Source organism: Hordeum vulgare, unplaced genomic scaffold (assembly GCF_904849725.1).
Source record: "Hordeum vulgare subsp. vulgare unplaced genomic scaffold, MorexV3_pseudomolecules_assembly, whole genome shotgun sequence".
NCBI classification, from domain to species: Eukaryota; Viridiplantae; Streptophyta; class Magnoliopsida; order Poales; family Poaceae; genus Hordeum; species Hordeum vulgare.
The window spans coordinates 20,125-92,213 of NW_025422550.1; the positions used below are offsets into that span (position 1 = coordinate 20,125).

Below are 72,089 nucleotides of genomic sequence, written 5' to 3' on the forward strand. Positions count from 1 at the left end.
ACGAGAGCTGGTTAGGCACACATCAATAACATGTATATTAAATATAATTTTTTTGGTGTTGACCGCCTTCTTATCGGCTAGATACTTGGGGCAGTTCTGCTTCTAGTGAATAGTCCCCTTGCAATGATAACACTCAGTCTCCGGCTTGGGTCCAGACTTGGGTTTCTTCATCGGAGGGGCAATAGCTTTGCCACTCTTCTTGGAGTTATCCTTTTTGCCTTTGCCGCTTTTCTTGAAACTGGTGGTCATATTGACCATCAACACTTGATGTTCTTTCTGGATTTCTGACTCAGCGAATTTCAGCATCGCAAACAGCTTAGCGAGTGACTTATTCATACCTTGCATGTTATAGTTAAACACAAAGCCTTTGTAGCTAGCTGGCAGTGATTGAAGAGCTCTGTCAGTGATAGCTTCTGGCGGGAGAGCAACTCCCAGCTCAGCCAGACGGTTAGAGTACTCAGACATTCTGAGCACATGTTCACTAACAGACCCGTTCTCCCCCATTTTGCAAGGATAGAACTTATCGGAGGTCTCATACCTCTCGATCCGGACATTCTTCTCAAAGATAAACTTCAACTCGTCGAACATATCATATGATTCATGACGTTAAAAACATATTTGAAGTCCCTCTTCTAAGCCATACAAAACTGCACATTGAACTAATGAGTAGTCATCCTTGCATGTCTGCGAGACGTTCATAACTTCTCGCAATGCAGGTTGGGGTGATAAATCACCTAGGGGCGCATCAAGGACATATTGCTTTTGGGCAACCATGAGGATAAGCCTCAGATTACGACTCCAGTCAACAAAGTTGCTTCCATCATATTTTAGCTTAGCTTTTTCTAGGAACGCATAAAAAGTTTAGGGTTGCTACTCCGCGAGCCATTGATCTACGACATAAAATTTGCAAAGATTACTTAGACTATGTTTAAGATAATTGAGTTTAGTTAATCATATTACTAATAAACTCCCACTCAAATTGACATCCCTCTAGTCATTCGAGTGACACATGATCCAAATTCACTAACTCAAGTCCGATCATCACATGAGTTGAGTTAGCTTCAATGGTGAATGATACGTCTCCAACGTATCGATAATTTACGAAGTATTCATGTCATATTTGCCTATGTTTATAATAACTTTATATGGTATTGATGCACTTTATATGATTTATTTAGAACTAACCCGGACTGACGTTATTTGCAGCAGAACTATCGTGGTGTTGTTTTTTGTGTGCAGAAAATGAAAGTTCTCGGAATCGCCCGAAACGTTTTTGTGATTTTTTTAGAACATATGAGCAACGTTGGAGCGAAGAACCACCGGAGGAGGGCTGCCACGGAGGCACAAGCCAACAGGGCGTGGCCTGGGCCTTGGCGGCGCCCTGATGGCTTGTGGGGCCCACATGGCTCCGTTGCGCGTGATTTCAACGCTGAAAAATCCTATAAATCCCAGAAACCCAAGAAGTAAAGAGAAAACTTCCGCTCCGCTGTTTATTGGTGCCAATTAACTGTCGGGAGAAATACCTGAATAAAGGAAATCATCTGCCGAAAATCATGTTATTGTTGCCATAAATACTTAAGGGCGGAGAATTGCTGGTAGGGGTTAACAAATGAGGGCATAGGCACTGCCAACAATATTTTTGTTACTGTATCATCTGGGTGGGTGGGCGGGACTGACGGCCCCGAGAAGCAGTAGGTCGTAAATATTGATTGGTGTCTAATTTCTTTGATTGCATAATAGAAGTAGATACTATTTCATCTGGGTGGATGGTGTACATGGCTAATTTATTTGTAGGATTGACTTTTTTCATACCAGAGTAATATAAATGAGGACTCCTTTGCTCCTGCATTTCAGCAGTGATTCAAGAGACTGTGTTTCCATTGATCTACGCAATTTATTATGGTGCAACATTTACTTTTACTTTTATTTTTTTAACATAGCGCAGACGCATATGTTCATACGTACACGCATACCTCACACTTATTAATGCACGACATGCACATCCTACCTTATGAGTACCTTAAAATATTGAGACGACATATTATTATAACATAGATAAAGTCGTCACATACGCCTTAATACTCGACAGGTACGTATCTCATACTGCACGTAAGTCACGGGAAGACAAGAAGTAAATTCAGGAAAATCCAAGCACCTCTATGACTTGAACTCAGGTTGGTTCACCATTTTTTAGTTGTATGGTAATATTTAAGCTTACCATATAACGATTTGTTTCTTTTATCTGGATAGGAGTTTTTTTTTTTTTTGCAGTTGTGTAGGCGTGAGTTAACATCAAGTATGTCTGTTGCTTACGTTTGCATCAAGTCTCTGGCTTACTTTTTTCTTAAGTGAATCTCTGGCTTACAGTATTTTTTCTTAAAATGGAAAACAAATTGTAAAACGCAAACAAATTTATAAAGCATGAACATTTTTTGAAATCTTGAGAAAAAAATAAAACTGAAAATAATTTCGAAAAATCGTGAACAAATTCGGAAGCACGAACAATTTTTGAAGGCATGACCATTTTTTGAATCTTGAGAACAGAACTTTGAAACGGAGAACAATTTTGAAAAAACCCAAACAAATTTGAAAGCGCAAACAAAATTTTAAAGCACGGACATTTTTTGAATCTTCAGAACAAAATTTGAAACTGAGAACAATTTTGAAAAATCCTAAAGAAATTTGGAAGCGCGATTTTTTCTAAATCAAGGACATTTTTTAATCTTCAGACAAAATTTTGAAACGGAGAACAATTTTGTAAAATACCGAACAAATTTGGAAGCGCGAACAATTTTTTAAAGCATGATTTTTTTTAATCTTGAGAACTAAATTTCGAAAAGGATAATTTTTTTGAAAAAACACGAACAATTTTGAAACAGGTAAAAAACTGAAGCACGAACATTTTTTGAATCTTGAGAATAAATTTTGAAACCGAGAACAAATTTAAAAAGTCCTGAACAAATTTGGAAGCGCGAACAACTTTTTAAAGCACTAACGATTTTTAATCTTGAGAATTTTTTTTGAAATGGTGAACAATTTTTTAAATGAGAACCGTGAAGTATTTTTGGAAGCACGAACCTTTGTTTAATCTTAATGACAAATTTAAATCTTAAGAACGAATTTTGAAACCGAGAATAAGTTTTTTAAAATACAGAACGTTCAGAAGATACCCAAAACCGGGACGCTGCAACCCGCTAAATCAGCTCCCTTCCCTGTTTTCTCTCTGTGAAGTCGCAACACCGTTGCACACAGGCTGAAAAACACAGGCTGGACACAAGCGAGCGTTAAATGGAAAGCCCGTTTAGGGCTAGTTAGCTCCTGAGGGAAACCCTATTTTGTGAACTTTTTGGGAGATTCCTGAATGGTTTTGGGAACCTTCTGAACGGTTCCTCAATTGATTTTTTTTCTATCTTATTATATGGTTTCTTTTATATTTTATATTTCTTTTTTTTGTCTACTTTCACTTGTTTATTTTTTTTTAACAATTAAATATTTTTTTAATATATTCTTTAAACTGAAAAAGATCCATGTTTTCAATAGATGCTTCAAAATTTAAAACATCTTCTTGGTTCAATCAAATCACATTTCCAAATAATGTTTCAAAATTTTACTTTTTTGCATTTTCAAAAAACAAATTGTGATTTTCAGGCACTGTTCTGAATTTTTAGAAAAATATTCACGATATTAATTTTGGTTTGTGATTTAAGACAATGTTTGGAAAATTCAAAAGGTGTTTGAAGTGTTTATTTTTCTTGCAATTTTAAAATTTTGTCATCCTTTTCAAAAAATAGCTTTCTAATTATTTTGACATTGGAAAATATTGTTCGTGCTTTCAAAGCTTGGTGTCAAATGTTTTCCTACAAAATGACTACTGGAAATCAGGCCGGTTTCCCACAATAGTTGGTTAAATATGTGATAGTGTTCAGTCCAATCTCCTGACGGTGTCCCGTTCCCGCTAATTTCGATGCATGCACCAGCTAGTCCACCGTTTGTGTGTTTCCCCGTTGATCACTCGCAAAGAGTGGCAAATATGAGGTCTCGAGGGGATTGACCATCCTGCTTTTGCTAATGGGCCTTTAGTGGGTTGCCTAATCCTCTGCTTCATTTTTATTCTATCTGTTTTTCTTACCGATGTCAATTTGTTTTTTTATAATGGAAGGTAATACTCGGCTTCGTTTGCCCCTACTTTTTGTCTTTTATGGACGATGGACTTGTTACTTGATACTAGTAGAATGTTCGTGCGTTGCCACGGGTCATGAATATATTTTTTGCTGGATACACATATAAATATAATGCATGTAAAATTTTGCATGTATAGAAAAGAGAGCATGTAACAATTGAAAAGTAATTGAAATCAACTTCCTTTGTGTTGTAAGTAGATAAAATATATAATAGAGCGTTGTGTACATAGAGTGCAACAATCCAACTAATCATCTGTCATAAACTTGAATCTATTTGATGTGTTCAAGAAATTTCCATACAATGTGAAAATATTGTTTTTAGCTTCATTTGCATGTTACAATGTGAGGTGAATCCGGATTTTATCAAGCTATAAAATGTAGGTACCTATAGATCACTTAGATGGTATTTTCTCTAAGCCTTGTCTTTCTTCTTCTCATGAGTACCCACCCCGGGTTTAACAAAGATTTCCTTGAGTGGGGCAGGTTGCTTGGTCTTGACCTTCTTGTTCTTCTTGTACTTGGGTATAAACCCAACTCCTTCCTTTGTAATCATTTCCTTTGGATTGCTCAAAGTGTCACTAGGGTTCTTTTCGCCTTGGATTCATATCACAAGGCCTTTCTCAAGTTGCTCTTTTAACTTGGCATTCTCCTCCACAAGATGCACATGCTCACAATACGGGTTAGTAGCATGGGCATTATCAATTAATATCAAAGGAGAACATGTGGCTATTTCTTTGGTAAGTTTTACTTGGAGTTAACCATGAGACTCTTTAAGAGAAGCATGAACACTCTTCAAAGACTTGTGAGCCTTGTCAACTGTGGCAAAATCTTCCTTGAGTCTATCATGGTCAACCCCAAGTGCAACCTTTTTCGGATTGGTGCACACAAATAAGAACAAGAGCATGACAGTGATCTTCTTGTCATTTAGCTAGGTCATCGTTGTGTGACTCAGCATAGCCGGTCCCAAGCCCGGGTAAAGGAGGCCTATGATAAGATACCTCGGAATGTCATGTGGTGGGCCTTGGAGAAACACAAAGTCCCAATAAAGTACATTACCCTCATCAAGGATATGTATGATAATGTTCTGACAAGTGTTCGAACAAGTGATGGCGACACCGATGACTTTCCGATTAGAATAGGGCTACACCAAGTGTCAGCTTTGAGCCCTTAGCTTTTTGATTTGGTGATGGATGAGGTCACAAGGGATATACAAGGAGATATCCCATGGTGTATGCTCTTTGCGGATGATGTGGTGCTAGTCGATGATAGCCGAACGGGGGTTAATAGAAAGTTAGAGTTATGGAGGCGGACTCTAGAATCGAAAGGTTTTAGGCTTAGTAGAACTAAAACTGAATACATGAGGTGTAGTTTTAGTGCTACTAGGCACGAGGATGGAGAGGTTAGCCTTGGTGGGCAGGTGGTACCGGAGAGAGACACGTTTCGATATTTGGGGTCCATGTTGCAGAAGGATGGCGATACCGATGAAGATGTGGGCCACCGAATCAAGGCTGGGTGGATGAAGTGGCGCCAGGCTTCTCGCGTACTCTGTGACAAGAGAGTGCCACAAAAGCTAAAATGCAGGTTTTATAGGACAGCTATCCGACCTGCGATGTTGTATGGCGCGGAGTGTTGGCCAACCAAGAGACGACATATCCAACAGTTAGGTGTAGCAGAGATGCGCATGTTGAGATGGATATGTGGTCACACAAGGAAGGATCAGCTACGGAATGACGATATACGAGAGAGACTTGGGGTAGCACCGATTGAAGAGAAGCTGGTCCAGCATCGTCTCAGATGGTTTGGACATATTCAATGGAGGCCATCGGAAGCGTCGGTGCATAGCGGACGGATAAAGCGTGCTGAGAATGTTAAGAGGGGTTGTGGTAGACCAAACTTGACATGGGAGGAGTCCGTTAAGAGAGACCTGAAGGTTTGGAATATCGACAAAGACTTAGCCATGGACAGGGGTGCGTGGAAGTTAGCTATCCACGTTCCAGAGCCATGACTTGGTTTCGAGATCTTATGGGTTTCAACTCTAGCCTACCCCAACTTGTTTGGGACTGAAAGGCTTGGTTGTTGTTGTTGTTGTTGTTGATCGTTGTGTGACTCCTCAAGAGTTAGATGAATACCTTGCTCTTCCTCAAGGGCAATGGAAAGATCCACTATCTCATCGGAATAGTCACGACTATGTCCTTGTAACATAGAGATAGTTTCTTCATGAGATTCTATGAGGTCACTAGCCTCACCAAGTTGTTCCAAGAGAGCAACAAAATGCTTCTTGGTGTTAACCTTGACCTTTCTCACGAATCTATCAAAGGAATTTTCTACAACATTTTCCTCCTCCTTTTCATCTCCACTGTCCATGGGAGAAGGGGTAGTGGAAATGGTAGTTTTGATGTTGGAGGTTACCTTGTTGGATGCCTTGGCCATACGGAACTTGGCAATGTGGTTCTTGTTGGGGGCGTCGAAGAGGGACACCTTTCTTGGTGAAAAGGATGCAATGGCCACCGTGGACATTGCCATTACTTCAACACTTGCATCATCATCATCGGAGAGGTATTCTTCTTGATCCACCAACACCTTTTGGGAATCTTCCTGGATAAGTTGTTCTTATTGGGGAAGGAATTGGCCTTGTCTTTGCGAATAAGCTTTCCACCGTCGTCTTCCCTCTTCTCATATAGACAATCTGGGACAAAGTGACTCGCATTGCCATAATTGTAGGAAGACTGCACGTGTTGCTTCGCCTTCAACCCACTTGAGTTTTTCTTGGAGAAGTTGGGTCTTGAGTTTCTCTTGTTGCCCCAAAATTACCTTGATGCAAGATCCATGTGCTCGTGGTAAGCATATTTGGTATCTTCGGGACAACCTTCTTGTTGTTGTTTTCCCTCTTCCTCCGAAATAGCTTGGCCTTTAAAGCTAGGTTGGGAGAGCCTTTTCTTGACCGTTGGAAACGAGCTCAAGCGTTCTCGATGGACTTGTTCAATATGTTCATGGCAATGAACTCATCCAACACATCGCATGAGGACAAATAGTGAAAGTACGGTCTTTGACGGATGACAGAGCACATGGCCTTGTTGAGTGACATGATGGCCTTGAGAAACTTGTGCTTGCTCCAATTGTCATCCACATCCTTGCTTCCATGATCTTGAAGAGCAACGTTAAGAGTTGTGACTCTCGGGTAAAGCTCACGAGGGTCCTCATCATCAAGCATTGCAAATTCATCGGCTTCATCAAGGATCACTTCAAAGTTGGACCGTTCAATACTCGAGCTACCCTTCCCAACAATCTTTAGCACGAGTGGAAGGACACAAGTGAGCAAGATCTTCAATGGGGACAGTAGTCTGAAGGATAAACAAGGCCGAGCGATTAAGTTGATTGTCGACCTCTTCTCTTGGAGTGAGGTTGATTGGATCATGTGGGTAGTACTCATACTCAATGATTCTCCAAAGTTGTGTTGAGTTGTGATTCAAATGACCCTTGATACGAAAAACACAATTAGCAAAATCATTCTTGACATGTTTAGGAGGAGTACCAAGGTTAATAATATGCGGTGGGTGAAGCGGTCCTCCATACACCACGAGGGGGGGGGGGAGGAACCGAGGCATAGGCATCTGCCCTGTTCGTTCCTTGAGACAAATTACTCTTATCACTACTAGCCTTCTCCTTATAGGAGTTGTCATCCGACTTCGAAGTAGTGGGGTTAACCACTCACAATGAATTTGTAGGAAGTCTAAGCCCTTGAAGGAAATGTGTAAGCATCGATTTGACCTTGGTAGCCACCGAGGATCTAAGTGAGGAAATAGCCTCATTTAGATGCTCTCGGGAGACCGTGCTCACATCCACGGCCTTTGGTAAGTCCACAACCCGACCCCCTTCGTGAACCATACTATTTGGGTGGTGAAACCCTTAACAAAGATACATAGCTCTCATACCAATTGAAAGGATTGATATTGTTTACTAGAGGGGGGACTACCAATTTTGCAACATCCTGCGACATCTGACGAAGACACAACCCCACACGCCCTCCAACGGCGCCATATGCACCATCAGAGCGGGATAGAGGTGGGAGACATTATTCCTACCGTGGGACATTGTCGCCGCCACACATCCCCAACCAAGATGCTAAGCCGAACAAGAACGATAAAGGGCACCCTCTTGCATGGGGGGTCCTCCACACCTCCATGGTTAAAAAATCGATATGGTTGTCTAGAGGGGGTGAATAGGCAACTACCAACTTTAAGCTTTTCTTTACCAAATTAACTTTAGAAACAAATAGGTTGTCTAGATAAGCAACTAGGTGAGCAACCTATATGATGCTAATAACAACAAAAACTAGCAAGTAAGAAATACAAAGTAAAGTTAAGAAGTAACCACTGGTGGAAACAACGAAGACGAGGATGTGTTCTCGAAGTTCCTTCCCTTTGAAGGGGAAATACTTCTCCCTTGGAGTGATGTGGAGGCACAATACTCCCCAAGATACCATTAAGGCCACTGTATTCTCCTCGCGTCCTCACACAATTCAAGATGCCATGATTCCCCTAGTGGTGCCCTTGAAGGCGGCGATCGAACCTTTCGAAACAAGGTTGAGGCAATCTCCACAACTTAATTGGAGGCTCCCAACGAAACCACGAAGCTTCACCACAATGGAATTTGGCTTCGAGGTGACCTCAAACGTCTAGGATGCTCAAACACCGAGGAGTAACAAGATTCGTAGGGGATTAGTGGGGGAATCAAATTTCTCTCGGTGGAAGTGTAGATCAAGACCCTCTCGAGCAAACCATAGAGTATCAACAAGTTGTGTTGGCTAGGGAGAGAGATCGGGCGAAAATGGAGCTTGGAGCAGCAATGGAGCTTAGGGTTGGAAATGATAAGCTTCTTGGGAAAGAAGACCTCCTTTATATAGTGGGGGACATTTCCAATCGTTACCCACTCACACATCCCGCACATGAGCGGTACTATCACCTATTAGGCGCGGCGTAGTACCGCTCCCGAGGAGCGGTAATATTGCCGTGGTAGATTAACATATGAGGAGAGAGATAGTGCAACCAGGGCGGTACTACCATTGCCAGGATAGGTACTACCGCCCATAAGGGGTAGTACCGCCTCCTACATCCGCTGAGAGACCAGCCACAAGAATTTGAGCAGTCCTGGCATGGTTGTAATAAGCGGTACTACCACTCTGTGAGAGGTACTACCGCCAGAACTACTGGTCCAGAAATCGCTCAGTCCTACATGAAAAGTGTCGAGACCCACAGGCAGTGGCACTAGCGAGCGGCACTAGCTAGGGCACATCCGCCCAGAGTGGTACTACCGCTGGCTAGGGCGGTACTACCTCGGATGGAGCGGTACTACCTCTTGGGTATTTTCAGGCTGGGGAAAGGCAAGGTTGGGACTCCAACAAGGCGGAAAGAGGGTGTGAATAAATGTGTACATGATGATTCCACCCAAACCTTTACATTGCTGACCCCCTCTTAATAGTACGGCTTTTCCTACGACTCAAGTCCACCGAGAGTAAAATGTAAGAAAGAAAACTATCTTCACTTTAATACACTTAGGGGCATGAACATGCTTGTTCCAAATGATGAATATCTAAAACGCTTAGTGCACACCATTAATCCACAAGAGCATGCATTGTCATCAGTCACCAAAACCACTAGGATAGAAATATGCCCTAACACATGGCCCTAAGGCCATCGGGTATGGGCGGACTGGTGGCGGAGCCTATGGGAGGAGCAAAACCTAGGTTGTTTTTCTTCTCAAGGAGGAAAGAGAATAATTTCATGATGTTGATCATGTCACTTTGATTAAGTAGAGGATGGCAACGAAGAACAATATACCACTTGAAATTTCTAAGTGAAGACCGGTCGTTGGAAGCCCTAAAATGATCTATCTCTATTCATAATTTTCCTCACTATCCATACTCTAAATTTACTTTATTTTTAAATTTTCTAATTTTCACACAAGCTAGTGAAAATTAGAATTAATTGGACTAAGTATTAGCCTCCAAACTAATTTTGCTAATAACGACTTTGTTCTAGACGACTTGGTCAAAGTAAAGCTAGGCATTAACTTTTTGCTATGATTTCTATGTACATTAATTTCCACGTAAACAAATTCATCGGTGATCTTTGAGTACCAATTTTAAGTGAAAGCTAACTTTTACAAATATCATGCATAAACTTTACGTTCTTTATCGACCTTTCTTGCTCATGTACAAGCGTCTGTTTCAATTGTTGCATTTGTTTTTTAGTCTGATGGCCCATTTCCCACATGTGACAGGTGTCACTCAAGAAATTTCACAAAGTGATCTATGGTTTTCTCAAGTATTATCTCCTTTGGCGGCGAGGGCAGTTTCGATGCAAAATGGGACTTCACTTGGGAGATCACGACCTCGTTGAGTTCCTCGTTAGTCATATTATAAGCTAACTTCTTTTTGGCAGGACACTTGCCTTTGGCTTTCATATTTGTACCTTTCTTCTGAATAGAATTAGTCGTCGCCAGAGCGGTGGTCTTTCGCTTTTTGGCACTGCTGGGACATAGGGGGTGGAGTCGGCTGATACGACAGAGATTGACATGGACTCGCGCTGGGCTCCTTGATATCGACGTGGGGTGGAGTCGGCTGACACGGAGGGGATCGACATGGACTCGCGTTGGGCTCCCTGATATCGATGTGGGCTGGACTTCGAGGTGTATTGCTACTCGGAGGAGTCGGTGGCCTTGGCATCGAGTTTGGAAACATGATGCATTCCTTTCTCCATACGATGACACTAGTACGACTTCTCCGAGTGTCTCCTCCCCTTCACCTCCTGGAATGTCAAGCTCTAGTAACTCATAACCCGGTAGAACTTCATCCACCCCGACTTTAGCATAGCGAGCTGGAATCGGATTGCCATGGATGGCTGCTTCAGGTGCATTAGGTAAAGCAAAGCCGACCTCCACCTTCATGGATATGTTCTTCATTTTCTCGTGTAGCTCACAATCTGTCCTCTCTTTGATATCATCCACGGGGTAGTGAGCCATCAGTGCATCATTGGCCCAGACCCCAATGGAACCCATGCTACTTTTCCGCATAGATGGGACGGTACTATCGTCCAATGCTGGATCAGCTTGCTCCTGCCGCGAACATGCCCTTTGCTAGCTAATTGTGTACAGTTACTCCTGCTTCGTCTTTAATATGCGGTGTACCTCCAAGTTACTTCTTTCTAACCCTGAATCCGGTCTACATCCTGCTTCTTTTTTCTCTAGCGACTTCTATAAGTGTTGTTCCACTCTGAAAACCCCTGAACCCATGGAATAATTGTTAGGGAATGTTGCATGGAAAACAAAAAAATTCCTACGCACACAAAGACCTATCATGGTGATGTCCATCTACGAGAGGAGATTTGGATCTACGTACCCTTGTAGATCGCACAACAGGAAGCGTTAAGAAACGCGGTTGATGTAGTGGAACGTCTTCACGTCCCTCGATCAGCCCCACGAACCGTCCCACGATCCGTTCCGATCTAGCGCCAAACAGACGGCACCTCCGCGTTCAGTACACATACAGCTCGACGATGATCTCGGCCTTGTTGATCCAACAAGCAAGACGGAGAAGTAGATGAGTTCTCCGACAGAGTGACAATGCTTCGGTGGTGGTGATGATCTACTCCTGCAGGGCTTTGCCCGAGCTTCGCAGAAATACGATCTAGAGGAAGAACTATGGTGTCTAGATCTGAGTTGCACGTGGCAAAAGTTGTCAGAAAACAGATCTAAATCACCACTATATATAGGAGGGAGGGGGAGGAGGCTTGCCTTGAGGTCCAAGCCCTCAAGGGTGCACCGGCCAAGGAGGAGAGGAGAAATCCTACTCCAATTAGGATTGGAAAGTGGAGTCCTTCTCTTCCTTCCCACCTCCCTTTTTTTCTCTTTGGTTCTCTTGGTGCCAAGGCCCTCTTGGGCTGTCCCACCAACCCATTAAGGGTTGGTGCGCCACCCTAAGGCCACTGGGCTTCCTCCGGGTGGGTTTCCCCCCTCCCGGCGAACTTTCAGAACCCATTCGTCACTCCCGGTACAATGTCGGTAATGCCCGGAAACCTTCCGTTAACCAAATGAAACCATCCTATATATATCAATCTTCGTTTCTGGACCATTCCTAAAACTCTCGTGACATCCGTGATCTCATCCGAGACTCCGAACAACATTCGGTAACCACACATATAACTCAACTATACGAAAAAATTCGCCGAACCTTAAGTGTACAGATCCCGCGGGTTCGAGAACTATGTAGACATGCCCCGAGGTACTCCTCGGTCAATATCCTATAGAAGGACCTGCATGCCCATATTGGATCCTACATATTCTTCGAAGATCTTATCGGTTGAACCTCAGTGTCAAGGATTCGTATAACCCCGTATGCCATTCCCTTTTCCTTCGGTATGTTACTTGCCCGAGATTCGATCGTCGGTATCCGCATACCTATTTCAATCTCTTTACCGGCAAGTCTCTTTACTCGTTCCGTAATACAAGATCCCGTGACTTACATTTAGTCACATTGCTTGCAAGGCTTGTGTGTGATGTTGTATTACCGAGTGGGCCCCGAGATACCTCTTCGTCATACGGAGTGACAAATCCCAGTCTTGATCCATACTAACTCAACGAACACCTTCGGAGATACCTGTAGAGCACCTTTATAGTCACCCAGTTACATTGTGACGTTTGATGTACACAAGGTATTCCTCCGGTGCCAGTGAGTTATATGATCTCATGGTCATAGGAACAAATACTTGACACGCAGAAAACAATAGCAATAAAACAACACGATCAGTATGCTACGTTCATATTTTGGGTCTAGTCCTTCACATGATTCTCCTAATGATGTGATCCAGTTATCAAGTGACAACACTTGCACATAGCCAGAAAACCTTGACTATCCTTGATCAACTGGCTAGCCAACTAGAGGCTTACTAGGGACATTGTTTTGTCTATGTATCCACACATGTATCTATGTTTTCATTCAATACAATTATAGCATGGATAATAAACGATTATCTTTAAACAAGAAATATAATAATAACTATTTATCATTGCCTCTAGGGCATATTTCCAACAATAATGCCCTTGCCTCTTGTTCGTCCTCCGTGTTCAGGATTCCTCAGGGCACGTGTAAGCTCGCCGTTCTCTCTCTCGGGCTGGAACAACCCCTTTCGAGCATCGTCTATTGCTTCAAGTATACCGTCCGAGGCATTTTTAAGATCTACCTTTGCAATAATCTGCCCTATCGCTTTCCCCCATGTGCATTAAACCAAGTCTTGCACCTCTCGGGCCAATTTGATGTAGCTGGAATGACCCCTTCTGCAACCATCTTTGCCTCAGCTACTTCCCACTTAGGCAGGGCTCTCTTGTAGAAACATGTCCCCCGAACATGGTGATGCTGCTTTTTCTCAGCAATTATATTATTTTCTCTTGACGTTTCGATAGCTTCATCCGATTCCTTGTACTCCACAAATTCGTCCGAGTGATCTTTTATCTTCTCTAGTTCTCTAGTGAAATTCGGAGTCTTCTTTTCTCCCTTGATGTAGTCGTCGTATAATCTTCTCTTCCAGCTCTCGAATTGTGTGGCCACCTTGTTAAGAGCAAATTGCTTGACTTTCAACCGGTCGATATCTATGAGACCATTTGGTAGGTTGAAATGTGACATGATCGTATCCCAAAGCAACTCTTTCGATCTTTCATCGACGTAACTAACTCCTTGATTTACCGTTGGCCTATTCCATTCTCGAATGGTGATCGGGATTTGGTCCCTAAAAGTAATTCCGCATTGATACATAAATTTACGGGCATTCTCTTGAGGAGCAATCGGTTCGCCATCTTCTATGACTTCATCGATGTTTAACTCTATGTCATCGCCCAACTTTTTGGCCCGGCCTCGTACCCTTCTAGAAGTGCATCCAGTAAAAAAAAATATCAGTGATCTTTGATTTACGACTTTAAGTGAAAGATAACTTCTACAAATTTCAAGCATAAACTTTACTTTCTTTATGGACCTTTCTTGCTCATGCACGATTAACAGTTAAGCTTGGGAAATTCTGATGATAGGATCTTGCACACTTCATTTCCAAAGTTGAATCTTGATATTCCCAAGCATGTTCTTGGATTTTTTTCCCTTTAACTGTTCTACGAATGAGTAATTCATTGTGAGATGCACAAATCTGATATTTATTTTGTATTTCATAATATATATGCTTGAATAGGGAAGGATTGGCATATCTTCTTAATATACTCGTGAAATAGATAATTTCCATATGTTGTACATCACGAGACGAGCATGCAGAAGAAACAGTGACCACTGGTACTATGTCTACCGCCACAAGCCCTAATTTGCATGATTGAACATCTATTTAAGGAATATAGGAGGCACTGGAAATGGCTTGCCATTTCCGATCACCCCAGCATTGTGAGGTCTACCGTTCCATAGTAGCAACTCTATCAAAGGTCCCCATAGTTATCGGCATCATGGTCGCCACACCCATTTAAGTCAAGCCCTAGTACTCCATCAATCAGATTGGACTAGTATAAAACGGACATTATAGGAGATTGATAGAGATGATTCCCATAGCTAAAACCTCTTGTCATGTAACACCCCACTTTTCCAAATTATAATGTTAATAGAAGCACTGCACATGGATATCATTGTTTCATGCAATGTTGGAATGTTCAAAATGGTTTCCAACTCAAAAAAAAGCAATGATTTCTTGAAAGTAATGTTGGAATACCTTGGATAGAGCTTGATTGCATATAGGGTATTTTCAAAACAATTATGGGGACTATATTAACCATATAATATAGCAGGGAATTATTATAAAGGACCATAATAGGTAATTGTTAAATAAAATATTTTTAAAACATGCACGTGAGCTGGATTTTTTTCCTAAGCTCTATATTATAATTTTGATTTAATGGGATTCCTATGTATTTTTGACATGGTCATGATAACCCAAATCTCTGCCCACACAGACTTTAGGCCTATGGCCTATTGAATTGCTCGATCTCTGTCAAAGCGAAGGCAACCTCGGTCTTATCCACTAGTAGGAAACTTCTTATAGGTGAGGTCACATTACTGGTGGGCATTATGAGTGCCCCTTCACTGTTAATTTTGCAAGATTCGAGTGGCCAGTGCAAAAAGATGCTCGCCACTTGTATTAAGTTTGGCAGGCACAAATTCCTGCCCGTCACTTGTCCTCTCGACACACGTTAGCTATGCACCGACAGTACTAGTCGCAGACACCACATGCTTGCCCGCCAATGGTAGTTAGATCAGCAGTGGTGGGAGGTATACCAGTGGCAGGCGCCATCCTTTGGCCGCCACTGCTCAAACATGTAGGTACTTTGTTTAATTATATGGTTTTAGATTTTATCTGTAATTGTTTGATGACGTTGGTACTGTATGGAATATGATTGTAGGTTTCATTATTTGCTATATTTTAGACATTTCATTAATATATTTGTATTTAATTGGATATATTTCAAAATTTGATTGCAACTATATGTTTAAAATTAATTTTGGAAGATAGGAATAAAATCATAATTAAGATAATTTATGTCTAATGAATTTTTTTGCCACTTTCAAATAAAATTATATGTAAAAATTGAAACTTACAACTTAATTATAATCATGTATAATAATTTTTAAATAATAAAAATCTTGTCCGAAACCTATGAAGCTTTGCATGATGTCATGACAGATGTAGTGTGTGGTTAATTTTTTTGGAACAATGGAAAATCCTATGATGTAGACGATGTAGATTTTTTAAGCAGCTCGAGTACAAGTTTGACGTTTGATCATTCTAGGCTAGTTCGAGCTTACTCAAACTGAGTTTAAAGTGTGTGAAATTCTAGTTTTGTTTTAATTACAGATTTATATGACTCCAGTATCTTCGAAAAAAACGCAGATTATATATTTACAAATCATATGCACATCTGTATCTCAAAACGTACTTCCAAAATATGTATTTTTTTTATTTCATAAATATATGCTACAATTGAAATTAGCTGTTAAAGCTTACGTCGGGATACCGTCTTAATATTAAGAATGACAACTTCTCTTATGGGGCTGAAAAGAGTAGTGTGAAAATTAAGTGTGTCAGAATCTCACAACTATCAATTATCCACGGGTGCAGGATTGAATCAGGAACTAGTAATTAATCCAACTTCGATTAGACTGGCGAGCAAAATATCAACACACTTCTTAATGTATCAACTACACATTTGTACATGTCTCCAGGGCAACTCGACTGGAACTCACTACCAACATTGGCTCGTCGTCTAGCTATGAGCCTGTGAGTGACTATCAGTCATGGTCACTGGCCGGTCTTTAGTGGCTTGGCTACATATACTGCGGACAGCGTATGTTGGTGGACGAGAGAAGAAAAGAGAAGATTCAAAGCAGCGTGTGTATGGACGAGAGAAGAGACGATTCAAAGAAACCACAGCCGCACGATCGAGAGTTGATTTGTGGTCGTTGAGAGTACGTAGACACGTTGCCACGTCCGCTGTATATAGTATCACACGAGTGACACGAGATACCTCTCTCCTGTGGCCACAGATATGCAAATTGGAAAGTGAGAGGGGGAGACATGTGCGATGCCTTGAAAAGGAGCAAGAGAGAGACATATGTCCAAGAAAAGAGAGAATTCCTTATTTGGCACTTTCTTAAATTTTACTTCCTTTTTTGGCCCAAAACTAAAATTTCTTCCTTTTTTGACACTCAAACTTTAAATTGTTCCCTCAATGACATTTTTGTTTATTTTTGTCACTCATGGTGTTAAGTGTGATTGTGTGAGATGAAAAGACCATTTGCCCCTAGTGTACTATGTGACTGTCCCGGATATATCTAAGTAAAAAAGGCAGTCAGTTCATCGGGTTTCTTAAACATGATCACTGATCCTTTTTGCATATATGTGCGCAGTTCTTGTATTATCATATTTATATGTGTCCCGAATATGTCTGGTTTGCGGGTTAGCATTGAAGATGCCATATTGCAATATTTTCTCTTCCGCCTGTAATATGTTGCAAACTAATCAATCAATGGTGATAATATGCCGCTCGCTCGCGGTTTGGGAGTGTTGGTAACTCGTCAACATCTCCCGCACGCTCATGGAAGAATTATAACCAGACACTCGTGCATCATGTGCTAACACGTGTGTGGAAGAGAGAATGGGCTCCAGACAGTGAATGTACACGGATCGACCGACACCCACACAAACTCGGCCCCAGTGCAAGATTCGCAAATCAAGGCTGACGCTGACCTCCACCGTGGGATCCATTGAGTATTGTTGCCACATGGTGGCGGAGCGTGAGAAAACTGCTTTTGTAAGCCTCTAAATGCAAAATTTAAAGTTCGTGAAAATTCATATTTTTACATTTCAAAAAAAATCTGAAATTATTTACAGAAATAGATGAAGGCCACCAGATGAACTACCTCAGCAAAGGCCTTCTATGATATTGGCAAATGTGAGAATTCACGAAGATGCTCAAACCGAAGTATATCTCTAACTAATAAAATAATTATAGGAACATGAGAGCATCTTCAACGGCAGCGTAAAAAATCCGCGTCCTATAATTTTTTTAGCGCGCCACTGTAGTGCTTTTAAAGCACGGGGATCGGAGCATCTCCAAGAGAAGCACGCTAGTGCGGCGCCCAATCCAGCCCGGTCCAACGGCCCCACCTGCAGCAGCTCAGAGTTTGTTGCGTGCGCAAGCCGATGCACCTAATATGCTGCGCGCGATAGCGTTTTTAAGCGTGTGCCCAAACGTTTTTAGCGTGCGCACTGTTTTACAGCGTCTGTTGAAGCTGTTCGGCGTCCAAAAAACAAATCTTTTAACGTACGGAGTAGTTTTTGGACGCCTGTTGGAGATGCTCTGAGTATGTACGTCCACGATGCTTGGCCGGGGTAATCCTCTTTTTTCTAAAAAAAAGGAAACGACCATGATGCATGGAAAGCTAGAAAGCCCCCCGGATGTCCTATAAATACCCATAGAATTAACCAAGTTAGATGCACCCAGCAAGAGTGCATTCGAACACAAGTCTTAAAACACCCCTTTCTCATCCCCAACCCATCTATTCCACAGCTTTCCATCTATCCTGGTCGAAGTCTTAAAACACCCCTCTATCATCCCCAACCCATCTATACCACAGCTTTCTATCTATTCCGGTCCATATAGCATCCTGACCAGCTCATGCATTATGACTCTTGGTATGCTGGTTATCCTGGTTACCTTGCTGGTGTATTTTCTCAGAAGAAGCAAAAGAGTAGTATTGTCCCATCAGCAACGGGCACGGCGAGGTCTGCTGCCCCCGGGGCCTGCCACACTGCCCATCATCGGGAACATGCACCAGCTGGTTTGGAACAAATCGGCAGTGTTCCGGTGGATCCATCGCCTTCTCAAGGAGATGAACACAGACATCATGTGCCTCCGTCTCGGAGCTACTCATGTCATTGTTGTGTCATGCCCACAGATAGCCTGTGAGGTACTACGGAAGAAGGATAAAGTTTTCGCCTCCCGTCCGACCACCTTCGCCTCGGGTACGTTCAGCTTCGGGTACAAGGGCTCCGTCTTGTCACCGCATGGAGGGCAGTGGAAAAAGATGAGGCGCGTCCTCACCTTGGAGATCCTCACATCGTCCATGGAGGAGAAGCTCCACCACCTACGGAAGGAGGAGTACGACCACCTTGTAAGGTACATTCACAACACTGCTTGTTGTGGCATGATGCCACATGCGAAAAACATTGTCAACGTGCGCCATGTGGCACAACATTTCTGTTGTAACCTCATAAGAAGGCTTGTGTTCGGTAAGAGATACTTTAGCAACCTACCGGCTTCGTCGACTAATGAGCCTGGATGTGATGAGGAGGCCCATGTGGCCGCTCTTTTCACAGCCCTCAACCATGTGTACAGCTTCTGCGTGTCTGACTACATCCCAGCCCTGGTAGGCCTCGACTTGGATGGCCATGAGGAGGTTTCCATGGATGTCATGAGAACACTCAACCGGTTGCATGATCCCATCATACAGGAGCGGATACATGAAAGGGCATCCACTCTTGAGAAAGGTGGTGAAGATAAAGAGTTTAGAGACTTTTTGGATGTCCTAATTCATCTTAAAGATGTCAAGGGACAACCGTTGCTATCATTACAAGAAATAAGAGCACAAACGGCGGTTAGTACGATATACCTCAACTGAAAGTTCATTAGTATTCTTCAATCATGTATTATATATTTATTGATCTTTTTTGTTGTTGTATTGTATTGATATTGCTTCATTTATTCAACATCTACCGATGTAGGAAATGGTGCTTGCAGCAGTCGACAACCCATCAAATGCGGTCGAGTGGGCGCTCGCCGAGATGATGAACAGGCCAGAGATCATGCAAAAAGCGATCGATGAACTCGACACCGTCGTCGGTAAAGATAGACTAGTCCAGGAATCTGACATTCCTCGGCTAAATTATCTCAAATCGTGTATACGGGAGGCCTTCCGCATACACCCATACCATGCTTTTAATGTACCACATGTTGCCATGGCGGACACCACTATCGCTGGCTACACCATCCCAAAGGATAGCCAAATCCTTTTAAGCCGGCTTGGACTTGGCCGAAACCCCAAGACATGGAGCGAACCAACTGAGTTTCGTCCCGAGAGGCATTTGAATACCGTGAATGTACTCCTCACCGAGCCAGGTCTACGATTCATTTCATTTAGCAGTGGGAGAAGGGCTTGTCCTGGGATTTCTCTTGGTACCTCTATCACAATGATGTTGTTTGCAAGGCTGCTGCAGGGCTTCACTTGGACAAAACCTGCAGGCGTTGAAAATATCAGTCTACAGGAAGGCAATGCAAGCCTTGCCCTACTTGAACCCCTTGTTTTGCAAGCTCAACCACGGTTGGCTTCGTATCTCTATCTATGAAGAGAAATAATTTGCTACTCGTGATGATAGCTACACATGACCCTAATTTTCATCTTTAATTATTTTGATAAATTACTAGGAAACATGTTCGTGCATTGCAACGGGAGAGAATGTGAACGTATGTTGAAATTTAAGGCGATATGCAATTATGCATTCCAAAATCGATCCAATCAACTATTGAATTTAAAATGTTGTAGTTTATTTAGTATAGCAAATATGCATGTGAATTATAACAAAGAGTGTAACACGGAGTGCAATAACATGTTTGCCAAAGATCTCGAGGACTGTTTGAGAAAGAATGCTCATGCCGCTTCTTGCCATTTAGGCCCTGTTTGTTTCAGAAGTCCCAGAACTTTTTTTAGTCCCAACTAAAAAGTCCCTTGTCCCTACTCGTTTGTTTCCATGGACTAAATAAGGACTAGAGGTCATTAAATGACATACAAAAAGATCATGTGACCCCTAGTAATGCACTAGAAGTCATTAAATGACATGCTAAAAGTAGGGACACTGTTGGAAAAAGTGCCAAAAAGTCCCAAAAAGACACTCCCATAGGGACTTCTTCCTTTAGTCCCAAATACCCCCTTTTAGTTCCTAAAAGTTCCTCCTGTTTGTTTCACATGGGACTAAAAGGGATTTTTTTTTAGTCCCTACACCAAAAAGTCCCTGAAAACAAACACCCCCTCATTATGGGAATACTAATATTTGAGTTTTCAAACTGAATTTCGGAAACAAATGTGAGCCTTTTGCTAAAATAGTCTTGTTGTAAATATGTTAGCTTGTAACGCTGATATTTTAATATATAACATATGTGATGCATGAATCACTTTCTCATGGAGGAATTTCCGTATATATCATTAAGAAATTTCGTACATATCTAAATGCCACCCAAAAATTTGTACTCAAACTTTAGAGCAGGTTTATATTTGGCACTTCTGGTAGTTGAAGTGGCGATATTACCCTTTCATAGTTTTATCGTTGGAATACCTTGGTGTGATTTTCACAACGAGAAAAAAAAAATCACCTGTTGCAGTCACACGTCACGATCCCCCTTTCTCCTTGACTTTTCATTGCTGCCCTCGAGTGGTGGAGCAAGCACATCTCCTCGTCATCACACGCTTTAGCAAGATGTGCTCTCTTGAGTGCCTCTATTTCTCTCTCCCACGCGTGAGCAGGAGCTTCGAGTTTAAAGAGCTCTTGAAGCTAGTTGTCCTTATCAGATATACACAGATATTTTGATTTTTCAAAACCAGCCATCACCGGTGTTTGAGATGTGGCTAAATGGAGTGGACATGCTTATTGCTATTGCTAGACATGTTCGTACAGGAGTATGTGCATTGCTTTGGGTTATACTAAACTGCATAAATGACTTGATTTTTAACAGACAAACACATATAAATTTTTTGCAGGTACTGTATAAGGCATCGACGTTGATCCGTACATGGTCGTTACTCACTCCTACGGAAATCAGGGAGCCTATTGCTACTGGGTCTATCCGGTGGAAGATGGTATCTCGAAATATCTACAACCGGTTTGGATGTCGATCCACTAATATGATAGATGGTTAGTCATCTAGGCCTATGTTAGCCAGTTATGGCATCTTTTGGTTTATTTTGGATTACTTCGCTGCTCTGTTACAGCTTGTTTGTAACCGCAGACTATTTAATTGCTTTCTTAATAAAGTGGTTGCATGGATGGTATTGATGTAGAGGGCCGAAGGGAATCTTTTTTTTAAAAGAAATCCATCACCAGCTATAATACAACCAACCCAGCCATGCATGCATGCATGCATCCCATGAGCCAGCGTTTCCACATCTTCCACAATAAACATAGGCTAGATTAGTCGGTTACATCACAAGGGACTGAAAGATAGGTTGTGTGGTGGATACATCACTTGAGCGTCTATTTTTTCATTAGCCTGGAAGCCCAGTCCGGTACGGCTGCTGAGGTAGCCCAATCAGCGATTTAAAAAATATTTTTACATAAAGGGGTATAGATATGGTTGATTAGATTTGGACTGCGGGTTGACCCCTAAAATATTAGGGGCTTTCTAAAAAATATGCGTGATGGACTAAGAATACCTATTTTTTTAATAATAATATAATAAAAAATATATAGGTAAGGTATAGAGTATAGATTATGGATTATGAAAAATAAATCTATAACAAAAAATATAGTGACTTCGGACGACCCACGCAAGCAAACAGGCAACTATGCCAAAATGGCAAACAAAAAGAGTAAAAGAAGTGAGAAAAGGCCCTTTCTACACAACGAAAAGGCACTTGTGTAGAAAGCAAGGTTTTAAATTGCCGGCTATTGGATTTAACGCCTGGCTTTTTCATTGAGCTATTTGGGGCTATAGCTTGGCTGTTTGAGGCTATAGCGACAAGAATGTGTAGGAAAGCAAAATATGTGGACACCGCAGAAACAACAATAGCGGCAGCTATAACTAATAATAGCCGGCAATTTAAAACCCTAATAGAAAAGGAAATAAAAACGACAAAAAGAAGTGAGAAAAGGTCATTTCTATACAACAAAAATGCAATTATGTCAATGTCATCAGAAATTCAACACCTCATATATAAAAAAGGCTTTTATGCCCAAGGATGTGTAGGTGTCAACATGTGTGCCTAGCTACCGTAATGCATGGAAAATTGTCTCTTAATTATCTTTCCTCAATAATATATTATTAATATTATCATGAAGTATGTGTGCAAGATGTCGGATAATCTTAATGAAGTAAATTAAGATGCCGGATATACACTTGATGTTTATCAATTAATTTGCTAATATTTCAATGCAACCACTATTCAATTTTCTTGTTTTGCAGACTTGGCAACTAAGCAAGGAGTGCCTATTGGAGAAATAGTGTCGCCGTTAGTTCCAACTCCTTCTCCTTCACTTTCTCCTCCTAGATTCCGGTAACGATCTACTATCCAAGTATCTAATTCATCCATCTCAAGATAAAAACACACAAACATCAATACATTTAAAGCATGATACATGTTACTTCAAAACCTGGCTCTTCTTTTGCAGATTCTAGAAAGTAGTGAAGTACCTTCAGCTTTGTGCGCTCAACAAGAAACAAATCCTAGATCTATCAATGTATTTATTTCTCAAACTAATCTCAAATGATAACAGCAGCGACAGTTTGTTTGTTGTGATGTTAACATACTTATGACAACATGCATACTCTTGTGATGTACTTCCTTCGTCCCAAAATACGTGTCGTGGATTTAGTTCATAATTTCTCATGTCTAATTTGAACTAAAGCCACAACACTTATTTTGGGATGGAGGGAGTATGATGTTAGCCAGTGTGGTGCTGGATCATTTGGGATTAATGTTGGTTAATGGGCTGTGTGAGTATGTGGGAGATAATATAATATCTTTTCTTATGTCCAATTTTCCAATTTAATTACAGCTGTTATGCTACCAAATTCATACCAGATTTTGCATATCTTTGTTCTCATTACTGGAAATAGGGAATTCTGTTTACAACTTTGGTGACTTGATGTAACTCACTAGTTTGCACAACCCAAAGTTGAGAGCAGCTCATGCTTTATTGGAAATGAAGATCATAATGGACAGGGAGTATGTGATCCCGAGCTCGAGTGATCTCGGATGAAAAATAAAATCTAAAAAACAGTAAAAAAGTTCGAAAAAATCTGTTTTTTTCTGACAAGAAACATTGACATTTTTTCTACATGCATGCAAAAAAGTTCAAGAAATAAAACTACCAAAAAAAGAAAATTTATATAAAAAACCTCCAGGTTGCAACAAGTGATGCACATGCAATGCAGAGTGCAAAGTTTTTGTGGATGCGGGCATTGAAGGACTATATTTAAAAAGATTCAAAAATAATATTTCTATGTTTATAAAAAATCCAAAAATAAATATGTGAAAACTTATACATATTTGCAGTGGAACTGTTGTTCAAAATTTGTTCTTTTTGCAAGGTGGACAAAATTAACAAAATTCCGGCCCAAGAACAACAAAAAAGGGCCCATTTTCATTTGTGTTTTTGTTTTGTATGTATACGCCACGTATTAAAGTATATTGTTATGAACTGTTTCCTAAACGTGTTATATATGTATTTACGTATGCATGTATATTTTTTTTGACTTTTTGGTGATGTGAAAATATGTTTTTTTATAAAAGTCCTCCCTGAAACACGGGCTCCATTTGTACTTTTCGATGCAATGCACCACTTGTCATGGTACGGTGACCTTTGTTAAGGGATACCCCTAGTTAGGGATCTCACTAAAATCCCATTCCCAAAAGGCTTGAAATAGTTTGACAAAAGAAAACCCCTTTGTGATCCACTTATGTTAAGCAAGGCCTGACTAGTGATTTGGGCTTGAGCCCAGGCACACAAAGGCCCGCAAGCTGGCTGTCTGTGCAGGTCACAGCGACCGTTCATTCTCCTGCATTATCTCCTCCCCTCCCTCGTCAGAGAAAAAAAAACAACCCGCACATTCACCTGCATTATCTCCTCCACCGCTGCCGGCCTCCCGAGCCCAACCTCGTCGCCCCGGCCTCCGGCAGCTCACCGCCGGCCTCCTCCCCGGCAGCTATGCTGCCAGGATGCTCCCCTACTGGCCTCCCCTCCGCCCTCAATCGCCCTCTCCACGAACCGCTCCCCCAACAACCACGCTGTGGTGGCAGGTACCACCGCGCCCCCCCTCCCTTTCTGTTTTAATGGGTTGTTATCTTGGGTGGTACCGCATCCAGCTCAGTGATTCGGGTTTCTCTTGGCCGATAAGATAAGGTTAGAAATTGTAGAACAGCAGGTGAACAGATAAGGTTCTGCTGTACAACACAACAGCAGGCGAACAGATTAGATTCCCTGATTCCAGTTTACTGATTGCAAGGCAAGCGGCTTCGAAAGCTTTTCCGGGAGGTAGCTGCTCTGCCGCCGTTATTAAATTTTAGGCGTCGCTTTTCTTGAAGATCGCCCGCAAGATTCGGCCGAATTGAGCTTGCAATAACACAATTCTTTGATTTCCTTATAAGGTACTGCTGTCAATAGGAAAGGAGGGTTCGCTCTCTTCTGGTAGCTGTTGTTTTCTACAGCTTGATTCGGTCAAAGGCTCGTCAGAATACAAAATCTAAGACCAATATAATGTTACCGAAAAATTCACAAACATGTTTGAACATTTCAATTGCTGCTCCCAAGTATTCAACTGATCGATTAATTTCTCATGACGCACTCCATTTTTCATTGCTAAATAAGCGAGCAGACGTCGACGTTTGTCCAAGTCTTTCTAGACCTCTTTCCGCGATGTAGTATCTTCTTTGTGTGATCCCAAATGTGAAGCAAGTCTTCGTATGTTATTGGTGAACCTGAATAATTGTAATTCAACACAACCCTTGTTTTCTTATTTTCTATGTACTTACTGTATGTTTGGTACCCGTCCAATCTCCTTCAAGAACTTGTGCAATCAAAACAATGGGTTTCATCCTTTCAGCTGTATGGCGTTGAAACCCTTTAGTTTTTAGTCATGACAAGTGGGGACAAAGCTGAGCTTGAACTGTGAGCAGGACCGTTGACACTTTCAGTTTAGATGGAAGATTCATTCTTGCGAAAAAAATACATTGGTGAAAGATTTGTTTGTTATGCAGTCTTTATCCGTGTCTGACCTTGCAGTATTTTTTTTCATCTTTCTTTTGGTTGTCCTTGTTCGCAGGAAATACATGTTCTTTCTACAGAAAAATGTTGCCATCCCCATTGTAACCACAGCAGCTGCACCAGGCAAAGGTGGTGGCGTGCTTGATCGACCAGCAGAGAAAGTCTCTCCTGGCCGCCAATCTGAATTCGATAAGAAGTAAGTCTATTTCTGTTACTTGTGAATCTTTTTTCCTTCTTTTTTTGAAAAAGACGGTTTCGGCCGGGCCTATGCATAAATCTTTTCTCCTTTATAACTGCAAATTCCAAAAACTGGATATTTCTCTTGTTTGAAAAAAATGGATAGATTAATTTTACAGCATCGGTTCACATCTTAGAAATAGATTATAAACCCTGCCAAGTAGAGTGTAATTTCCCACCTATTGATGGAAACTGAAAACTACTTCCTCTGTACCTAAATAATTGTGGTGTCTAGTTCTCCCCAACTACAGTTATTTAGGTACAGAGGGAGTACAATATACTAAATCAGGTGATGCCAAACAAAGAAGAATGTTATTAATCCTAGTGATGTGAGCTGCTTTACTTGAAAGGTCCAATACTTAACCACTCCATGGTCATTGTTCTTACTGCTAGAGCACAAAGCCAGTTTATTTCTTCACAAGGCAAAACCATGAACCACACTTATTCAGAGCAGGAAGGGTCTTTAGTTTATCTAGCTTAACTGTTTTGTAGCTACATATATGTTTTTGTCTTCATCAATATATAACTGCACTTGTCAAGTTATGTCAACTGGTCATGAAGTTAATAATCTGCATTAGACATATGGTGGTCCCAGTAAAGACTTGAAATGCCTTTCCTGTAGGGATGTTGTCGTGAATGAATATTTCCCGTCCTGTTTACTGTCAGAACTGTCAGTATGATGTTTCTTCTTGTGTTGGGTGGGTTGTACGTTTAGGAGTGCTGTTTTAGTGCCAGATATAGGCATGCAAGCATTGCGTCATTTTAAAGATTGCATATTTCAATTCCAGGGTTGAAATATTCATTACCGGGTTTAACTTTGAGATATGATAAACTAATTTTGAGTCATCTGCCCTTTTTTTTGGGGTAAATTTTTTGGTGCATTTACTTGCATTGGTTATAATCTTAGAACACCAGGATATTCTTGCATCCTTTTCACTTGCAGGAAATCCCGGAAGATGTCACCTCCATTCCGCGTCGTCCTGCATAATGACAACGAAAACAGGCGGGAGTACGTTGTCCAAGTCCTGATGAAGGTTATCCCTGGGATGACTGTCGACAATGCTGTTAATATCATGCAAGAGGCACACGTGAATGGGATGGCAGTAGTTATTGTCTGCTCGCAGCCGGAAGCGGAGGAGCACTGCACGGCGCTGAGGGGCAATGGCCTCCGAAGCTCAATTGAACCTGCAAGTGGTGGCTGCTGAAAAAAAGGTTTCTTTTTTGCCACTTAGTTTGTAGGTGCCACTGCACATCCAGATACAGGCGCTCGTTGTTAAAGATGGACATGGTTACCTCTATGGTTCTAAATCAAAGCCAATGCAACCGATATATCAGTTTGGGGGTTTACCGACATAGATATAACCTATCATTTTGTAAATATCATTTTTACACATATCATCCCATATAGACCGAAATATCGACCAATGTGGCTGATATCGCACCCTATATGTCCACTAATATAGACAGATAGCTAGATGTCAACATTTCTATCTCAGAGAATAGTGAAATTAAGATTATGTATTCACAACTTCATATTATCCAAGTCATGCATACTGTTTTTTCAGAAACACTTATATAATGTATTGCTTTTAATCTTGGAGCAGTGATTTGGTGAATCTTTCTTAAATAATTTTAATTTACAGTTTTGCTAATTCTCATCTCAATGCATCAGAATTAGTTATCTCATCTAATTTCTTCATTGTTCGATTTATAACGTCAAGATTTGTGATTTTTCTTTGTGTATCGACTGGGCGTGCGGCCGCGACGGCCCAGCGCTATGATCTGTTGTGCTTGTATCGTTTTATCTCGGCTGGGCCGTTTCCACATTTGTATTATATTCGTTCCAAATTACTTATCTTAGATTTGTCTATATATCGATCTATCTAGACACAAATATTTTCTTTTAGGTGATCACGCATGTATTGTCCATGCCTTGAGAAATTAAGAGAACAGAGTAAAAAGGAGATGAGAAAGCCTGACTCGTTAGTTGTCCATTCGTGCCATTACTTTTTCTCCGACGCCATTTTTGTAATGCATGCTTCAACCATTCCATGCACTAGAGCTGTACATGTAACTTCGACACATAAATGGTCCAGTTGTATGTGTATTTTCGACACACATATTTATCCTGTCTCGAATTTAATTTCATGTGGATCCTAGATTCACAAACTTCTCCAACCCTAACTTAGATGCATGTCCACCTAACTTAATTAGATGCATGTCTACCTTTCGTACACAACTTGTTTGATTGTGAACCCTTTCATACACAACTTGCCCGACTCGGTTACTTAGCCCTAAGCGGCCCAGGTGTATGTCCACTCTCACCATTTAACTCGTTCCGAGTGAGTTGCATCTCAATCCTCGACTCCTCTCTAGTCACATGTTCATCCTACACATGCAACTTGGCCTTAACTAACCGAGTTGCATGTCCACCTTGGACAAACAACTCGTTTGATGTAACATTTGAAGATAACATTTGATGTTCAACTTGTTTTTTGCATGAGTAAAAATGTGAAAGCTTTCCGCCTAAAAAAGTTTTAGGTAGCAATTGGATCTGACTCTAAACACAAATAACTTTTTCAGAACTTTTTCTTTAGAAATAGAAAAACATTTTGGCGCAGGAGCATGTGCTTCTGAGAGTCGAATTGATTTCTGAATTGCAACAAATTGTAAACTAATAGCATATATTGAAGTTATGTAGTCTATACACCACACATCTTTGAAATGTGGGACCGAATGCTAAGATAATAGTAGGTGTGGATTGGCCCCATACTAGATGGATAATCCAGACGCAATTCACAGTTGGTAACACGTCATTTCTCCACCATCTCCATATATATGTGGAAATTAAAACCACCACCAGAGAGCAATTAAGAGTTTTCTTTAGTATGATGTACTACAACCGATGGCTTCTGTACAAGATGAGAAAAAGCATCCTCGCATGGCATGGGAGCCACTAACACATAACCTCACTTGGAATTATCGCCGACAGTAGGTAACTACAATCCATCAGTATCAGTGGTGCACATTTAGTCAAGCGATCCTACATGGCATTCACCATCTCTCAATAGCATATATAGCTAGTAAGCCATCTATATCTCCTAGTAGTGAGCTAAACTCGTTCGTTTGGACCTCTCTGGACCAAAATTCCAATTATTTGCTAAACACCACGTTTTCAACAGGCTATATCTCTATTGATTTTCTGCATAGATCCGCCGTACTGCCTACACTAGGAGGTTGTCGCGCCACTTGTGCTGGATAGGTGCTTCATGGACTTATCCCTAGTTTGGCCCGATAGTCCAGTTTTTTGATTTCTTGCTGCTTCAAGATTATTCACGTTTGCCATTACTGTCCCCTAGGCTATGATCTTTATAGTTTTCTGTCTTTATATTTATTTCAAGTGCTGAATGAGCTATAATTTGTGGAAGGCAAAGGCTGAATTCACATCGGCAACAGCTACGACGGACGCAACGCACTCGGCCAGACGAACGATGGGACTACACATGCTGGATATGTAAACAAGTACTCCCTCCGTCCCAAAATAAGTATCTTAAGCTTAGTATAACTTTGTACTAGTTCTAGTACAAAGTTGAAACAGTTATTTTGAAACGGAGGGAGTAGTAAATATAATAAAAGTAGCATGTCCAGATCAAATCCTAGTACCATAAATGCAGAAATGAACCAAGGGATAAGAACACATACGAGGCTGAGGAAAGCAAATGCGTTCGTAGCAGTTCAGTATGTCAGGTCGCCCATGTCACCCAAGAAGTTGTCGTCAGGAAGTAGTCAGCGTTCCGGGAAAATCATGCACAACCACAGGGGTCTATAGCTCATGTGTTCATGTGAATTGAAAGGAATGCGACGTACTTGTCAGAAATAGCTCGTGTGCGTCGTCTTACATGGCAATAATAGCCCCAATACGTCTGGGTGGTTAAAACACGGGCCCAGTTGTCAACGGGACTGCGGTTAAGGTAAAAACAGGGGGTCAAACTAATCAGTGTGTTTGGTGGTGGGTCCCACTTGGCAGTGCATCATTCCCTGCCTGACTGAACGCGTCCTTCTCCCTGCTTCTTGCTGCTGCTCTCTTCTTCGTTCTCGTCGTCGTCGGCAGCGGCAGCGGCGGAGCTTTCGTTCACAGCCGTGGCTTCTCCACGCTTCTGGCTACTGCTCTCTTCTTCGTTCTCGTCGTCGTCGTCGTCGACGGCGGCGGAGCTTTCGTTCACTGCCACGGCTGCACATTTGGTGTCTATTCGGCACCATCCCCTCCGTCTTGAGTTAGATCTGACCAAGTGAGCCTCTGTTTGCCCCTGTCTTCCACGAGATCCATTTTATGGAGGTGGGTGGGACTAGGGAGCAGCGGCTGGGAGGCGGGGCGGCGTTGGGCTGAACGAGATGGAGCCACGAGAGACAACGTCGACCAAGTAATCACCCTGTCCAACCTCTTCAACCCTGTGATGTGTGCCTCTTGTGCTTTCGCTGCTTCACAGTGCCCGCAATTCATAAACGGGGGCAATGTTGCTCGGACCTTCGAATTCAGTGTTGAATGCTTACCATCTAAAGCAAAGCTAGTTGATGGTAGCATGCGAGACATAAAGAGAGATACAATTGTGAAACGGGAGGTTGAATTTGAGAAGATTGATCCACAGGAAATACAGAGCATGGAAAATAGGACCGTGAGGAATGCAGTGGAGAAAATTAGGGAAAGCATTTTTTGGGGTCCAGAGCAAGAGGTATCATTGTTACGGTTTGATAATTGGAAGGATGAGTATGTGAGAATTGAGAATGGTGAAGAGATGGTTGATGAAATCGATCGACAAGACGGCTGGGCAAGCAAACAGACTAGCTTTCATGCAAAGCTCGTTGATCTGAAATCAGATTCTAAGGTTGGGTATGTGCCCTCAAAGTTGGCTTCGCAAATGATAGATGATGATTGGGCTTCAGAAAGACAGATAACGCCCATGTGTACGGGTGAAGTGACAGTAATACACGGAGTTGATCAAGATGCAGAAGAGGGTTGTGATGGTGCTGCAAGGGTTGTTTTTGTTGATTGGGATTTAGTACAATTAGAAGACACTACTGATTTGGTCATTGCACCAATGGCTGACACTGAGATGGCCAATTTTTTTGGCATTCCAGTAGATCCAGTGGATGATCAAGATGAGGAAGATAGGGGTGAATCGAGTTTGCCTAATGATGCCAACTTAGATGCTTGTGAAGATGTGGATGGACAGCTCATGAAAGATGTTGCACATGATGTAGATGATGCACATAATGATGAGTTTGTAAGTGCGTATGACAAATAAAATCATGTTGTTGAAGTAGGCAAGTTATTCCCAAGCATAAAGGAGTTTAGGATGTGTTTCAAGACTTATGCAGTCAAACATGAGTTTGATGCCAAGACTATGTGGTCTGATAGAAAGAAATTTTATGCAAGGTGCATCGGTTTTGATGGAAGTGTCACGCCTTGCAAGTGGTACATATCTTCTAGAATTCAACCTGATGGAAGTACCATCAGGGTTAATCAAATCCCAAATCCACATACTTGTATTACAAGTTCGCAGAGAGTATCAGCCATAACATCACAACTTTGGATTGCCGAAAAGACCACTCTAACTTTAGCCAAGAAACCAAATACTACAGCAAAGAAACTTACAGTGGATTTGGAAAAGGAGTACCCCATTTAGGTGAAGTATACCATAGTGTGGAAAGCGGAATAGAGGGCAATGAAAGAATTATATCGTGATTGGGAAAATACTTGTAGGATGATTTATAACTTCAAATCAGAGGTGGAGAAGAGGTCACCTCGCAACGTTGTGGAGATAGATACCGAGGTAATAGAGGATGGTAGAGTTCGTTTCTCCAAGTTCTTTATGACTTTAAAGCCTTGCATAGATGGCTTCAAAGCAGGGTGCCGTCCATATTTGAGCATAGACTCATCTTTTTTGACACGCAAATGGAATGGTCAATTGGCAGCATGCAATGCTTTAGATGGACACAACTGCATGTTCCCTATTTCTACTGGTTTGTTTCAATCAGAGGCAAAGTTTTCATGGACATCGTTCATGATGAAGTTGAAAAGATGCATAGGGTCAATGCCGCCTTTGACAGTACATACAGATGCGTGTAAAGGGCTAGAAAATGTAGTGAAGAATGCTTTTCCTCATTGTGAGCAAAGGGAGTGCTTCGGCCATATGTGGATGAATATGATCAAAAAATTCATAGGACAAGAATTTGGGAGAATGTGGCCAGCAGCAAGATCTTACACCAAATAGACACATTCATATCATCTTGATAAGATGAAAGCAGCATGCAGTGAGTTTGGTTCATGGCTGAACACATATCATTCTTTATTGTGGTACAATTCAGGATTTAACACTGCCATCAAGTATGATAATATCAATAATAACTTGGCATAAAGTTTTAACAAGAAGATACAACAGTTAAAGAACTTGTCTCTGCATGACATGGTTGACCAAATCAGGATCATGATCATGCGCATGTGGGAATTGTCAAGAAGGATTGGTGATTGTCTGCAAGGGGATAAGCTTCCTGCCATTGTACAACAAGTGATGAACAGGAGCAGAAATCTTACAAATTTGTGTGTTGAAAATCCTTCATTATGGGGTGTTGAAGTTAGAGATGCCAAGACTGGAAGGAGGCATGCTGTTAACATTGAGTTGCATGATTGCACTTGCCTCGAGTGGCAACACACCGGGAAACCATGTGACCATGCCATACTTTTCTTGACCTCTCAACCCAAGATAAACATGCACCCATATTTGCATGGATATTACTCAGTGGCAAGATTCAGGACTGCATATGCAACTCCAATTCCAACACTTACAGATCAGCCTCAGTGGCCTGAAGTGGAAACTGAATTTTCCATTTGTCCTCCCCTAACAAAAAGAAAGGTTGGCAGGCCTAAAGAGAGTAGATTCAAGGCATGGTTTGAGAAAGGTGGGAGTAGAAAAATGGGGAAGGGAAAGAATGATGCAAAGCCAAAAAGGTCCCAAAAAGGTAACAAAAATAGATGCAAGCTGTGCGAGTAACTTGGGCAACGGAAAGGATCTTCAAAATGTTGTTACACTCCTAAAAGGCCAAAGTATGTTTATGTTTGTGTTTTTTTATTTGGATGTTGTTTCTAATTACTAGCCAAATTACAATCTTTGTTTTAAAGGAGGAAGCGTGGAGGTCAACCCCTTGTTGTTGAAGATTGCTGGGCAATCAAAAAGGCAAGAACCAATGGTGTAGAAAAAAGAGAAGTATTGGTAGTAGTGTGCAAGATGAGCCAAACTTGGGTGATGTTGTGTTGCAAAATGAGACAAACTTGGATGATGTTGTGGTGAAAAATTAGCCAAACTTTGATGATGTTGGGGGTGCAAAATGAGCAACATTCGGATGAAGTGCACAATGAGCAAGATTTGGATGTGTGGCAAAATGAGCAAACTGAGCAGAATGTGGTGCAAATTAGAACTGAAGTTGATGCGGTTGATGTGCAAACTGAACCTACATTGGAAGCTGTGTTACAAATTGAAGCTGTTGTAGTTGATGTTGTGCAAACTAAGCCTCATTTAGATGTTGTGGTGCCAACTAAAGTTGTCCTAGATGGCCGAGTGAAGAAAACCAAGAGATTGAGTGAACTGGGTGTCGTACCCGTCGTAGGATCAACAAGTGACAAGAAATAGAAGAAGAAATTGATTGGTCAGAAGAAGTAGAAGTGAAATATTGTTCTTGTGTGAATTAAAAAACTTGCCTGGATTTGTCTAAAAAACTTTCTTGGATTTGTGTAATGCTATTTCGACTTTGATGGGTATTTGTGTAACTCTATTCAAATTCTGGCAAAATTACAAATTTGAGCCAAAATTCAAATTTGAAGTTGTTTAGTTTGGGTATTGATGTTACAATGCTTTCTCAAATGATATGCATGTTAGGTGATCAATTCGATGACTTTTTGTTGAGTGAAACACTAGTCATGAAAATTATGCTCCAAATGAGCTCCAAAGCTAGGATAAACACCCCATTTGCAAGCATTTTTTTTCAACCTTTTCAAAATGAGCCAAAAATCTAAACTTGACATCATGTGTGTAAATATAGGGTCCTTGTCAAATATTGGATCGTTTGGATAAACTATGACAAGCTTAATCCTAAACCCTAATCCGAATCCCACGCAACATCGTTCGTGATAGGTAGGTTTTGTGAAGGGTTTTCATGAATATACCCGTAGACCAGGTTTCTTATTTTTCCCAGCAACCTAGTAACATAAGACGATGATGCGTGAGAGTTTCGTATTTTTCTGATCTTTTTAAAATTATTTATGGTCAACCCTAGCCCTCAATCCCACACAACCTCATTCGTGATAGCTTGGTTTTGTGAAGGGTTTTTCGTGAATATACCCGTAGACCAGGTTTCTTATTTTTTCCAGCAACCTAGTAACATAAACCGATGATGGGTGCAAGTTTCATATTTTACGATTTTTTTAAATTAGTTATGGTCAACCCTAGCCCTCATAACCCCTTCAAAACCCCTCATAACCTCTTCAAAACCCCTCAAACCCTAGCCAAAACCCGCATACTTCTGGACCGTTGGATCTCTGGGAATGGACGGTGTGGATCATGTGCTAGGGCAACGTCAGCGATACGAGTGAGGCGCTCTGATTGGTCGTATTTGAGAACGCTGGATAAGTCCCCCAACCATTTCTGACCATTGGATGTGGATCAACGATTGGCTGGATGTGGATCAACCATTTCTGACCTGCAGTAGTGTCACGTTAGCGATCCTCGCGACGCTAGTTCGGCGCTGTGATTGGTTGGCTATTTTTTGCCCTTGGTTTGTTTTGCGCTCGAGGGTGGGCTGCTGCCATGCATGCGTGTTGTTGGGCTATGATAAAGAAGCCCACCTATTGGACCTTTGGACCGAACGTTGCCATGCCTCCCTTTATCCAGGCCCTAGCGAGCACGCTACATTGCCATGCATGCGAGCGAGCAGCCTACAATGAATGCGCACAGAAGACCGAACAAGCATGAACCCCCGACCGACGACAGAGGCCCGTGCAGCGTTGAAACGTCGCAGCCTGGCTATTGATGAAGCGTTGGGTTTCCCATGCGTGTACACACACCCCTCCCGATGTCACCCAACGTCGCCGCTCATTACTTCCACGTGGTGAAACGGGTGAAACCAGTCAAAAAACACGCTGCACTATGGCTATTTAAGCCACCTATCATCTTCCTCCTCGTCTCACACCCTCATACATCTCCCATCCTCTCCCATCTCACTGTCCTTCTTCTTCTCACCACAAACAACCCCAAAACCAGGCCGCCGCAGCCATGCAGTCCATCAGGCCAACCTTCTGCTTTCCCCCCACCATGCCGGAGAGGCTCTACCCCACCGAGGTGTACGTGGAGATGAACCTTCGGGTGTGGGCGATGTCAAGATGGAGGGGCGCAAGGGAGTTCAGCAACACCTTCCTTGCGCTCGGCTTTGGCCACCTCCCCCGGGGATCTCCAAGGATGTACCGAGTTGAGGAGGTCATCCACAACGGGGTTATGGTTGCTATCCTTTCCTACTTCACCAACAACATCGACGTGTTTTACCTCCTTGGCCGCATGTTCTGGTGTGGCTGCGAGTTCATCGCTTTCACCAACCAGAACATCTTCACGGACTATAACAACATCTTCCCCACCGCGGAGCGCATGCACACTCTACCGTACCCCAGCGACAACACCCCAGAGGAGCGGTGAAGGGCGCCCAAAGGAGGAGCGAGGTGGAGGAGGAGCGAGGAGGAGGCAGACGATCTACCCACATATATCTATCTTTTCTATCTATCTATGTTATTTAAGTTGTAAGCGTACTATAGGTATGTTATGTGTCTTTCTATTATTAAGTTCTTGCTACTTATGGTACTATGGATCTATCTATATAAGTTGTAGGGTTACGTTGTAATGGTACGTACTATCTATGTCGTGCTTGTGTTGATCTATCTATATAAGTTGTAATGGTACTAACTATGGACACACAAGTGTGCATCCGAATATTTTTTTCTGGATCCGCAACCATGGACATGCAACTAATTTAACTCATCTAAGCATGCAACTAATTTGGGTTTCATGGGACCATAGACATGCATAAAAATAATCACAAAACAATAGAGGACAAGCAAAAAATATGTAAAGCGGATTTTTTTTACAATACATACATGTGTTCAGGCAGCCATGCATGAATGGATTTATCTCCCACAAAAAAAAGAATGGGTCTATCTATCCTCCTTAAAAATGATTCGATTATTTAATGTATCACATAATGTTTTATCGATTTACAGTAGTGTATCAAAAAAGAGATCCATCACAAAATTAAGTGCACAATTTTTTTGTCAAAGCAACATGGATGCACTAAGCGGTTGGGCTTGTTTGGACCTGATTTTTCTATTTGGGCCTGCCTTTTCTCAGAGTCCTCATCAGCCAACGGCCCAATAAAGTTTTTTTGTTTGACCATGAACTTTGCATCTGCACTCTGTTAACTTGCAGAATTACTGCATTTTATGACTTGCTACATTTTATTCATCAATTGTTGCATTTTATTCATCAGGTGGAGCAAATAATCCAGGCTTTGCTTCACACAAATTCAAGTTCAGTCGAGCATATCATTGGGTCCGAATATCATTATCAGATTTCAGGCTTTGCTTCACACAAATTGAAATTCAGCTAACAAATGGTCCCTGACTAATTGAAACTACTAGCTAGACACAATAACTGAAAATAGGGACCCCTGAAACTATCTTCACACACTAACTAAAACTCTAACAATTTCTAGTGATTGATGAACCCATAGCAATGACACAACAATGAAATGCTCCAGCCATCATATTTACTTGCTACTTCAAATCGATCAGCTGCTTTAGTTGCTTGCCCATTTTCTTCATTTCGCACTTCAGTTCGGGTGACCCCTTAAATTCAGCACTATCCATCATCGGATCGGCTCTGCGCAACAAATGGGGTCCGTGTTCCACACCAAGGTGCCCCCAAGCTCTTGGGTTGATGCCTGCAATTTCAGCCTCTCAATGTACTCATCTAGCCATTCTAAATGTCCACATTTCTTCAGAACCTGGAAAACGGGGGTCTGTGGCACATGAACCATAGATCAGATCCACCGCCCAAATTCGATGGAAAAAGAAAAAAATCGGGAGAAATTAGACCATACGATTGGTGAAGTACACAGATCTATCCTGCCCCGGCTGTGGCGTGCTCAAGTATTTCACGAACTCACGCCCACGGTTGCCACTTTCTTCCTTCATACAAGTCAAACACTTCAGAGGCTGCACTCGTAGGCAAACGGGGCATCTTGTCAACGGCACTGGACCGTACTGCGGCCATGATTGGCGGGAGGCCGAAGTCGAGCTAGACATCACTCGCCGGCAGGGCACTCGCCTGCGCCGCGCTTCGTTGCCGGAGAAGAGGAAGAACAAGGTGGGGGAAAAGAAAGGGGAAGGGAAAGCAATGGGGGGTGGGCTGGCTCGGGCTTGTGGTTGGCTCGGATCGGGCCACGCTGATGAGCACGGGCATGCTTACGTTGATAAGATGTGGGTCACACAAGTGAGTAAGTGGTGGGTCCCACATTGATGTGGATAAGTGATGGGTCTCACGTGTCATAACTCAAACCGCTAACCCCTTGTATTTTGCATTTCATGGTTAAACAGGCCATGTCGCGTTGGAGCTATAGTTGGCTGCAAAGATGTCACACAAGAGTTATTTGCGCCAACTACGTTGCACTTTATCCAATTTACCTCAAAGGTGTCGCACATGAGGTATTGACCCCAACCACAGCAGGGAAGGAACCAACAGTCGTGCAAGAGCTCTCCCCAAAATCCTATTGCCTCTCCCTGTAAAGGATCATAAAGGCCATTATTTCATAGGCCTGCTCCTCCACTTCACGGTGCACACTATGGGACGGAGTGGGAAAGTCCTAGGATTCACAAAGTTTTGGACCTGGGAGGCAAGTGCATACTAGACAAATGGACGCTGTCTATTGAAGAGGAACGATTGCTAATGGGGCTCCATGAAATGAAACTAAAACACTAAAGATGAGACGAATGGGAACATTCCACAATCGGTTCATTTTCTCTTGCCACTAGTGCAACAAATGTTTTGGCTTCTTTCCTGCATGACAAAGTACGGCATCATACACGTGGCATAGGTCCTAACCCGTCTTGGCTCGATCCCAAAAATCGATGCGCACGTGAGGCCAGGTGGACGACAAAGGAGGAGCACAGATGTATGTGTCATAATTTCAATTTCTTAGTGGTGTGTGAGGCAAGCATCCTTATATATTGGTCCAGAACATCATCCACAATTTAGGTGTAGATTATGAACGATGCACTCATCCACTAACTCTAGCCAACTTCACAGTTCGAATTCCATTCTCATTCTCTGAATGACAAGCGATGCCATCATTACTTTCTTGCCGAAGACGTGACTATTTCTTTCTAGCCATATAACACGCAAGGTGGAGCAGATGAGTGAAAATTTAGCTATTTACGGTTGTAAGCCTAAACATTGTTGCTGAGCATATAGGTCACGACTACGATAGAACTTCCTATCATCTTGAAGTGAATTTGTGCAGCATGAAGGTAAGCGCGTTGTATACCATATCTCACGCGAGAAAGGGCAACTAGAAGAAGATGATTGGCATTATCTCCCTCTTTAGAGCAGAGGACACAAGAACAAGATCATGGATTCTGCAATTGACACCACAAGGAATCATACTAACGAAGTTGCGATCAGTTTGCATCCGGCAGAAATCTTGTAGCAATAGGTATTTCCAAACTAATCAGACTAGATGAGTACGGACTGTCCTTTAGGTCAATCCCAAGTCCTTAACAACATGTCAGGAGAATTAATCTCTTTTCGGCCAGGTCAATGATGCAACGACAGTATTTTCCCACATCTATTATTCATTCTAGTAGCAGATGTGCTGCAAAAAATATTTCCTAACTAATCTTATAGCCTTTGAATGTTGTCGCCGCATACATTCCCATGAGCCATGGCTATTTTTCTGTATTGCAATATGCTGACGACAAGCTAGTGCTCATAGATGACATTGCTTATCAAGCTCATATAATTAAACACATGGTCTAGGGTTCTTAGGCTCTTTTGGGGCTTAAGATCTGCTACCGCCAATAACTTTCAGAATATATTTATAACAAGTAGGAATTTCTCTTTATTTATTGGAAACAATATACCAGTAACATACAATATTTAGATTATGTTTTATTCTTGTGGCTAAAGACATGGTTTTGGAATTAACAATAGTCGCTCCTTTCTGCGAACGGTTAGCCCGAATACCACTTCCATATCAATATCTTTTCTCTCAACCCCTAGCGGCAATTCCCAATCAAAATGGTACATGAGGTTTGCCAACATAAGCTCGATATTGGCGATTCCAAGGTGCATACCAGGGCACATCCTTCGTCCCGCCCCGAATGGCAAGAACTCGAAATCATTCCCCTTGAAGTTGACGCCAAAGTCACTGCCTTCATGCATAAATCTTTCAGGTATGAACTCTTCCGCGTCTTCCCAGGAGCTGGAGTCCCTACCAATGGCCCATACATTGACGAAGACATGTGTCCCAGTAGGAACCATGTAGCCATCGATATTGCAATCAGCCATGGCAAGGTGTGGAGCAAGCAATGGTGCAACAGGATACATCCGGAGTGACTCCTTTATGACTGCTCTTAGGTACATCATCGTGTTGATATCAGTTTCGCTGATAGTTTCCTGTCCCCGCGGCACGGTTCTCCTCACCTCATCATGTAGCTTTACCATCAGGCGTGGCCTCCTCATCAGCTCGGCCAAGGCGAATTCGAGGGTGTTAGATAATGTGTCGGTTGAAGCGAAAAATACATCCTATGGATATAAATTAATTAGGTTACCACAAGAGGTATATATATGTATATCAACATATATAATTTGGAATTTGGAAAGTATTATTTGTACTTACTGTTAGGAGGGCTTTCATGTGATCTCTTGTGAGACCATACTCATGCTGAACAGACAACAGAATATCTATGAAATCACCACCCTTGTGATCAAATGCTGACTTGTTCTTGCTGACACGTTCGTCAATCACATTGTCGAGGAGATAGGCCCATCTATGCCTCAACGTCTCAGCCTTTGCACAAACAACCCTCTTAAGAACACCAACCCTAGCCAACGCCGGGAAGTAGTCCTCCATGTTAAACCCTCCTAGCAGTCGTGAGGTATCGTCGGTGAGGTCCCGGAACAGCTTGCTCCGTCCTTCTTTCAGGAAGGACTCTCCCAACACAATGCGGCATGCCATGTCATATGTGAATGAATTTAGCAGCTCGCTCATGTCCACCACACCCCCTAAAGTGGCGGCCTCGTTAATCTTGGCCATCACCATTTTCACCTACAAGGACATGCATCTTAAACTATGAGAGTAGCTAACAATTGTCAGGGGAGGAAAAAATGGCAGTCAATTTTATTTATTTCGTTCGTGGCCAGGTATAGTTCAAATCGTTATGACTTATGACAATATATTGATAAATTTGTGATAACAAGATTACAACAAGGGTCAACAATAGAAAACAATTGAATAAAAAGGACGTTTCTGATGGTAAAATCCTTATTATCCAAATATCTGGCTTCCAATTTTCTTAGAAATGTATAATATTTTAATTAGTGGATGTTGTCTATTAATTAGTTAACTATCTTACCAAGAAGGCCATCTTCCAGGCCCTCCACCTCTCTTTTGTGCTCCCTCCGTCTCAAAATAAGTGACTTAAAAGTGACTCTACTTTATATTAAAATTAGTATAAAATCGAGTCATTTTTGAGTGGACGGAGTGAGTAGATTATATCTCGCCAGACCCTCATCCTAAATATATACTCCATCCGTTTCAAAATTCTTATCTTAAATTTGTTTAGATATGAATGTATCTAGTCAAATTTTAATATTTAGATACATACATTTTTAGACAAAGTTAAGACAAATTTTTTGAAACGGAGGGAGTATAACTTTCCTCTCGCCATTGTCCAAGAAATGTACCAGTGAGCTTGTCGACAGACCGGCTCATTCACTCATTTTGTATTTTAAACTCTGGATGACTGGATGGGGGAGTCGTCTGCGCAGAGACATTTCTACCAGCGATAGTACGTAGCGGCACATTTGTCACTGTACAGTTGCATCTAGATTCACGTTGCCCCTGTCCCCACCTCAAAGTACATGCATGTATCGCGTTTGGTGTTGCTTGCTTGTAGTATACAGTTGAAACACACGGGCCCTCCACACACCCATGTCTCCTTCGCATGCATGCATGGCAGGAGTATGTGAGATCCACTCTCTCATCCCCCAAACAATAAATCCATCCTTTAGTTCATCCTTGCGATACATCATTCATGCAGTTTAAATCATAATTTACTTTTTGAAACTTTTTATATATTCAAATTTATGTCGTCAGGACCTTTAGAACAAGATGAATCCGATATACGTTGCAGATACTTTTCAATTCAAATGTTTCAGTCCACTTATTTCACCCATTCTATTTCAGTATATATTCGTATTTTTAGCAAAAAAACAAGTATATGAAATTGATTATTTGTCATGCCGGGTACTTCTGTTACTGAATTAGATATTTGTTAAATATAAGAAAAAATGATATATTTAAGCTGCTTATTTCAGTGGGTGTTATGTGATATTGCTTATTTCATTCGTTTCAGTTACATAATTATTGAATATCTGTTCAGTGAGTGAAATCCAATTATTTTAGTTATATATTTTTTAAATGTGTGAACAAGACCAACGAGTGAAATCAATTTATTAAACGAGTGAAATATGTTTTTCACCTGTTTGAAACTATAGTCTTTTGAAATAAGTGTTTTTTCTGTTTAAGTGAGTGAAAACCACGTTTTCATTTAGTGTGTTTCAGTGCGTGGAACTCCTTAAAACAAGACCAACGACCGAAATCAGTTTTTTAAGGAATGAAATATTTTTCAAATGAGTGTATTTTGTGAATGAGTGAAATAATTTTTGAAATGTGTGAAATCCACTTACTTCACTTATGACAAGTGAATGAAACATATTTCTTGAATTTAATGATATCATTTTACTGAAATGAATGAAATTTGTTTTCCGGATGGAGGGAATATATTTGTTGATTTATTGAAATCCATTTTTGAGAAGAGTAACATTTTTCTAAATGAGTGAAATATGTTTTTTAAATAAGTGAAATAAGCAGGTTTACAAATATTAGATCTCAAATTCAGTGAAATAAATAGTTTCATTTTCAAATATAACTAAAATTTAAATATTGTCAAAAAAATAAATTCAAACTAGTCAAAAATGTTTCCAAGATCGTCTTCTTTTAAAGGTCTTGTCTCCCTGAATGAAAATTTGGTTCAAAAGTTATGAGTCATTCAGAATGTCAAGTGGAAAATAAATGCAAATATTTAGTTGGAGAGAGGTCCTGCGGTCATACATCATTCTCTCCTCTCACACTCTCTTACCTGACAGAAGTCTAATAAAAGCTGGGTCATTGTAGGCCTCTGCAATGCGTGTATTGCTATGTATTCATTTGAGTGGCTGATTGACACTTTATACAGGAAAAGGCTGCAGGAATTACTTGGAATAGATGAGTAGTGGATGCAGTACCTAAATATCGGACACCGCTAGAATTTCTAGTTTAGAATTGGCTGTGGTAAACTATACATTCGTGCGGGTGATCCCTCGGTTGGGGTCGACTAGTACTGATACAGTGGCTTCAAATTCTTTTATGGTTGTCTTCTTTGTTGTTAAGAAATATGGCACAAACATAGACGCTCATACACATGTACTCCCTCCGTTTCAAAATAAGTGTTTTAAGTTTAGTATCATTTTATACTAAAACTAGTACAAAGTTGAGACAGTTATTTTAAAACAGAGGGAGTACATCACTATACTATGAGTAACGACTATAGAGAATGACCAGGATCATATCAGCTTCCGGCAATTATGTCAGTTTTTTTTATCACAAAGAAAGAGACAAAGAATACATCTATAACTCTTCCATGAGTCTTAGGTAGTACTAGAAACATAGATGCTCACATACATGTACACCCACTCACTTCTATAAATGCGCAAACATATACTATGACTGACGACTAAAGACAATGATAAGGATCATGTCAGCTTCCGGCAAACAACATTTTATTTCATAGCAAAGAGAGAGATAAGGATTTTTTTACGGGATGATAACACATGCTTCTATAACTCTTCCGTTAGTGCGCCATGGGCTTATTTAATACAAGATAACTAGATGATACCTCACGAGTTGCTCTAGGAATCAATTGCAATATATTTCGATGACATATGACTATGTGGAATACAAAAAATTGGATTAGTAACATATGAACCAGAATAAAAATGTATACAACCTAGTTATAAAATATTTATTGAATATAAGTAGAATACTAGAATGAAAAATAGTTTCTCATGCATGGTTGCATGCAGTGGTTGGTCTTTTTTCATGCATGGTTGCATGTTGAGGTGAGTCTTATTCCATTAATAATTGTATGATGATGTGATATGCTTGCATGTTCAGATAAATAAGTTAGTGAGGGTGAATCTTTTAGGTACATAGGATTCCAAACCCCCTCAAATTCCCATCCATCGTACCAACACCAAATTAGATTAATCGTAAACTACATTGCTATACCATATGCTCTAGATATTAGGACATTTTCCTACAGACCTGAAAAAGTCTGACAAAAGCCGGGTCATTCTAGGCCCCTCCTATGCATGTATTGCTATTATTCATTTGAGAAGCTGATCTACTCTTTATACAGGAAAAGGCTCCAGGAATCTATAGGAATAAATGGGTGGTGGATGCAGTACCGTTCCATACCGGCACCGCTTGAATTTCCACCTTGGAATGGTCTGTGATAAACTATAAATTCGTGCGGGTACTAAGGACATGCACGCCTTGATTCCCCGGTTGTGGTCCACTAGTACTGATGGTGGCTTGAAATTCTTCATGGTCATCATTTTGTTGTTGTTGAGAAACATGGTATAAACATATAGACACTCACATGCATGTGTATACACTCACTCTTATGAATGCATAATATTACATACACATGTACTGTAGCTAACAACAATGACAAGGATCATATCACCTTCCCGCAATTATGTCAGGGTCATTTTTCGTCGCAAAGAGAAAATAACGAATACCTCTATATAACTCATTCATGAGTGCGTCAACCGCTTAGATAGTAGATTAACCCAAACCCCTCAAACCTCTACCCATCGAACCATCACCTCTTTCACAAACATGTCCACCACCTCATGCCGCCTATCCTTGCAACCGTGCTGTCAATATATCCACTCACAACTCGGGTGAAATCAATTTGAACCTCGCATTCCTAAGCATTTGGGTAAACTTAATTCAGTCATAAACTTTCCAAGTCATTATGTATGCAACATCGTCTCTATGTTCCAAATTATTTGAAATTCAAGATTTGTCTTAGGTCAAATGTGCAATTTAACAAAATCCGTGGAAAGATGTCAGTATCCACTAAACCAAATTAGATTAATCATAAGTACATTTTATACTATGGTCTAGATATTAGCACATTTCCGTACAGACAGTGAACTATAAATAAATTATACTTAGATAAAGCCAGAACTTCAAATAATTTGCAAAAGGGAGAAAGAGTACAAAACAAATTTGCACTAACATTGACAGTTGTACTTTTCGTTGTACCGGCAGAGATATTAAAATATTTTTAATGAAACACAATGTGAAAACTGCAGAATCATTAAAATTACCTCCTCTGCGACGGCGCTCCGGAAAGACTGCACCTTTTTAACATTCAACATGTGGGTGGCGACGAGCCTCCTTGCCTGCCACCAGTGCTTGCCGTATGGCGCTAAGGCAATGTCGGACGAGCCATACATGATGATTTCGGAGACAATGGAGCGGGGCCGTGAAGCAAAGACATGGTCGTGTGTGCGCAGCACCGCCTTTGCGGCACGTGGCGACGATACGATGAGTGTCGGCACGGCGCCAAGATGGAGCAGCATCATGTCAGGACCATGCTTCTTTGCGAGGCGGCGGAGGGAGATGTGCGGGAGGGAGCCGACGAGGTGTAGGTGCCCGATGATGGGCAATGCCGGTGGAGAAGGTGGAGAAGGCAGGAGGTGGCTTTCTTGCTGCTGCCTTTTTCCTGTCTTCCTATTCACAGTGAACCAATAATAATGCACAAACAAGAGGACGAGGAAGAGGAAGAGGGGAAAGAGGAACAGAAACCATGTCCGCGGAAGCATGTCTAGCATGACGAGATCTGCCATGGAAAATTATTGTCTAGCCCAGCCCTGTGTGGAGCTCTGCCGGAAATGGTTCTTCTGAACCAGCTTAGTTTATCATCACAAGCTGGAGCAGCTTCTTATAAGCTAGCCAGGCAGAGTAAAAACGACAAATTAAGCTCTGTGGTGCAGCAATTAGTTAGGCGCAACGTAGCTTTCATTCCTAAGAAACAGACAAAGTAGACTCGACGGAACTTTTTTCCACACGCAATAGGCAAAACTTGGAGTAAAACGGTCCGTTAAATATCGGAAATCGTAACTAACATACGTCAGATATCATATAAGGGCAAGTCCAGCAGTTCCCTAAAATTTCTTTCCTATATCTCAAAATAGGGAACTCCCTTAGAAAGATTGTCCTTTAAAAATTCCTCAACTCCAGCAGTTTTCCTAAACATCTCTCTTATTCTATATTTTAAGAATATTTCATAACTACCAACGACTAATTTCCAACGGCTAGTTTTCAAACGGCTAGTTTTCCAACGGCTACTTAGCTCTATAAATACATGATCATCCCTCATATCTTTCATAATCCTGATTCTGCCTCCCCTTCTTCTCTTTTGTCATCTCTCTGTCGTCTCACCGCATCGGAATGAATCATCGTCGAAGCTTGGCTCGACAATTTTGCAAAGTTTTCTCCTCCGAAGATAAGGAGCTCATGATGACTGCAATCGTAGCTGAAGATACCGCTAGATTACTTGCAATTGGAGAGTAAAGGGGGTTTGTGAGTATGCTCGAAAGCATTGACCGCATGCATTGGAAGTGGAAAAATTCCCCTACTGCACACAAAGGTATTTTTGTTGGCCATAAACGTGTGCCCACAGTCATGCTTGATGTCGTTGCTTCACAAGATCTTTGGATTTGACATTCTTTCTTTGGTTTCCCAGGATCTCATAATGACCGTCATTAGAAAAATCTGAAACCAAAACAAACAAACCATACATCATATAGAATTCATTAACTAGTAGAAAATCCAGCCCAGGAGGAAAATCCATCGTCGCTCCTCTGTTTTCTAGGCCATCTGGCCTCCCTCCCGTTGCATCCAGCAGGCCCAGTGCGCACCACGCGGTCGCCCCGTTCCACTCCTCGCCGCCCACTTCACGAGCGCCGGAGCCGCCGCCCCTTGGTGCCAGGCCCCGTTCAACTCCTCCCCGCCCACTTCACGACGTCGGAGCCGCCGCCCCTCGGGTCCACGCCTCACCCCGCGGCCCTGCGGCCGAGCCACCTCATTTTTGGCCTGTCCCTCCATGCCCCTGGCCACGCATGGCTGCGTGCCCGCTGCCGGTGCTTTGCAGCTACCCGCGCGCACCGCCGCGCCACCACCCACAACTGTTGCTGATGCCACGTGACTGCTCCCGCCTCCCCCATCGGCGACGCTTTCTTTCGGCCCCAAGCCATCTCCGCCGCGCACCTGGGTTCCTCCCACCCTCTCCAGCGGTCGGAGCCCTCTCCTCTGCCAAAGGGTTTTTCACAAGTTCAAGGAGTTGACTACGATGAGACATTCTCACCGCTAGCGATGCTTAAGTCAGTTATGAAATCTGGCAGATGGATGTCAAAACGGCGTTCCTTAACGGTTTTCTTAAGGAAGAGTTGTATATGATGCAACCCGAAGGTTTTGTCGATCCAAAGAATGCTAACAAAGTATGCAAGCTCCAGCGATCCATTTATGTACTGGTGCAAGCATCTCGGAGTTGGAATAAGTGCTATGATGAGGTGATCAAAGCATTTGGGTTTATAAAAGTTGTTGGAGAATCTTGTATTTACAAGAAAGTGAGTGAGAGCTCTCTAGCGTTTCTAATATTATATTTGGATGACATATTGCTGATTGGAAACAATGTGGAGTTTTTAGAGAACGTAAAAGAAGAACAAATGTTTTTCAATGAAAGACCTAGGAGAAGCTGCTTACATATTAGGCATTAAGATCTATACGGATAGATCAAGGCATATGACTTTCACAAGGCATATACCTTGATAAAGTTTTGAATAAGTTCAAAATGGAACAGTCCAAGAAGGGGTTCTTGCCAGTGTTACAAGGTATAAAGTTGAGCAAGACTCAGTGTCCAGTAACTACGGAAGATAGAGAAAAGATGAGTACCATCCCCTATGCTTCAGCCATAGGGTCTATCATGTATGCAATGCTGTGCACAAGACCGGACGACAGCCTGGCCATAAGTATGGCAGGCAGGTTTCAAATAATCCAGGAGTGGATCATTGGACGGCGGTCAAGAATATTTTGAAGTACCTGAAAAGGACTAAGGAAATGTTTCTCGTTTATGGAGGTGACAAAGAGCTCGTCGTAAAGGGTTACGTTGATGCAAGCTTTGACACTGATCCGGATGACTCTAAGTCTTAGACCAGATACGAATTTATTCTTAATGGGGGTGCGGTAAGCTCGTGCAATTCCAAGCAAAGCGTCGTTGCATATTCTACATGTAAAGCGGAGTACATGGCTGCCTCGGAGGCAGCTAAGGAGGGTGTCTGGATGAAGCAGTTCATGACGGATCTTGAAGTTGTGCCGAGCATACTAAATCCAATAACTCTGTTCTGTGACAACACTGGTGCCATTGCTTTAGCAAAGGAACCAAAGTTTCACAAGAAGACCAGACACATCAAACGATGCTTCAACCTCATCCGCGACTACGTCGAAGGAGAGGACGTAAATATTTGCAAAGTGCACACAGATCTGAATGTTGCAGATCCGCTGACTAAACCTCTTCCACGAGCGAAGCATGATCAACACCAGAACTGTATGGGTGTTAAATTCATTACAATGAAAATCTCATAGCGATGTGAGACTAGATTATTGACTCTAGTGCAAGTGGGAGACTGTTGGAAATATGCCCTAGAGGCAATGATAAAATAGTTATTATTATATTTCCTGTTTCAAGATAATAGTTTATTATCCATGCTATAATTGTATTGAATGAAAGCATAGATACATGTGTGGATATATAGACAAAACAATGTCCCTAGTAAGCCTCTAGTTGACTAGCCAGTTGATCAAGGATGGTTAAGGTTTTCTGACCATATGCAAGTGTTGTCACTTGATGACTCGGTCACATCATTAGGAGAATGATGTGATGGACAAGACCCAAATTATGAACATAGCATGTGATCGTGTCATTTTGTTGCTATTATTTTCTGTGTGTCAAGTATTCATTCCTATGACCACAAGATCATGTAACTCACTGACACAGGAGGAATACCTTGTGTGTATCAAACGTCACAACGTTACTGGGTGACTATAAAGGTGCTCTACAGGTATCTCCGAAGGTGTCCGTTGAGTTAGGATGAATCAAGACTGGGATTTATCACTCCGTGTGACAGAGAGGTATCTTGGGGCCCACTCGGTAATACAACATCACATATAAGCCTTGCAAGCAATGTGAGTCAAGTGTTAGTCACGGGATCTTGTATTACCGAACAAGTAAAGAGACTTGCCGGTAACGAGATTGAAATAGGTATAGGGATACCGATGATCAAATCTCGGGCAATTAACATACCGAAGGACAAAGAGAATGTTTTACGGGATTATATGAATCCTTGGCACAAAGGTTCAACCGATAAGATCTTCGTAGAATATGTAGGATCCAATATGGACATCCAGGTCCCGCTATTGGATATTGGCCGGGGAATGTCTCAGGTCATGTCTGCGTAGTTCTCGAACCCGCAGGGTCTGCACACTTAAGGTTCGGTGACGTTTCGGTATAGTTGAGTTATAGGTGTTGGTGAACGAAGGTTGTTCGGAGTCCCGGATGAGATCACGGACGTCACGAGTGTTTCCAGAATGGTCCGGAAACGAAGATTGATATATAGAATGGTTTCATTTGGTCACCGGAAAGATTTCGGGCATTACCGGCAGTGTACTGGGAGTGACGAATGGGTTTCAGGTTTTCACCGGGAGGGGCCCACCCACCCGGGAGTGAGCCTGGTGGCCCAGGGATGGCGTTCTAGCCCTTAGTGGGCTGGTGAGGCCAGCCCAAGAGTGCTATGTCGGCTAGGAAGAAAAACCAAAGAGGAAAGAAAAAAAGAAGAGGGAGGTGGGAACGAAGAGGAGGACTCCTCCTTCCCCAAACCGAATTGGAGTTGGAGTCCTCCTCTCCTTTCTCGGCAGGAGCCCTTGGGGATCCCCTGAGCCCCAAGGCTAGCCCTCCCCTCCTCCTATATATACTAAATGTTTTAGGGTTTTTGAGACAGAACATTGACACGTGCAAGTCAAACCTATACCTCGTAGTTCTTCCTTTAAGATCGGATTTCTGCGGAGCTCGGGCGGAACATTGCAGGAATAGATCATCACCATCACCGGCACGCTGTCATGCTGCCGGAGAACTCATCTACTTCCCCGTCTCTCTTGCTGGATCAAGAAGGTGGAGATCGTCATCGAGCTGTACGTGTGCTGAACACGGAGGTGCCGTCCGTTCGGTGCTAGATCGGGACGGATCGTGGGACGGATCATGGGAGGACGGTGATTTGAATCAGGAAGTTGTACCACTACATCAACCGCGTTTCTTAATGCTTCCCGCTTAGCGATCTACAAGGGTATGTGGATCCGATCTCCCTCTCGTAGATGAACATCACCATGAGAGGTCTTCGTGTGCGTAGGAATTTTTTTGTTTCCCATGCAACGTTCCCCAACACCTCCCTCCCCTTCTTCCTCCCCTTCCTCGCCGGCCTTGTACCATTTCGGCCGCCGCGTTGCCTTTCCCCCTCTGGCTCGCCCCGAGCTCGCCTGAGCTCCGGCCACCGCCACGGACTCGATTCCGTCGAGTCCCGTCGCCCCGTGGGCCCCTGGCGCCCTGTGAGCCCCCTGGCACCTCTGGCCCTCGCCCCCTGTAGACCCCAACCATTCTGGTTAGTGGGGGATTAACCTCCCCACAAACCCCCTTTTGTGGGAATGACAGAGGGGGCTAGGAACCCCCCCCTCTAAACTACTATAAACAAAAAAACAGGATATATATATATATAATATATATATGTTTTAAATAAATAATAATAATGATAATAAATAGTAAATCAATAATTATTTATATTTTTAATTAATTAGTGAATTAATTAATTAGGTAATAGGTATTATTAATATGATTATGAGTAATTAGAATAATTAAGTAAATATGTTAATTAGATAATTAAATTATCCTAACAGGGTATGGCACATGGGTCCCCCCATTAAATAACCTGATTAGTATTAATAAAATCTTAATTAATAAATGTGCCTATGACGAATGGGACACATCGGTCAGTTTGACCAATCAAACCTGTTGACCACTAATGTCAGCATGACATCATGCTGATGTCATAATATTATTTAATTGAATTAATTAAATCTGTTTTTAATTCTTAAATATTAATAAAACTTCAAAAATTAATATAAAATAAATCGTAGCTCACATGAAAATATTTTCAACATGAAAGTTGATCAGCAGAACGAGACGAACCAGGATACGCTATCTGCTCGTGTGTCACGCGTTCCTAGTATAGAACTTTTCCACCATTTTTCGTCTAACCGGTAGTAGCGAGAGACCCAGGAAATATTATCTGATATTTTCCCGATCCATCTATGACGGATGTTACTGCATTAGCTCATGTCTAACCCTGCTTTGACATGTCATGCTTAGTGTTGCACCTGTTGCTGTTATTTATTGTTTCTTCCCCCCTCTTCTTACCGGTAGACCCCGAGACTGACGTTGTTGCCGGGTACATCTACCTTCCCAACGACCAGTCCTTTGTCGCAGAGCAACAAGGCAAGCAAACCCCCTTGATCATTCCTATATCGCTCATTGCTTTCTCCCTCATGCTTGCATTAGAATTTTGCTACTGTTGTAGTTAGTTCCTATATCTGATGCATAGCCTAATTTTGATGAACTTCTACTTTCAGTACTGCACCTTTAAACTGCTTAGTATAGGTGGAGCAGTCATCCCCTCTGACCCCTTAGTCCAGTTGCCCCACTTTATTGTTGAGTCTCGATCCCTAATCGACGAGCCAGATCCGACACAACACTATAGGGTACCGATGGTGACACCTCGCGAAGTACTCACGATGATATCTCTGTAGTACAGCTAGTCAATCATGGTTATCGAGGGTGATTCCTCCTTCGCCACTCCCGACGATGTCACTGTCGTGCAACACCTAAGGTGTCAGATCCTCGAGGGTGATTCCTCTAGGTCCACCTTGATGGTTACATCGTTCGAAATCCAACGATGGTGATACCTTGGATTCCCCCTGATGTTACAACCACACACTTACTTGACCATGTTACTGGGATAATTGATGAATAGATGTTAGCCGGGTGGATTCCCGCGTGGATGTCTCGATGACTTAATTAAAATGATAATGGATTTGGGTATTTGATCTGGGTTGGTCGAAAGGCCTTATTACGCACTAACCGTGTGCGTGGGAAGAAATATGGGTACTCGACGTCGTGGTATCAGTCGAAGCTTCTCAAACGTCAGCAATGGAGCGGTGCGCGCTCGAGTGGTCCCGAGATGCATCACACTTGTATTAAGGGGTGCTAGGACTGACATCGTCCGCCCACGCATCATGCAGGAGCGCAGAGGGCAAGTGGGCCACAACCCCTTTGTGCTTAGGAGTTAGGCTGGCGGTCTAGCCTCTTGGTTGAGCTTAGGTGGGGCTACGACGTGTCGATATTTCGAGGTCGGGCATGACCTAGAAAAGTGTGTCCGGCCATATTGTTATCGAGCGTGACGGGGAATATGTTGTGCACCCCTGCAGAGAAGAAATGAACTATTCGGATAGCCGTTTCAGGTTATAGGATGACTTGGAGTTGTGCCCCGATCTTATACAACTACAATTGTTACTTAACTGGATTAAGTTGCTCCGGGATTGCTTCCTCGCAGGGAGTCGAGGGAGAATCTCTGGGTGTGACCTCATATTAATATTGTTGTAACAATATGATTCTTAATTGTGTTACTTGTTCTACTCTCGTCTATTATGGCAAGACCCCTGAAGATACTAGTCTTCGATAGGACTAGGCCTTCTCTCTCTATTCTTGCATTGGTGCAGTCAGTCCATGTATAAACCCCTTCTTTGATACTGCTGCATACTTAGCATAGTTCTGACGTCAGTCTTGCGAGTACTTTGGATGAGTACTCGCTGTTGCTTTGCTCCCCCCTTTTCCCCTTGATCCGTTGATGCGACCAGATGATGGAGCCCAGGAGATGGAGTATCCTGCCGATGACTGCTGCCCCGACGGAGCCTGCTTCTACGTGGAGGCCGCTGAAGACCAGGAGTAGTTAGGAGGCTCCCAGGCAAGAGGCCTCGCCTCGTTCGATCGTTGTATATTTTGTGCTAGCCTTCTCTAAGCCACCCCGATTTTAATGTATGTACTCAGATATTGTTGCTTCCGCTGACTTGTGTGTTTATCGAGCTTCTGTATTCTAGCCCTCGAGGCCCCTGGCTTGTAATATGAAGCTCGTATGTTTTATTTGTGTCTAGAGTTGTGTTGTGATATCTTCCCGTGAGTCCTTGAGTTTGATCGTATGCATTTGCGTGTATGATTAGCGTACGATTACATCGAGGGCGTCACAGCTGGCTTGCACCCCAATGCCCGACTTCTACATCTACCTGCAGGCCTCCCGCCTCTCCGGTGAGTGCTCGCCGGAGGTGATCGTGGTGGCGCCTTCCACGCCCGTGCCCGTGCCCATCAACCTCAACGCCACACCGGTGGCCGGTGGCTCATGATCCGTAGGCGCGAGGAAACGTGCGGGGCAGATGCCAGCCGACGTGCTGCCGGGCGCATGCAACCTGTTCGACAAAATGTCGGTCGCCGGCGCCGAACAAAATAATTCAACGTTTTGGATTCATGTCCACCGTGAGTTTCTGTAGCGTAGGAAGTTTCCACCGTACCAAGTCGTAAGCACGCGCGGGTGGGTGTCCATTTTAAAGCGGTGGAGGGTGATCCAAGAAGGGTGCAACAAGTTTTGTGCCACTCTTGAGAGCGTCAAGGCCCGCCCTATGAGCTGCATCGGCATGCAAGACATGGTATGCTAGCAAGCCGCCCTCTTTTGTGTGTTCATTTGCATACCATTTGCCAAGATGCTTGCATGAAATATATTTGTAGGCATTTCAAGCTTTAGAGGCATTCAAGGTCCAATGCAATGACAAGTGCTTCAACCTCTCCCATTGCTTTAGGGTCATCAAAGACGAGGAGAAGTTCAATGCGCAATATGCCACCCTCAAGTCGCGTGGGGGGTAGCAAGCCATGGAGGAGGTTGGGGAAGGCGAAAACGCATGGCCGCGGGGAAGAGCAACTCCAAGGAGGACAAGCGGGATGCGGCGTCGAACTCCTTGATCGCAAGCGTGGAGGGCATGATGAGCAAGAAGGACTCAAGGGAGGAGGAGCTCCAACGTAACAAACAAGAGCAAATGAACGCCTTCATGGAGATCCAAAGGAGGAGGCTTGAGATGGACGCGGAGAAGCAAGCCAGGATGCTTGAGATGGAGGCGGGGAAACAAGCCTAGATGCTAGAGATCGAGGCTGCCAATGCCAAGACCAAGGCGAAAGAAGTGGCTCTCGCGAGAGTATGATGATCGAGGTGGAGATCATGAAGGTGGATCTCAATACCGTGTCGCCAAGAAAGAGGCTGTGGTTCGAGAAGATGCACACCAACATGCTCAAGTTCGACGAGGAGTGATCTATGGCCGTGAGCCTTTTTAGTATGCCCTCAGGTGTGCTGGCATGACCACAGGGCCGCGATGGCGTGGTCGAACTCAAGCCCCACCCCTTTTTGTGTGTTGGCATTTGTGCCAGCCACTGGTGAGTGCGGCAGCATGAACTGTGTGGTGATTGTATGCCAGTGCTGGCATGGTGTCGGCATGAGACCTGACCGCTGGCATGTTCTATGGCCACGATCCTTTTTCAAAAATTATGTGCGAACATGAAATGGGTTGGCGCGTTAGACGCACGCCGACCCAAATCTAAAACAGGGCGAACGACATGTTGGGAATATTCCCTAGAGGCAATGATAAATTAGTAATTATTATATTTCTTTGTTAGTGATAATCGTTTATTATCCATGCTATAATTGTATTGATTGGAAACTCAAATACATGTGTGGATACATAGACAAACCACTGTCCCTAGTAAGCCTTTAGTTGACTAGCTCGTTGATCAAAGATGCTCAAGGTTTCCTAACCATAGGCAAGTGTTGTTACTTGATAATGGGATCACATCATTAGGATAATCATGTGATGGACAAGACCCAAACTATGAACGTAGCATATTGATCGTGTCGTTTTATTGCTATAATTTTCTGCGTGTCAAGTATTTGTTCCTATGACCATGAGATCATATAACTCACTGGCACCGGAGGAATACCTTGTGTGTATCAAACGTCATAACGTAACTGGGTGACTATAAAGATGCTCTACAGGTATCTCCGAAGGTGTCCGTTGAGTTAGTATGGATCAAGACTGAGATTTGTCACTCCGTGTGATGGAGAGGTATCTCGGGGCCCACTCGGTAATACAACATGACATACAAGCCTTGCAAGAAATGTGACTAAGTGTAAGTCACGGGATCTTGTATTACGGAACGAGAAAAGAGACTTTCCGGTAAACGAGATTGAAATAGGTATGCGGATACCGACGATCGAATCTCGGGCAAGTAACATACCGAAGGACAAAGGGAATGACATACGGGATTATATGAATCCTTCACACTGAGGTTCAACCGATAAGATCTTCGGAGAATATGTAGGATCCAATATGGGCATTCAGGTCCCACTGTAGGATATTGACCGAGGAGTGTCTCGGGTCATGTCTGCATAGTTTTCGAACCCGCAGGGTCTGCACACTTAAGGTTCGGTGACGTTTCGGTATAGTTGAGTTATAGGTGTTGGTAACCGAAAGTTGTTCTGAGTTCCGGATGAGATCCATGACGTCTTGAGGAGCTCCGAAATGGTCCGGAGGTAAAGATTGATATATAGGAAGTCTTGTTTTGGTCACCGGAAAAGTTTTGTGCTCATCGGTAGTGTAACGGGAGTGTCGGGAGGGTTGCCGGGGACCATTGGGAGGGGTGTCACGCCCCAAGGGGTGTCATGGGCTATGTGAAGAGATAAACCAGCCCCTATGGGGCTGGAATAAGTTACCACTAAGGCCCATAAGGTTTGAGAAGGAAAAACACAAGGTGGAAAGATTTTCTGGGAAGGTGGAATCCTCCTCCAAGTAGGATTGGAGTAGGACTCCTCCACCTCCAATTTCGGCCAAACTTTGAGGGTTTGAGGCTGCCTCCTCCCCTCCCACCCTCCTATATATACTAGAGTTATTGAGGGTTTTTGAGACACAACTTTTCCACGGCAGCCCGACCACACACCTCCACGGTTTTTTCTCTAGATCGTATTTCTGCGGAGCTCGGGCGGAGCCCTGCTGAGATAGATCATCACCAACCTCCGGAGCGCCGTCACGCTGCCGGAGAACTCATCTACCTCTTCATATCTCTTGCTGGATCGAGAAGGCCGAGATCATCGTCGAGCTGCACGTGTGCTGAACGCGGAGGTGCCGTCTGTTCGGCTCTAGATCGGAACGGATCGTGAGATGGATCGCAAGACGGTTCGTGCAACGGATCGCGAGATGGTTCGTGGGACGGATCGCGGGACGGATCGTGGGACGGATCGCGGGACGGTTCGTGGGACGGTTCGCGGGGCGGATCGAGGGACGTGAGGACATTTCACTACATCAACCGCGTTTCTTAACGCTTCTGTTGTACGATCTACAAGGGTACGTAGATCGGAAATCTCCTCTCGTAGATGAACATCACCATGATAGTTATTGCGTGTGCGTAGAAAATTTTTGTTTCCCATGCGACGTTTCCCAACACGACGGGCGGACGACCGACCTAAAACAGATAAAAAAAGTGACAAAAATGCCGTCCGTTTGGATCGACCCGTTGGAGTTGATCTAACTTTGTATAACTGGTGTTAATTATTAGCCCAGGACGGACACGGACACGCAAGACCATGTGCTACTGAGGCCCTGTTTGTTTCAGAAGTCCCAGGACTTTTTTAGTCCCAACTAAAAAGTCCCTAGTCCCTACCCTTTTGTTTTCATGGACTAAACATGGACTAGAGGTCATTAAATGACATGTAAAAATGCCATGTTACCCCTAGTAATGTATTAGAAGTTATTAAATAAAATTCTAAAAGTAGCGGTACTGTTGGAAAAAGTGCCAAAAAAGTCCTAAAAAGACCCTCGCATAGAGACTTCTTCCTTTAGTTTCAAATACCCCTTTTAGTTCATAAAAGTCCCTCCTATTTGTTTCACATGGGACTAAAAACGATTTTTTTAGTACCTACTTTAAAAAGTCATATGTAAATAAGGCGAAGAATCTATAAGGCATTGAATTGTCGTCGATGCGTACTAGCAGATGTTGAACTTTTGTTGGTGGAAGAGAACGTCTCCGGCTCCACGCTGTGCAGAGACGGACCACGACGATCGACACTGATCCAATAGCATATACGTACGGAAAGACAACGATGCGGGAAAGCAGCAAAGACAATGGCAAAATACCAACGTTGAATTGTCGTCGAGAATACATGCAACGTTTTCCTAGTGGCATAAACTGAGAGTGGGGCGCATGGCCAACCTCAGCCCGTCTTCTAGCTAGCTGCCTACCATGTGTACCAAAAATTATCACAGTCACGGACGCTGGCCAATTAATGTATCTTCATGGCCAAATACGCATCATCATGTATACAACAAGAGAAGAGAAGAGTCGAGGCAACGTAACCCGCGAATATGGCATCACCATCTTCAAGCCACCACGTGTGTCTCACTGTATCTTCAGCTTGAACCATTAAAAACAAGGGTTACTCCTACTCCTTTTGTAGAAGTGCATAGTCTAGCCAATGCAATCAAAAGACCGATTTGGTAGAAGAGATTATACAGCACATTATACATCAATACTCTCCCTCACGTGTGGCTTCCTTAGGCCTAAACGTAGATCGAAATTGGACTATAATTTAATTGCGCCAGCCGGGTCTTGAACTCGAGTCCTCTTGACTCTGATACCATGTAGAAATGCATGCTCTAGCCAATACAACTAAAAAACCGATCTGATGAAAGAGACAAGGCAACACATTATACGTCAACACCCTCGAGGTCACATGACTTCACCTACAACTGTAATCCTTTTTCTTAATGATAGATAAAGTTTTCGTAAAAATTAAGTACTTCCACACTCTTGTTTTGTGTTACAACTTAGTGGAGTATCTGTCCAATACCATCACGTGTTGACAATAAGAGCATCTACCACCGGACTTCTCAAACCCGTCTCAAAAGCCCGGACATCCCGTCCGGTCATAAAAAATCGACTCAACCGAACCCCTCATATCCATCTCAAAAGCTCGGACTGACCGACACCCGTCATATCCATCACAAATATGAGAACGATATGAGGGATCGCAGACGCGCACAGGCACACCTAGTCACTCTACCGTGGAGGACGCGACCCCACCCCTGACAACTTTTTTCTTTCTTTTTTCATTTTTTCTCCCTCTCTCTTGTTCTCCACCAATCACGTACAAGTGAACGGACATATGAGGATAAATATGAGAGATGCGGCTGTGTGGATGAAAACGTAGGGTTTCAAAACGGACATGCCGAGTCACTGACCAATCGTGTCCGCGAACGTTTGAGATGCCGGATTTGCATGTTCCGGCTCTAGATGCTCTAAAATCACTATATCTGACAGCACCATTATTAGTTCCTTAATGCACACTCACGTTCCAAACTTCTGAATTTAGTCTTGTCCACTATAATTAGACATTTTTCAATGCATGAGGGTTTAGATGAGGTGTTAAGTGTATTAAAATGCTTATCAAGTAAACTTCCAATGCATTGTTGCTTAGCTTTTGGTTGCTAAGCTCTCTTCTTTTAATTATGTATAGACTTGGATTTGTGTTTTCACCTAGGTACATGAGCTTAGGATTGGTTCTTTCCGAGGTCACTACACTACTCTCACTCTTCTTAATTAACATGCCACATCAATGGTTTTAGTTGACAGCCTTAACACCTGTACGAGGTGGACCATTTGGAGGGGCCTTAGGACCCATGTATGATCAACAAAATAGGTTCTTTTACATATGTGAAAGCATGTAATGACTTGTTTGCCTTCTGTTTTAATAGTACATAATAGATTTATTTGAATAAGAAACTACTTTATAAATAATATGCATAAATTTACTGTTTCAAAGTGTACATAAAAATCTTGCTAACTTAAAAATATGCAAATATAGTCATTAGATGTGTAAGTTTAACATGGAGACCTTGGGAACGTAAAAAATGGAAGTATTTCTTAGCGGGAAACTTGTTAATACTCAAAATGACAACATTTTCCTTGGCTGCATGGCGAAATATGGAATTAATGAAAACATTGATCCCTTTCGCACCAAATATAAAATCGTGCAAGTCTGCATATGACCCTTGAACTAATGGCCAGCCATACCTCGTGTTTAATTATAGTTACGGACACTCTATGGCTAAGTATGATTATGTGCTGTCGAAAGACAGCGTGCCTCCAGAAGAGAAGGGAATAGTACAAGGAACCATAGCAACACAATCACCCCTCTCTTGTGATACATTGTACGTATGAAGTTGTCACAAGAAACGAGACACGTCTCTCCTGCAGCCACATATATGGAATCCTTAAAAATGTGTTTGTGTGCCAGAGCGGGAGAGAGGGAGGAAGAGTGAGAGAGAGCACTAGTGGGGACGGGGCCTTTAGCCCTGGCCTGTAAGGGGCTTTAGTCCCGGTTCACCAACCGGGACTAAAGGGGCGGGACTAAAGGCCTAACCTTTAGTCCCGGCTCTGTTCCAAGCCTGGGCCGGGACTAAAGGTGCTCCACATGGGCGCCTCGTAGCGCCCTCAGGGGCAGGCCCTTTAGTCTCGGTTCGTTACACGGACTGGGACTAAAGAGTTTCATATAATTTAATTTTGGTGTTCGTTTATTTTTGGGTTTTAGGGTTTTAGGGTTTAGGTGTTCGGGAGATTAACATGATGCCTCGTTTGGTGTTCGGGAATTAGTTTTCATATAATTTAAATAGAAATAATTATGCATATATATAAGATTAACTTATCTGACAAGCGAGCATATATATACAATTATATGGAGATCTGAATTATCGGGACTAGAGCCCGTCTATTCGATTACATGGACGAACATCAGTAATGGCCCCTACCTACACTAAATCGTCCTTTGTCATCTATAGCTTCCGTCCTCAGAAAGGTCGCAAGCTCCTCTGCAACAGCAATCGCGCATTGATCTGATAGGACCTTCGTCCTCATGGCCGTGTACTATATAAGAAGAGGAGATGAATATGAATATCAATCATGATAACAAAGAATGACGGGTAAAAATAGAGGTGTGAATGTTCATTGCTTACGTCGAATCTGTGATCCTTGTGCTCAGAGATAAACGTGTGAATGGTCTCGCAAACATAGTATCCGCATAGATGCGTCCCACGTGGCTGCTGGTCGCACTTTACGAGAATAGAATATATATAATCAAAATAATAATCTAGCATCATAAATGTATTGAAAATAGAAGTATATCATACTACTACTTACCTGAGCCGCTCTAAAGGTCAACTTCTCAGGCTCGATACCGGGAGTCACGCACTTGAACCGCTTTCAAACCCTGCCCGACAAGGATAATGATTTGCTAAGTTCTTCATTAATTGATATATCAGAAAATCATCGAAAGAGACCGATAGAGCGCAAGAATGATTGAAATTACCCTTGGAGCATGTCCTGCAGGCTTTGGAACTGTTCCAAGGGTCTCGATAATGGGTCGAAGGCATCAACTCTTCCCTTATCAATTCGAATGTCCAACAGAATCCAATGGAAGCTGCACATGTATATATATATAATATATATATATATATATATGTGTGTGTGTGTGTGTGTGTGTGTCAGTAACTTATCAATTACACTTATAAGTGAATGGACACAACAGAGTAAAGACCCTCACCTGAAGTTGTATAGAAACAGTATGTGGTCACAGAAATTTTGATCTGTTAGAAACCTTAGAAGGTTTTCCTCCGTCTCCTTGGGTTTATCAGTTACCGTCGCTATATGTATTTTATCTGGGTCAATAAACCCAATATTTAGGATGTTCCTACTTTTACAATCCAGAATCTTCATTCTGCATAATACAGTACAAGTTATATATAGACAATGAATTGAAATAACTAAACAAGTTATATGTAGACAACGAATTGAAAAACTTACAGACAATAGCAACTCATAAGCGATTTGTCGAGGGCGTCGCCATTGTACATCTGGAAGAGTTCATCAAAGTCGATATGGATTTCTTCGGGGCGGCCGTAGTACTCCCGTGGGACACTCACCACGATCATCGTTCTCCCATTCTTTGATTCACTTAAGTACCATGTATGCAAGTAACACATATTTGTTGGGAGATCATCTTTGCTGATTAAAGGCGGTCCCATGAAAAACTATGGCTTAGGGGCTACCACAGCCTTGGGTAACCTGTCGTCTTGGGAAGCCAGAATGTCTTCAACCGGGATACCCCATTCAGCCGCCCACTTCTTTGCTAATTCCAAATCTTGCCCCTGCACCGGAGGGGGGACATTCTCGGTTAACACCCTGAGGGGTGGGATCGACTGTTTGGCCTGTTGTCCAAGCTGAGGAACGTCTGATTTGTTCTTGCTTGTAGTTGAACTTGATTTGCTCCCACTTGCACTTGCACGTGATCTGCTCTTTTTCACTTCCTTCTGCAATGTGCGTGTATAGTCATCAGGCTTATGGTGTAAGTCATACTGTGATGGAAGGGTCGTGAAGTATTTTGCAAATGCTATTTGCTTCTCGGTGTATTCTGGGCAGGGCTCGGGTTCCTTCTTTTTCATCTGCGCATCATGATGTTCCTTTGCTATCCTGGCGTTTTCCTTGGGGGTACGATCATAAGGTCTGATAGGAAGATTAGCATGAGGTACCTTTGGGAGGGGCGACCGTTTGCACTTTGGGGGGCTCCGTCGCTTAGAAATCGTCGGTGGAGCGTTCTTGCTGGCACGCTTCCGCTTAGTATCCGGAGCGGGGGGCGGCGGAGACGGACGACCCAAGTCCGGCGGCGGTGATCGAGATGGACTCGTGTTGTGCTGGCCGACGTCATGTGGAGGGCTTGGAGGTAATGGAGGTGTAGGTGACCTGCGACGACTCGGAGGCGGTGTTGTCCTTGGGGCCGAGCCGGGAAGCTTGATGTAGTTCTTGTCCCATAGGATGACTCCACCCAGTACTTCTCCAAGTGTCCTCTCATCTTCGGGTCCAGCTATGTCGAGCTCCATATCATGAAACCCCGCCATGATTTCATCCACCCCGACTTTAGCAAAGCCAGCTGGAATCTCACGGCCATGCCAGCGTGCATCAGGGCCAGAAGGTAAAGCTTGTCCGACGGCCACCTTCATGGATATGTTCTTGAATTTATGATGGAGTTCACATGATGTTGACTCCTTGATTCCATCCACGGGGTAGCCGGGACCACCCTCTATCATTCTTCGTGCATCGTCGGGCGGGGCCTCATATTCAGCCATATTGCTTTTCCGCTTAGATGGGGCGCCGGTAATATCAAATGCAAGATCTTCTTGGCGCGCTACTCCTCTAAGCTCATCAATCTACTTCTGTTGCTCGTTAATCCTGGCAAGAAACTGGTTGAACTTGTCATTCTCCTCATCCTGCTGCCGCTTCTTTGCTCTCTCTCTGCTTCTATAAGTGTCTTGGTCTCCGGCAAACCCAAGCCACCACGGGTAAGAAGGACCGAAGCCTCGCGTTCGTCCTCCATGTTCGTCATTGCTGAGGACCAGTGTGAGCAAATCTTTCTCTCTATCTATAGTGAACTTTTTTTTCCTCCTTAATTTCTTTCACTATCCTTTTCCAATTCTCCCTGGGTATCCTAAGACCGTCACTGCAGATGAGGTCCCCTGTTTCTTCGTCGTACGAACCACCATGCGCAAGGAACCAATTTCTTGCTCTCAATTCCCACTCATCACGGAGTGGTTCACGTACGATGCCTTTAGCTAGCAAATCTTGCTCTTTCTTATCCCACTTTGGGATGGCAGTCTCATAGCCCCCTGGCCCCAGCTTGTGGTGATATTTCTTCTTGTCGGCATTTATCTTGTTCTTTTCTGATAATGCCTGGGCATCTTCTGACTCCTTGTACTCTTGAAATGCCTTCCAGTGATTCGCCTGCTTGGCTAGATACCCCTCGAATACTGGCACTTTCTTTGTCTTGATATAGTTTTTCCATAGCTCCTTCTTCCAGCTACGGAACAGTTCGACCATCTTCTTTAGAGTCCACTGCTTGACTTTGGCCCTTAGTTTGTGTGCGGCGTCTTCATTCTCACATTCTGGCAGGTTGAAATGTGACATGAGATCATTCCAAAGATTATGTTTGTACCTTTCGGCGACATAGTCACTATCGGCTGCCCCTTTGCGCTTGTTCCACTCCCGAACGCTGATCGGGACGTGATCCCTAACGAGAACTCCGCATTGCTTCTTGAATGTGTCAGCAGCATTCTTAGGAAGCTTGGGTTCGCCCGTAGGCAAGATAGAAAGACAATGAGTTCCGTCCCCTATGCTTCAACCATAGGTTCTATCATGTATGCAATGTTGTGCACTAGACCGGACGTTAGCCTGGCCATCAGTATGGCAGGCAGGTTCCAGAGTAATCCAGGAGTGGATCACTGGACGGCGGTCAAGAATATCCTGAAGTACCTGAAAAGGACTAAGGAGATGTTTCTCGTATATGGAGGTGACAAAGAGCTCGCCATAAAGGGTTACGTCGATGCAAGCTTTGACATAGATCTGGACGACTCTAAGTCGCAGACCGGATACGGATTTATTCTTAATGGGGTGCGGTAAGCTGGTGCAGTTCCAAGCAAAGCGTCGTAGCTGATTCTACATGTAAAGCGGAGTACATGGCTGCCTCGGAGGCAGCTAAGGAGGGTGTCTAGATGAAGCAGTTCATGACGGATCTTGGAGTGGTGCCGAGCGCACTGAATCCAATAACCCTGTTTTGTGACAACACGGGTGCCATTACCTTAGCAAAGGAACCACGGTTTCACAAGAAGACCAGACACATCAAACGACGCTTCAACCTCATCTGCGACTACATTGAGGAGGAGGACGTGAAAATATGCAAAGTGCATACGGATCTCAATGTGGTAGACCCGCTGACTAAACCTCATCCACGGGCAAAGCATGATCAACACCAGAACTGTATGGGTGTTAGATTTATTACAATGTAATTCGCATGGTGATGTGAGGGCTAGATTATTGACTCTAGTGCAAGTGGTAGACTGTTGGAATTATGCCCTAGAGGCAATGATAAATAAGTTATTATTATAATTCCTATATCAAGATAATCGTTTATTATCCATGCTATAATTGTATTGAATGAAGACTTAGATACCTGCGTGGATACATAGACAAAACACTCTCCCTAGCAAGCCTCTAGTTGGCTAGCCAGTTGATCAAGGATAGTTAGGGTCTTCTCGCTATGTACAAGGTGTTGTTGCTTGATAACTAGATCACATCATTGGGTGAATCATGTGATGGACTAGACCCAAACTAATAGACGTAGCATGTTGATCGTGTCATTTTGTTTCTACTGTTTTCTGCGTGTCAAGTATTTATTCCTATGACCATGAGATTATATAACTCACTGGCACCGGAGGAATGCTTTGTGTGTATCAAACGTCACAACGTAACTGGGTGACTATAAAGATGCTCTACAGGTATCTCCGAAGGTGTCCATTGAGTTAGTATGGATCAAGACTGGGATTTGTCACTCCGTGTGACGGAGAGGTATCTCGGGGCCCACTCGGTAATACAACATCACACACAAGCCTTACAAGCAATTTGACTTAGTGTAAGTCACGGGATCTTGTATTACGGAACGAGTAAAGAGACTTGCCGATAAACGAGACTGAAATAGGTATGCGGATACTGACGATCAAATCTCGGGCAAGTAACATACCGAAGGACAAAGGGAATGACATACGGGATTATATGAATCCCTGGCACTGAGGTTCAAACGATAAGATCTTCGTAGAATATGTAGGATCCATTATGGGCATCCAGGTCCCGCTATTGGATATTGACCGAGGAGTCCCTCGAGTCATGTCTACATAGTTCTCGAACCCGCAGGGTCTGCACACTTAAGGTTCGACGTTGTTTTATCCGTATTTGAGTTATATGGTTGGTTACTGAATGTTGTTCGGAGTCCCGGATGAGATCACGGACGTCACGAGGGTTTTTGAAATGGTCCAGAGACGAAGATTGATATATAGGATGACCTCATTTGATTACGGGAAAGTTTTCGGCATTACCGGGAATGTACCGGGAGTGACGAATGGGTTCCGGATGTTCACCGGGGGGGCAGCCCACCCCGGGGAAGCCCATAGGCCTTAGGGGTGCCGCACCAGCCCTTAGTGGGCTGGTGGGCAAGCCCAAGAAGGCCCCTGCGCAGGAGAGAAAGAAAATCAAAGAGGAAAAAGGGGGAAGTGGGAAAATATAGAAGGACTCCACCTTCCAATCCTAGTTGGACTAGGATTGGAGGAGGAATCCTCCTCCCCCCTTCGGCCGACCCCTTGGGGCTCCTTGAGCCAGGCAAGGTCCCTTCCCTCCCTCCTATATATATTGAGGTATTAGGGCTGATTTGAGACAACTTTACCACGGCAGCCGACCACATTCCTCCACGGTTTTTCCTCTAGATCGCGTTTCTGCGGAGCTCGGGCGGAGCCCTGTTGAGATAAGATCACCACCAACCTCTGGAGCACCGTCATGCTGCCGGAGAACTCATATACCTCTCCGTCTCTCTTGCTGGATCAAGAAGGCCGAGATCATCATCGAGCTGTACGTGTGCTGAACATGGAGGTGCCGTCCGTTCGGCACTAGATCGGACCGGATCGTGGGACGGATCGTGGGACGGTTCGTGGGGCGGATCGAGGGAAGTGAGGACGTTCCACTACATCAACCGCGTTTCTTAACGCTTCCTGCTGTGTGATCTACAAGGGTACATAGATTGGAAATCCCCTCTCGTAGATGGACATCACCATGATAGGTCTTCGTGCGCGTAGGAATTTTTTTGTTTCCCATGCGACGTTCCCCAACAGATCTCAATGATATTCATAAGCTTTTGAAAGAGGCGGATAATATCGAGGGTGCTCTTAGTTTGGAATGGCAAATGCATTCCAGAGCCACGATAAGCCTTGAAACTTTCCAGGTGATGCACATTTTACCTATAACTGAGCAAGAATCTGCTAAAGGATAACACGCGGTTTATTTCGTATGACAGAATCCGTTCAACAGACGTAGTAAGCACCACTCTGTGAAGGCTACGGGATCGCGAGAGCCTAAAAAGCCCGTGCATTCACAGATGAGGACAACCATGATGAATCCTTTCAAAAGCAGCAAGAAGTAAGTGTGGTTGAATCGACACCACCAAATCCTGGGGGCGAAAAAAAGGATGGCATTGCAATTATTTAAGAATGACAAGTATGTTTCGTACTCTACTGAGAATAAAAAAGGAAAAAACAAGACTCCATCAGAGTCTACAAATGATTCCGAGGACAAAAACAATAAAAAGAGGAAAATCGGCTCTAGCAACTTAAAAAACAGGTCAGAAGTTCCTGAAACCCAGAGGGAGTAGCTAGACGTGGTTTGACAGGATTTCGTGGCATCACTGATCAAGACTGCAAATCGTGAAATGGTCTTAGTTGATGACATTGTCGTGCTAACGAAGCATTTGCAATGCATCACCCAAAAAGATGAATCAACTTCCGTCCCATGGTTGGGTGACGAAGTAAGATATTTCACAAATTAGTTTATGAAGTTTCATTTTTGTACAATACAATTAACTTGATTATTGTTTTAGGTGGTTGATGATGCGATCCAGATTATGCGTCATGATGAACCAATTGGCACAAGGGACGGCCAATTGGTTTACATTGAGAGGGTGGCCGGCGTCGCTAAGCTCGAAAGAGATGGTAGAATAGAGAAGTGCTACGAGGACGCTTTGGCAGGCATTCCTGGAACAACACAAGGCACCAGCTACCTGAAACATGATATGGTATTTTAACCAGATGTAGAATAGATCTTTTTTATTACTATACACGTTGATCTAATTATCAGTGCACTCCAGGTTTTCCTACCTACTCGCGGTTTAAATGTCCACTGGTTCCTTGTGGTTGTAAACCCCATAAGGAAGGAGATTCAGGTTCTTGATTCACTTTTCTACTGTATGGTACCCAGGGAAGTAAATAACGTGATGAGAATTTTAACATATTTAATTATAACAAATGATTTAACATCGTATGAAAGTATTAGTCGTAGGCAACTTCTCATCCCATTGGGCTTGCAGGTACGTGGGATGAAAGCATATCTAAGAGCAGCGATATGAATCAATGGGATAGAAAGCAATTTTTGGAATATTATAGTGCCAAAAGGCGATGAGAGGTCAGTCAACAATATTAATTTTTGTTTTGTTTTAGATTGTTAATATCAGAAATGCTGATCTAACAAAATAAAATGTTGCAGTGCACTGTACATGCTGAAGAACATCGAATTATTTACGGGAGAAAAACTAAGGATGCAATATGACCAAGTACGTAGAGTAACACCTAAAATTGTGTCATTTGCTGAAACTTATGGAACGATACTAACATATCCTCGCATGCAGGCCTACATCGACAAGTTCAGAAGAGAGCTACCTGTTGTGCTTGTCAATTCACCCTACAACAAAAGGAAATACAAGAAAAGGTTCAAGCAGTAGCATGCTAGGCTATCAGATGCAGCTGCGGTTGAAGATGACGAAGATTCAAGGAGTTAGTCCAGCGGTGTGGTTCATTCTTACATGTGGAGTGTACACTTGGCCATAAAGCGATAGAGTAGGGTGTTGGGTTTTAGTCCCGAAGAAGGTTTCTGAGCCGCGTTCTTAGTCCATTGCGGATGAGTCAAGTTGTAAAACTTCAATAATATTGGTTACAATACTTTGCTTGAAATAAATATCTCCTTTCTGTTCATTGTATTTCTCTTGACAATAAAGTATTTTTGGAGTTTTACCCCTATTTCCTTTTGATCCGAGATCAGGTCACGAGGAACATTCTCTACGAGGTATATGTGTGCATGGGCTCTACCCATTGATTCCCAAATTTAGAAGCTTCAATAAACAAGTTTGTCGTGACATCAAACTTTCTTCAGAATAGTGGCATGCAAGATTAGGACATCCATCTTTTATTATTGTTCAAGAAGTGCTAGGAATAATCAGCTCACATGTGTTGGTGATCATAATCTTGAAACTATATATGATTCTTGTTAACAGTTCGCAAAAAACGCTTGTTACGGGATGGCGAGAGCCACGGTAGAACAGAACCTACATCGCGGAACCGTAAAATAGAATATTTGTGATGTGGGTTCTGTTCTACCGCGGCCCTTGCCAACCCACAAACTGTAAAATGTGACATCAATTCGGCTGATTTGCAGCAAATTTAAAAAATCAAACATAATTTGCGCACAAATTAAGCCATAGTTTTCGATCAAGCCACTAAAGGACGTCATTCAAGAGGCACAACTTTCCATGCCTCGGTAAAGATTTGATTATCCAATGAAGTTTAGTTTTTGGATCTTCACCTTTCTTTTGCTAGTTCTTGGTCGAACGCCACCTTGTCTTCCTCACCATAATGACGCACGCCACCATCCAAGTCACTATAACCATAATAACCGATTGGTGCTTGCTCGATGTCGATGGTGTTGTCAGCCAACAAGTTCACAAACTCGACAGTCGCATTGTGCAAGTCGTCCCTACAATTATGACTTATAATTGAACAACAAACGTAAATGATGTATAAAGGGACAAGTTAAAAAAGTTTCATACCTTTTGCCCATTTCGTAGAACAAGTTGGACGCGGTAGTAGCATAGTTGTCCACGGGCATCCTCGGTGTTGCTCTGGCCGGCATAACCGGACGAGGTGTTGGCAGGGTTGCACTCAAGCTCACTTTCTTGCCTGTGATACTAGAGACCTTGCCTTACCGGGCAGGCGCAGGCCTCCCCAGAATCACAAACAGCAGCGGATTCGCGTGCCTGCCCTGTAGAGGCTGCAGATATGGCGCCCTCGACGACGACACTGCCATGTCGCTTGCGGGGTGGCACGGACGAGGTTTGAACGACTTGGGGTGCAACATGGCCGGCGACGAGATCTGGCGGAGAGTTTTGCACGTCGCTGAGAGCATGAGGGAATTCGGGTGGACGGAGGGAGGGGCGGGAGGATCCTCGCCGGCGCGGAGGGGCCGCGGCAAGATCCTATTCCGACACTCCCAGCCGGCCCCTCCCCGTCGGCGATCTTGTCACGGCCCCTCCCCGCCGGCGAGGATCTTGCCAACACCTTGCCGCGGCGAAAACCTAGCGAATGGGATAAAAATCAAACCGAAAATACCCCTGAAATTGATACCAAAAATGCCCTCGAAATATTTAAGAGGGAAACCGCTGACAGTTCAAAATATATCTTCTCCCGAAGATGCCCCTCGGGGTCAGATATAATACACCTGAAGTCTATATATTGCATCGGATCTGGGCCGTCGAATTCGCTCCGACGGACGGTCCATATCGACTGGATGCACTGTAAAATGACTTAAAATTTATTGGCATATGCCCATTAGAAGCCACGCCACCTGGTCCGACCGCCCACCCAAAACCAAACCTGACCTAGGAAGCTGTCTTCTTCACTAGTGGCAATACTTCTTTCCTATGGAATACACTTTTTTTTGTGCCATTATTTGGTTTGACAACGTTTTTTCAGAAAAAATGCTAACTCGGCTATTGTAGAGTCGAGAGCAGAAAATCCAGTCTCAAACCTTTAGTTATGTGATGTTCACTCAAGAAGATGGGGGTCAGAATGATCGACGGTACTATTATCGGAGAAAGGGTAATTGGATTCCGATTGTTTGCCCATAAATCACGTATCACACGAGCTATGCATGCATGTGAATTAGCCAGCAATATGCATGTGCAATAACTAGTCAACATCTCCGGAATGCTCATGGAAGCACAGTACTGAGGCTGGTGCTCGTGTGGAAGAGAATGGATCCGGACACTGGTGCATCGCGCGCTACCTGAGGCTGGTGCTCGTGTGTGGGGTGTGGATCCGGACAGTGAACGTACGGGTCGACGGAGACACCCACAGAAACTGGCGTCAGTACCACATTTTGGCATGGCCAAGAGACGGCGACCAGGAGCTGTTGCCTAGGTTGTCTCCCATGAATAACACATTTTAGTGATGGTACTTACCCAGGAGTTTACTTTTGTCGGGTTCTGCTAGCCCGTGTTCTTCTTAATTCCTCTAGTCCCTAACCTTAGTTCGAAGTTATGATGTTTATATTGGATCGAAGTAAATAACATTTAGAGCATCTACGGCTGGATACAAGTATACAACAAATTCGAACCCGCAAATGTCGGTATACGCGCCGAGACAGTTCCGGTCAGACTTTAAATTGACATTTCCACAACCAAATAGCTCAATTATGAATACTCAAATTCATACAATTACATGATAAGTAGGACATGGGACAGATACCGGTTCACGGGACTCTGATGCACCACCATCTCCCATGCCCTATTCTTCTTTGACGGAGTCGTCGCCTACACATTGCTGGTCAAAGTGAGGTTGATTTTCGATCTATCGTGGTCGCAGGCCGAAACGTCCAGTATAACGTTGTTGCGGTGCCCGGGATTGCCGGACACCTGTATCGGCACTGGAGAGTGTGACTCCGCCTCGCCGATGTCCGCCGGGAAGGCTGCCGTGGCGTCCCGCTCCCTCTACCTCACACGATGGGCACACATCGCCATATTAGTCTCAGATGAGGACAGGCCACGGAAGGCCTCGTCGTCGGCATGCCAATGAACGGGCTACACCTCTATGGTATTCGGACACCTAAGAGAGTGCACTGCCTCAGGCGAGGCAACGGTAACGCAACCTCGCGCTCGATCCAAGCGCCATTTGGGCTGACACTACGGATTCCCGCCAGATCAAGTCTGACTGTTTGTCGGGCGTTCTCCTTGCGGGCGTGGTGGAGCCTAATGTGTGCGGCCATCTCCTCGTCCTGCCCGGCTGGGATGAAGTCCTAGTTCGCAGATCTGGTGATGGAGGACTCAGATCCGCCGTCCGACATGTCGGAGAAGGCCGGAGATCCCCGAAAGTGAGCTTGAGACAGAGGCAAGGGGATAAGAGTGGAATTGAGTGGCTATGGTTTGGTTCGGCAAACGGATGGAGCCAAATATATATGGAGTCGGGATGGACCAGCATGGTCCGGATCCAACATAGCGGACACACCCGAACGCGTCCAGGTCTCCTTATATCCGTCCTACATGTAAATTGGATAAGGCAGCCTCCGGTTAGCCCGGGTGTTTAGAGCGGGTACGGAGATTTTGGCTGGCCCGCTTTTCCTTTACTGATCAGTCATCCAGGCATCTGTCCGGGTATTTGAGACGGATATGACGCGCCCGGCTGTACATGCTCTTACTTCTGACGTTAAAACTTTGTAATAATAAATGGTTGTGTGCATCAATCGATACAAAAGAAATTTTAAATCTTTGTATGCCTGTGACACTCTGGAATGGGATGGATTTCCATAAAACTCTCATGGTTCCTTCTCACCATAGGCTAGCGAAATCCGAATGGAGGAAAGACTCCATGTGAGCAAGCTCAGCAAAGTCCTTCTCTTACTATGCCGATTGGAAGAGCTTTTGGTGATGATCAAGTGAAGAACTTCTCGAACTGAGTGGCCAACATTCACTTAATTTGCTCTCTATCCATTTGTCTAAACAAAAGTAAGTGGAGTCTAATTTGCTCTCTAAATTGTATGATGAGTATGTGGCCACGTGGGGCAATGAAAGAAGTCACTAACTGGTTAAATAATTATTATGTACGCCAAGGATGCTAGCTCCCCTGCTTGTCCTATAAATACCAGCAGAACTAACTAGCATAGATGCACGAAGCAAGAAGAGTGTCTTCAAACACAACATCTGTCCATCACCGATCAGTTCCACAAATTGCCTTCTATCCTACTTCATATATAACATCCCAACCAGCTTATGCAATATGACTCTTGGTACTCTGGTTATCATGGCCACCATGCTGGTGTATTTTCTCTTGAAAATTACAAGAGTGCTATTGTCCCAGAAGCAAGGGGGGCGGCCAGGCAGGCTGCCTCCGGGGCCTGCGGCGCTGCCCATCATCGGTAACCTGCATCAGGTGATTCTGAACAAGCCGGCGGTATTCCGATGGATCCATGGCATGCTCAAGGAGATGAACACCGACATCATGTGCCTCCGTCTCGGAGCTACTCATGTCATTGTTGTGGCATGCCCACAGATGGCCTCTGAGGTACTACGCAAAAATGATGAAGTTTTTGCCTCCCGTCCCACCACCTTCGCCTCCGGCATATTCAGCTTCGGGTACAAGGGCTCCATCTTCTCACCACACGGAGACCACTGGAAGAAGATGAGGCGCGTCCTCACTGCTGAGATCCTCACCTCGTCCATGGAGCGAAAGCTCCACCACCTCCGGAAAGAGGAGTACGACCACCTCGTGAGGTACATTAATAAAACTCATTGCAGCGACATGGCATGTCCAAACAACATTGTCAACATCCGTCATGTAACCCAACACTTCGTTGGTAACATGATAAGAAGGCTTGTGTTCGGTAAAAGATACTTCAATGACCTACCAG

At 43.2% G+C, this 72,089-nt stretch overlaps 4 protein-coding genes across 4 annotated transcripts in view; 3 read left to right on the forward strand and 1 right to left on the reverse strand.

Moving 5' to 3' along the window:
• The first annotated feature begins 18,213 nt into the window (after window positions 1-18,213).
• LOC123419823 (tyrosine N-monooxygenase-like) lies at window positions 18,214-20,142 on the forward strand. The gene is made up of 2 exons (XM_045107221.1): window positions 18,214-19,374; window positions 19,502-20,142. The coding sequence occupies exons 1-2, from the start codon at window positions 18,403-18,405 to the stop codon at window positions 20,120-20,122; spliced, it is 1,593 nt and encodes a 530-aa protein (XP_044963156.1). The 5' UTR covers window positions 18,214-18,402; the 3' UTR covers window positions 20,123-20,142.
• A 4,426-nt stretch (window positions 20,143-24,568) lies between these two features.
• On the forward strand, window positions 24,569-27,521 carry LOC123419822 (ATP-dependent Clp protease adapter protein CLPS1, chloroplastic). Its single transcript, XM_045107220.1, has 3 exons — window positions 24,569-24,786; window positions 25,809-25,946; window positions 26,931-27,521. The coding sequence occupies exons 1-3, from the start codon at window positions 24,695-24,697 to the stop codon at window positions 27,190-27,192; spliced, it is 492 nt and encodes a 163-aa protein (XP_044963155.1). The 5' UTR covers window positions 24,569-24,694; the 3' UTR covers window positions 27,193-27,521.
• An 11,737-nt stretch (window positions 27,522-39,258) lies between these two features.
• On the reverse strand, window positions 39,259-45,370 carry LOC123419825 (indole-2-monooxygenase-like). Its single transcript, XM_045107222.1, has 3 exons — window positions 44,800-45,370; window positions 39,977-40,405; window positions 39,259-39,882 (listed from the first exon to the last, which is right to left on the reverse strand). The coding sequence occupies exons 1-3, from the start codon at window positions 45,319-45,321 to the stop codon at window positions 39,259-39,261; spliced, it is 1,575 nt and encodes a 524-aa protein (XP_044963157.1). The 5' UTR covers window positions 45,322-45,370.
• A 26,004-nt stretch (window positions 45,371-71,374) lies between these two features.
• The window catches only part of LOC123419827 (tyrosine N-monooxygenase-like), a 1,961-nt gene continuing 1,246 nt past the window's right edge, over window positions 71,375-72,089 (forward strand). The window contains exon 1 of the mRNA XM_045107224.1: window positions 71,375-72,089. This exon is cut by the window's right edge and continues 338 nt beyond it. Within this exon, the coding sequence (XP_044963159.1) occupies window positions 71,459-72,089 (631 nt within the window). The 5' untranslated portion in view covers window positions 71,375-71,458.

Bases quoted from the DNA above. Each gene is read 5' to 3' on its own strand.
- LOC123419823 (XM_045107221.1), top strand. From the start codon at position 18,403: ATGACTCTTGGTATGCTGGTTATCCTGGTTACCTTGCTGGTGTATTTT. The intron at 19,375-19,501 runs GTTAGTACGATA...CTACCGATGTAG, and splicing joins AAATAAGAGCACAAACGGCG to GAAATGGTGCTTGCAGCAGT.
- LOC123419822 (XM_045107220.1), top strand. From the start codon at position 24,695: ATGCTGCCAGGATGCTCCCCTACTGGCCTCCCCTCCGCCCTCAATCGC. The intron at 24,787-25,808 runs GTACCACCGCGC...CCTTGTTCGCAG, and splicing joins CAACCACGCTGTGGTGGCAG to GAAATACATGTTCTTTCTAC. The intron at 25,947-26,930 runs GTAAGTCTATTT...TTTCACTTGCAG, and splicing joins CAATCTGAATTCGATAAGAA to GAAATCCCGGAAGATGTCAC.
- LOC123419825 (XM_045107222.1), bottom strand. From the start codon at position 45,321: ATGGCAGATCTCGTCATGCTAGACATGCTTCCGCGGACATGGTTTCTG. The intron at 40,406-44,799 runs GTAATTTTAATG...ATGTCCTTGTAG, and splicing joins GGAGCGCCGTCGCAGAGGAG to GTGAAAATGGTGATGGCCAA. The intron at 39,883-39,976 runs GTAAGTACAAAT...TTATATCCATAG, and splicing joins ACATGAAAGCCCTCCTAACA to GATGTATTTTTCGCTTCAAC.